Source organism: Primulina tabacum, chromosome 1 (genome assembly GCF_025594145.1).
Source record: "Primulina tabacum isolate GXHZ01 chromosome 1, ASM2559414v2, whole genome shotgun sequence".
Classification (NCBI taxonomy): domain Eukaryota; kingdom Viridiplantae; phylum Streptophyta; class Magnoliopsida; order Lamiales; family Gesneriaceae; genus Primulina; species Primulina tabacum.
The window spans coordinates 48,990,209-49,062,297 of NC_134550.1; the positions used below are offsets into that span (position 1 = coordinate 48,990,209).

General features: G+C 37.6%; 6 protein-coding genes across 6 annotated transcripts; 2 read left to right on the forward strand and 4 right to left on the reverse strand.

The window, feature by feature from the left end:
- The first annotated feature begins 670 nt into the window (after positions 1-670).
- Positions 671-2,473, forward strand: LOC142545718 (uncharacterized). Its single transcript, XM_075653066.1, has one exon. It carries the CDS (start codon positions 1,120-1,122, stop codon positions 2,326-2,328), a length of 1,209 nt encoding a protein of 402 aa, XP_075509181.1. The 5' UTR covers positions 671-1,119; the 3' UTR covers positions 2,329-2,473.
- A 671-nt stretch (positions 2,474-3,144) lies between these two features.
- On the reverse strand, positions 3,145-7,708 carry LOC142545722 (LEC14B protein). Its single transcript, XM_075653076.1, has 10 exons — positions 7,395-7,708; positions 6,352-6,898; positions 6,058-6,177; positions 5,640-5,717; positions 5,077-5,253; positions 4,782-4,859; positions 4,023-4,198; positions 3,764-3,922; positions 3,597-3,657; positions 3,145-3,484 (listed from the first exon to the last, which is right to left on the reverse strand). The coding sequence occupies exons 2-10, from the start codon at positions 6,778-6,780 to the stop codon at positions 3,323-3,325; spliced, it is 1,440 nt and encodes a 479-aa protein (XP_075509191.1). The 5' UTR covers positions 6,781-6,898; positions 7,395-7,708; the 3' UTR covers positions 3,145-3,322.
- A 1,763-nt stretch (positions 7,709-9,471) lies between these two features.
- Positions 9,472-11,544, forward strand: LOC142511107 (uncharacterized). Its single transcript, XM_075619636.1, has 5 exons — positions 9,472-10,190; positions 10,271-10,441; positions 10,522-11,173; positions 11,270-11,368; positions 11,438-11,544. The coding sequence occupies exons 1-5, from the start codon at positions 9,879-9,881 to the stop codon at positions 11,542-11,544; spliced, it is 1,341 nt and encodes a 446-aa protein (XP_075475751.1). The 5' UTR covers positions 9,472-9,878.
- Positions 11,545-14,570: 3,026 nt separating this feature from the next.
- On the reverse strand, positions 14,571-15,857 carry LOC142511124 (uncharacterized). Its single transcript, XM_075619637.1, has 2 exons — positions 15,475-15,857; positions 14,571-15,372 (listed from the first exon to the last, which is right to left on the reverse strand). Exons 1-2 carry the CDS (start codon positions 15,855-15,857, stop codon positions 14,571-14,573), a joined length of 1,185 nt encoding a protein of 394 aa, XP_075475752.1.
- Positions 15,858-30,381: 14,524 nt separating this feature from the next.
- LOC142545738 (gibberellin receptor GID1B-like) lies at positions 30,382-32,874 on the reverse strand. The gene is made up of 2 exons (XM_075653096.1): positions 32,370-32,874; positions 30,382-31,796 (listed from the first exon to the last, which is right to left on the reverse strand). Exons 1-2 carry the CDS (start codon positions 32,406-32,408, stop codon positions 30,807-30,809), a joined length of 1,029 nt encoding a protein of 342 aa, XP_075509211.1. The 5' UTR covers positions 32,409-32,874; the 3' UTR covers positions 30,382-30,806.
- A 20,143-nt stretch (positions 32,875-53,017) lies between these two features.
- LOC142511155 (uncharacterized) lies at positions 53,018-54,766 on the reverse strand. The gene is made up of 4 exons (XM_075619638.1): positions 54,398-54,766; positions 53,933-54,352; positions 53,437-53,812; positions 53,018-53,355 (listed from the first exon to the last, which is right to left on the reverse strand). The coding sequence occupies exons 1-4, from the start codon at positions 54,764-54,766 to the stop codon at positions 53,018-53,020; spliced, it is 1,503 nt and encodes a 500-aa protein (XP_075475753.1).
- Between the last annotated feature and the right edge of the window lie 17,323 nt (positions 54,767-72,089).

Below are 72,089 nucleotides of genomic sequence, written 5' to 3' on the forward strand. Positions count from 1 at the left end.
AGAAGGATAGTTTTTTGTTTGAAGGCAAGGGCGATACTTTATCCATGGAAATCTTGGGTTCGGTGCCGTTCACGTGGCTTACCCTTTTTTGGTTCAACACATAATTGTCAAACTTTACTTGTCTTCTTAAATAAAACAAAACTGCCTACTTAAATGTATTTAACCACATTCGATATTATGTTCCAAAAAAAAAACATTCCTTTCTAAATTCCAAATTCAAGAGGGTCATAGATATAATTGACCTCTAATTTATGATTATATATATATATATATATATATATTGACTAATTGACTAAACACGATGACAACGACTTGGTTTTATTATATACTAGTACATCGATGCACGTAATTATAAAAAATAATTAGGAAATACATTGTAAATTTCATATATGAATTAAAAAAATAAATAGAAAAAGAAAGGAAAAAACCAAGTAGGAAATGAAGATACACATTGATGCAAATTTTAATATTTTATTATTATATATAATTATGAAAAGTGTCTAATATAGTATATATGCCAAACTAAATACAATTAAATAACAATTTATGTATTGAAATTTAAAGTTTCAGCAGATTAGTCATTGGAAGCACAATGGTGATGGCTTGCGTCGTGAAGTGCACCATACCGCGCGGAACGAAGGAACCAACCTACCCCCCAAGACACGAGCCTAGTTATCTTGTTTCCCACGTAGGCTCGGACAACCGTTCGCCACTTTGTCCTTATCTATTCCTAACCCAAATAAACAACGATATGATATCCTCGTTAATTTTAATGCAATAAAATAAAGAAGGCATAGAGTGTCTTAGTACTTGCGGCTGCAGATTCGGTACTCTACACTGCAGTCAATCGCCATTTCCAGTTTTTTCATCTTCTCCAACAAGCTGAAGAAACGTTGAAATCAGTCAAAACCCGTATTCTTCCATTTTTGATTCAACTCTTTTTGCCCTTTTTTTCCTCTCTCTCTGTTACCTTTCATGTGAAGCCACTCGAGCTCCCTCCCACTATATCTGTTCACCTATCTTCAACTATTTCATGCTGTCTCCATTAAAGCTTCACGGAAAAGAAGTTCCGCGATCCCTTTATACAGTCCTCCTCCTGCATTGTGTTCGGCAGTAATTATGTTGATGAAAATGAAGTACTTAATATTGAAGGTAATCAACATTTACGGTTTCTTGTTTCTAGCGAATTCCGTTTTCGCGCATGCGATGCTGGACCCGATTGATTTCTTGGCGTTGCAAGCTATTCGAAAGAGCTTAAACGATCTTCCGGGCTCGCATTATTTTGAATCCTGGGATTTCACTTCGGATCCCTGTAATTTTGCCGGTGTTTACTGTAATGGGGATAAAGTGGTTGCTCTAAACCTCGGGGATCCCCGGGCAGGTTCACCGGGTCTGATGGGCCGACTGCACCCGGACATCGGTAGACTATCTGCGCTAGCAGAGTTCACCATTGTTCCGGGTCGGGTCATCGGGACTTTGCCTCACACTTTGTCTCAGTTGAAGTATCTTAGATTTTTGGCAGCCAGTCGGAATTTTATCTCAGGCGAGATTCCGGCGAATTTGGGCCAGCTGCGAGGGCTGCAAACTCTGGACCTTAGCTTCAATATTCTCCACGGGAGCATTCCATCTTCCGTCGGAACGATACCGGCGTTGGCCAACGTCATCCTCTGTCGCAATCGGCTCACGGGTCCGGTTCCTACGTTCATATCCCATACTCTGACCCGGCTGGATTTAAAGCACAACGATCTCTCCGGTTCTCTTTCGCCGCTCGGACTCCCTCCCTCTCTACAGTACCTCTCATTGTCAATGAACCGGCTCACTGGCCCAGTAGACCGGCTTTTATCCCGATTAAACAGGCTAAACTACGTCGACCTTAGTATGAATGAGTTCTCCGGCAACATTCCTGGGAAGATATTCACTTTTCCGATCAGCCGCCTGCAGCTTCAGAGGAACCGGTTCTCCGGCCCCGTGAGACCGATTCATGATGTGAGAATCCCAACCATTGATCTGAGTTTCAACCGGCTGTCCGGCGGGATATCTCCCATGTTATCGACGGCTCAGAATCTATACCTGAACAACAACCGGTTCACGGGTAAGATACCGAGCATTTTCGTGGACCGATTACTCTCTGCCAGCATACAACTACTGTATCTGCAGCACAATTATCTGACCGGCATGGAGATTATCCCGACGACTGGGATTCCGCTCAGCGCCTCATTGTGCCTGCAGTATAATTGTATGGTCCTTCCCCTGCAGACGCCTTGCCCTTTGAGAGCTGGTAAGCAGAAGACAAGGCCAACTAAGCAGTGCACACAGTGGGGAGGGTAAGATGGGGAATTCACTTTTTAGACAAATCAAGATTCAATTTTTAATTAATAAAGTCAAACTGTTGATACAAAGTGAAAGATTTTTGTGGTTGAATTGTAATTAACATTTAGACTTATAATTTAATTTTGTTTTTCCCCCACCCCATATATATATATATATATATATGTATAATATCATTCATACAGCACAAATGTCTATTAATTAATTATTGCTGTTCTTGATTTTAATTCAGTACTTAGTTCCATTTCTTTGTACTTCTTTGAAACCTATCTTATAGTTCAGTTGGTCTCGCTCGTTATTTTTTATCCCTCGACTACGATTCGAATAACCTCCTCCTTTTAGGGTGTACTGGGTATGCCCCCTTTGTCTGAATCATTTGTTAATCAAAGATCTTGATGGTGAAACAAAGCTTAATCGGAAAACAACAACAGAATTTAACTAACTGAGTATTTGTTTTTTGTTTGGCCAATGGGTAGGGGCCTCGAATGATGAGGAAACGCTGTGTTCTTTTTGGACTTCCAATCAATTTCTGATGGTCCTTTTTCAAACCCATCTTAAAATAAGGTATTTTATATACTCAAATCTCAAATTTTGTCCATCGCAGTTTCCTTTTGTCGGGGCATTCATTCAATCACAGAAATACAAGAAACCCACTTGTTTCTCCACACCAATCACTACTGAACTTTTGGAGGATTTCTTCACAGCTTTAATGCAAAATTAGAAAGTTAGATGGAATGTGTCAGCAAGATATGAGATTTAAAATTCAAGGTTTTCGGATCCTAACTTTGTTCAGATTACTAAACAGTAGAACATGGGTCATGTAAGTTTCACTTTATTATATAGAAATTTACATATGCAATCTAAATGATAAAATTATATAACAAGACGGTGGAGGTCACTTGTTTGATATAGTTATTGCGGAACCTACACAGGATGGAATGCTGACGCACTCGACTCAGTAATAGTCATAGAAATCTCTCCTCCTCGGCATTTTCTAGGTTGCAGGTGCTGGCGCCTTTTCGTTCCCAGGGAATTCCCATTTCACGACGTCTCCATCCCAAGATGAGCTCACAAGCATTGGATAATTTGGATGCCAACTACAATCCCTCACCGTTAATTTATGGTGTTGCAGCTTCGCAACTTGCGCTCCGGACACCTGGAAACACAAAGTCGACACATGTTTTTTGTCAACAAATTAAGTGCAGAAGTAGCTAAATATTAGTTTTTCATTTAAAATAGGCAGTGTTAGTAGTCTATATAGAACCTACCAAGTCATAAACATAAATGCAAGAATCATGGGATCCTGTGTAGATGTACTTCTGGCCGGTGCTGTTAAATGGTAAAAACGAAATGATCAGGAGGCGGATTGATATTCAACACCGATTAGAGAGAAGAAATTGGAGAGTCAACAAGTAGTTCTATGCATGGCACTCACCTATACTCGGGTGAGAAGTAACAACGAATCAAAGTACGCAAGACTGAGTGCCCTTTATACGTAGAAACTGATTGATCATATGGATGCTTCAAGTTTCTAGCTTGGACTGGATAGTCCATCCATCTGTAATCCCATTCATAGTTTCTGTATGCTTGATAGCTGAAAACGAGAGTCAAAGAAAGGTTAATTTAAATGGGTCTTTAAACCCAATTATCAAAATAATCAGGTTGCTGACTGTCAGAGCCTAAAAAAAAAATACCCAGTAGAATTAGATGACATTTTCCGTATATCCCACAGTTTGATGGCTTGATCTTTACCGTTGGATATCATGTAACGGCCATCTCCTCGGCTATCAATGAACGTAATGCCTTCAAGATGGCCCATTAGGATCCCCACAGGCTTGCTTTTGGTTAAAAAGCAGCGTCTGTCCCAAACCTACACGAAATAGCTAGTTGGATATAAATCGATAGTGTATGTCCGAAATTTACTTTGGACCTGGATTCCAGAGTACAAAATGAAGAAAATTTATTTTTCTGTACCCAGTTTCAAAATATGACACAAAGGAAGCGCTTGTGCATACATAATAAGATGAGGCATCTTTCAAATAACACATTCATTGAATTCTAAATACGATTGCATTTTAATGAAATTCTCACTTAGGAAAGCAAGAAAACCACAATCATATATCGATCCCAAGTTCCTATTTCCCCTTTTTTTTATTAAACCGCGGATTAAAACAACGCATAAAGGACATGGGTGTCTTTTAAGATGGAAGACTGATGATGTTCCAGTCATCAGAGCATAATATCACAATGAAGAGAAAGGAAAAAGATGAAGCTCAGCTATTTTTTCACATACAGAGAGAAGATATACTCTTACAGTAGCAGCCAGAGCCAATCAACATATTTGTTTGTCTATACATGTGCAACAATTAAATGGAAATCATAAGGAGGTGTTGGGCATTTAAATTGCTGCTATTTTTTGTACATTAGGCTTAGAGTAACGAATAAATTATCACCTTAACAAAATTGTCATCACTTCCAGAATAAAGTAGACAACCACTTTCATCAGCAAAACATACCGTGTTGACATCAGACTGCATAGAAAAAGAAGTGAGCAATGGCAACAATTTAAAACCAAAATACCACTACCTACATGAATATGTTATCATTACCGAAACCAATCAGAAACCACTCAAAAAATAGAAAATCCATTGAGAATGTGTTCAAAAAAAATTTTTATCGCCTTATGGGCTAGGTTGCTTGAACGAGAATAGAAAATGAAGGGCATATAGTTAGCAATGAAAACAGTACCGCATGGGCTGGAATTCTAAGAGTAACTTTTTTGGCTTCAAGGTCATAAACATAGATATCCTCATCGCTGCTTCCAGCAACAATTTCTCGCCCATCGGTTGAAAATTTAAGAGAGAAGATTCCAAAAGAATATCCCCCATCGTCTGGCGAAGAGAAATCCAAGCCATCATGGAATTCCTGGATAGTAAAGAATCTAGCTAGACTTTAGTGCTTCCAAAACTTAAAATTCCAGAAAATTCAAATTAATAGTGCGATTTAAAGAGGAAGGAACATCAGCAATTAGACATGATCAGGATGAAATATGAAAAGCTCAATTGCAAAATTCTCAAAGAATATGACTGTTTTATTTTCATTTTTTCCTTTCCTCGAAGAAGCCCAAGCTGTCACTCCTTGTGACAAACCTGGTATTATTAATATAGTTCATTTGTCAGCCAAGATGAACCAATTTGATAGGGATTGCTAAAAAAAACATGAACACAAAATGAGCAATGCATACACTAAACATGATGTGTGATGTTAACATCTGGAATACAACAAATTAAAAAGTTACTTGAATTTCATACAGTGATGTTTGCTAGGGATTCTTTTGTTGAAGATCCAACGTTGATAATATGTACAACAGGTGACATGCTAGCATAGATCTGCAATAGCAACAGTTGAGAAAATGAGGTTAATGCCAACAAAATAAGATGAAATTTCAATACAAAATAAGATCACTAAAAATAAAAAAATGTTAGGTGCACCGGACCAGAGATGGAATGAATACAATTAACTATTGTTATACCCTTGTCAACAATGAAACCCCTCGAACGTTTTGTATCTGATTTACAACAAGAATTAACATAGTGCACATGACGAGAGAATACTATTAACTGGTTCTTATGTGAGGAAGAATATGATCACAGATCTGAGTATAACTCGATGCATAAATATTAATCAGGTTCGTAGGAACCTGCAGTCACCTGCAGCCAGAAAACTTACAAGGTGCCGTTGATCAGGTGAAAGGGAAGTATCAGTGATTGTCCATCTTAAGCTTCTAGCAAGAATGTTCTTCCGGACTTTCCATCCTCTTTCAACATCATATATTCTAATTTGACTTCCCTGTAACAAAAAATATCAAAAGCCTCAAAGTTAACATTTTTAGACTAGAATAACTATTACATTCAAGAAGTTACCTTAGAAGACAAAATCAAGGTAATTTATGTTTATTTATATCATAAAACCTATCTCGTAAGCCAAAAGTCAACAGGCCCTTTACCTCAAAAGCTATAATACCTGAAATGCAGCGACGAAAAGGGAACCGTCAGAAGAAAACTGTGATACATATGCCCTAGTTGACATCCGGTCCACAACCCAGGGACCGTTAACGGGCATATATTTACTCAGAACATGACGGCAATCTCTTGATGAGAACCTCCCTCTTCCAGAAAGATTTGCCTCTCGACCCGCCAACATCTTCACTGTAGGAACAGGAAACTCATCCTTCCCTGGAAAAATTCGCCTCAGCTTCTCATGAGGCCCAGATTGCAGCTTTGTTAGCTGAGAAATATCATTATCTAAAGTGTTTGACTCTTTAGTTGGTGGAGAAGTACCACCACCAATGCCAGTGGAACTAGAACCTTCAAGATGTCCTGTTTCTGCCTCCAATTTACTAAAAGCATAACCCATATCCTTGGTGGTAGTGTCTCTAGCTACAAAATACATTTTACACCACAGTAGCTGCAGAAAATTCTGGTGTTGGACGTACCAAATACAGTTGCCTCTTCATATCATCTACAATTGAATTTAGTCCATGTCGAGTAGAACCAGAAGGACCTGTTGGCTGTTAATTGAGTGACCCAACCCCAAAAAAGATACTTCATTTCTATGTATGAGCATATGGAGTAATCATAAGATAAGCATATTCGAGTAAAACATACATGACTGTGCGATCATTTGACTTTGATCAAAAGCTCACAGATTAAACGAAGCATTAAATCATATAAAAAAGAATATAACACACACTGTTACTGGATAAAGTTATCAATTATCCCTGTAAAACGCGAATCTACAATTCTTCGCAGTTAGCGTGACCAGAACCAAAGGATCCTAGAAAAACCAATTAATTACTATTCTAAGAATAGTAAACTCGCAGAGTTAATTCCATAGAAATCAAGAAACTCTATTTCGAGAAATTCAACCCACAACATAATTCAGTAAACAAGAATCCTAACGGAACCAATCACAAAATTCTGAACTATGTACACAGAACCAATTATAAAAAACCCAAAAGAAAAGAATAAAGCTTTCCATTACTCATCGTAAGTTGACTCACGGACCTCGAATTAAACAGCGGCTTCTGAATCTGGCCAAATTCTCGAGAGTGATTTCCACTTAAAATAGGAAACCAATCTTCCTACTTCCTCGTGTTGAATGAACACAATCAAATCAGTGGATTAAAAAAATTAAAAGGAAAAAAAAAAAGAAAAAAAGATCCCTTTCCCACATTGAACAAGAAAAACCGGTAGTTTTGTGAATTTGCGTCGTCTGAGGAATGAGCGTGGCGGACTCCAGCTGGCTCGATGCAGTCAGTAATCCGAAAAGTCCACGTGTCACCATCACAAGAATCCGTACACCGTTGTCAACAAAACCCGGTGGAGGTGATCTTGGATCATGAATGAATCGGGCCAACATAACAATCATTGGGCCTACAAGGAGAAGCCCAACGGGTACTCTCTGTGAACTCAATATTTCAAGAAATGAATCGCTTTGATTCAAGGGTAAACAAAAGTGCAAGTGTACTACACCATATAAGTCCAGCCCAACAAATATATATTTAATTTATTTTAAAATGTACATTTATTTAAACAAACAATCTATATCTTCATTAATAAAGGGAAAAAGAAAGAACAATAATAAGACAATGCCAGAACCTCCAATTCCACGACAGGGAAACAGCAAAACATTTCTTCTCATGACAAGACATAACAAAGGAGAATAATCATCAATATACATATACACAAGATTCAGCTTTTTCTTGCCAAAGGGACACGTAAAAGTCAATTATCAAACAGTAGGAATCGTGGGTTCTTATGCATTTTTTCATATGCGTCACTGTCCAATCTTAGCTGTTTGTATTATTTATTGGACATTAAAACACCCTCAAAATGCAAACCCAACCACTAAAAATAAAATAAAAAAACAATAATGTGGGATTTTTCAACGTGGTCCCGATTTCGAGCAAATAAAGCATTTTTGGTAAATCACAATCAATCAACAGTGTCACACAAGCGACAACCTTTTTTTTTGTGTCTTTGCCCCCCCCCCCAAATTATCACACATCATCTGTATATCGTAGCAGTAAATGCAAAGTAAGGCTAGCTGCATTGATAAGTCGACTAATTTTGTTCCACCGGAAGAATCGATCGATTTGTTTAGGGACATCAGTTTTTTTTTTGTTATACAAAGGTTTTGCATAATCTTTTTTGTATACCAAAACTTTCCCTATGAAAATGGACAGCTGCTGTGATGAAAGATTAGGACGTTCATAGTCGTTCAGAGCTTTTTTTTTTTTTTTATGATTTTTACTCCGATACATCAAAAAGAAAAAAAAAATCTAATTCATCTATTCACGATCAAAAAAATCTCAGACAACTTTTATATGGACAAACAATTTTTAAAAAATGTAAACTAAAATTTTAAAAATAAAAATACAACATTAAGCAACAAATTACTTGTACAAAAGTCATAAGATGATTAAATTCTTCATAATTAATAGTTTATAACAGGTAGGAGCTGACGTCTGATTTTAGTTATTATATAAAATAAAATTTATTTTCTACTCAATCTTTATTCAAGTTGGATTCACCGGGATAATTTAGGGAAAAGGGAATCCTTCGGGACTTATTTAAAAAAAAAGATTGAGATATCAATTTACGTAAATGTCCATGTATTTTAAGTTTAAAATTGATTAATCCTTCTTCACTCCTCTAAACTTATTCACTTTACTTTCAACCCTACGCAGCAGTCGACTTCACTCGTTTTCCCGTCGACTAAATACGTGCTTGTGAATCGACGAAACACTTCTTCAGTTATTTTTTTGCAACGCATCCGAGAAATGGCTGACCAAAATATGGTATGTTTACTTTTTTTCTGATATTTGATTCTTTGTGCGCGTGTTGAGAAAGAAATGGTAGAACCGTCGTGTTGAGAAATCTTGGTCGACCGAGCGAGGGTTGGTCACCAACCCTCGCTTGGTCGACCAACCCTCGCTTGGTCGACCAAGAAGGCCTAGTCGACCAAGAAGTTGTGGTCGACCAAACGTTGGGTTGGTCGACCAACCGGTTGGTCGACCAACGCTTGCTGGTTCAGTGTAACATTACTTTTATTCTAATATATTTGTATTTGTGACATGTATATTTGCCGAGAAAACTAGGCAGGGATGCAATTTTTCGCTGCAAGCTGACACTCGAATCAAGATATAAAGACGTTTCGGAGAAGATTTTTCACTACCTCAACAACGACGAGAGAGCCTTTTTTTTGGAGCAGTCTCCTTTTGGTAATTTGGTTAGGTATCATAGAGATTTAAATATTTCTAGTCAAATTATGTGGTATTTGATGAGTAATCAGATAGTTGACATGGGTTGTGATGAGTTTTGGATGGTGGTGCGCAAGAGGCCGGTTAGATTTTCTTTGTTAGAGTATTGTTTAATAACCGGCCTCGATTGCGGTACAGAGCCTGTAGATGTACCAGAGGGAGGTGTCTTTGGCTCCAGACACTTGGCGGTAAGTCTGAGATTGTTTTGAGTGAATTGGAGGCAAAGATGAGTGTTCAAGTGCAGAATGAGACTGGTGTAGACGTGGAGAAGTTAAAGATGGCTAGTCTTTACTTCTGTTGTTTTGTGCTCGGTGAAGGGACTAGGAAAAAAACGAATAAGATCGACCCTAAATACATGAGGCTTATAGATGATTTGGATAGGTTTAACAGCTATCCGTGGGGTAGAGTAGCCTTTCGTGATGCGGTCCGATGTTTGAAGAAGGACCTTTTAGGGCGATATAATTACCTCACCGAGGCACAGGGTCGGAAAGAAGTTGATGGCAGCTTCCTTGTCGGTGTTTTTGTGCTGCCTCTGCAGGTATATTAATTTTTGAATGTTAAAACTGGATTTGTTATCTTTATTTCTACTAATAACATTGTTCTAAATTTATGTTACAGATCCTCGCTTATGAATATTATCCGAGCGTGGCACAAAAGTTTGCAAGGAAAAGAGATGTGGACGGTTTGATGTTGCCCAGGATGTTTCAGTGGGTGACTAACACGTGGCCGTCAAACCGTGCCCCAACTGCTGTTGATGTCACTGCAGCCTTTGGTGATTCTGCTATAGATGTAAGTAATATGAATTGATTTGATATAATAAATGTGTACTTAATTTTTAATTAATCTAATACGTTATTAATTAAATGTAGGATTGTCTTGGATGTTTGACTCCTAGTCCCGAGGAGCTCGTTTCAGCGTATTATACGACCGAGGATTTTGTTGATTATGCGCCCGTTGCGGTCACCACTCGGGTACTCGAGCTCTGGAGGCAGGGTCAGACAGTCATATGTAGCGAGCACCCTCTGGAGTCTCCCTCAGTCCAGCACATGCATTCCGCACATTCACCTCCCTCTGTCCAGCACACGCCTCCTGCACATGCATCTCCTGACGTTTCCGGCACCCGTCCTGGTGATCTCAATAGATTCAGCTCTAGCACCAGTTCTCCTATGCGTACGGGTCCTAGAGTCCACTTTGGACTCAATCCTTCCCGCCGTCCATCACCCTTGGAGCATCGTTTTGAGCGGCGATTGACTGCGTTGGAGGATTCCGTTACGTCCATGCATGTTAAGATGTCAGCAGAATTTATTGAGACCAGAGCGTCTATCAGGAGTATAAATCAAGCTCTAGTTGACTTGAAATCGAGTTTCAATCTTGGTCTCGATGAGTTGAGATTTAGTTTGACTGAACAGATTAGAGCTGGTTTTGCTGAGATGAGGTCTAACATGCCAGTGCAGCAGGACAGAGATTATAGCATAGCCTATACCAGAGGGCGGAAGAGGAAAGCATCCGAGGCAGATTTTGGTGAGTTAATTTTATTAATTATATTTATGTTTATGTAATATAATGATTTAGTACAATTCTCATAATTATTTTAATTTGTTTAATGTACGCTTTTAGGGTTGGATGATACTCTGGCCAGGGAAATTGGCAGTACTAGCCAAACACTACATATATTTGAGCATAACCTTCCGGTCATTATAGAGGAGTCCTCAGAAGGTGAGTTAATGCACTTTTTTATTTGATATTTTTGTATAGTATATTAAACAACAAACTTTTTATTTTTAGATATTCAAGTTACTCCGGATTCGCGTAAGTCAGGTGGCGAGGCGACCACGTCGAGAGGTTATTACACTAAACCTTGTCTATTCATATTTGCATTAAAGTTCTTGTAATTTTATATGGGTAAGGAAATTGGCAGTAGTAGCCAAACCCAACAGATATTTGAGCCTAATCTTCAAGGCATTCCAGAGGAGTCCGCAGGAGGTGAGGTAATGCACATTTTTTATATTTATATTTATGTATAGTATATTAAACAATATACTTTATGTTTTTAGATATTCAAGTGACTCCAGATGCGCGTATGTCAGGAGGCGAGGCGACCAGGTCGAGAGGTTATTAAATTATACCTTGTTTATTGTTCATATTTGCATTAAAGTTGTTACAATTGATCATTTTATAGATGACGGTGTGAGGCCAGTTGCGGAGACCGTGACACTGAAGGTAAACAACTCGCTTGCGCAAGTTAGGGCATCGATGCTCGACCGTTCGCCTAGTAGGATTCGAGTTTTTTACGCCGAATATGAGAAATTTTCTACGGACCCATGGCGATCGCAAACTAGCGTGTCACTTTCTCTGTAAACTTTTAAATAAATCTTTTATAAAGTTTAAATTTGTAGAGAATTTCTTTTAAAACATTGAAAACCTTTTGTTATGTTGAATTCAGCACTTCAGCGAAGCTCTCCGTGGATTGCTTGAGATGCAGATCCGACATCCTGAAGTGATGTCGGCAGATGATTCGTTGATGGACGGACATTTCTACGGTGCGATCTCAGTTTTGGCCGAATATAAAGATATCGATTTCAAAATAAATCTGGCACGGATTGTGAGCAAAGTCAAAGGTAGTGATCCAGAATGGTCGTGTCTCTCGTGGGAAAAGGCACGAAGAATTATCATCCCTGTCTACACAGATCGGCGCTAATTTTTGCTAAAACTCGTGACAGGGGTGAATAAGTGCATTATATATGACTTGCTGCGAAGGCACGATCCCAAATTCAAAGATTTGAATGAAGAAATAGAGCCTATACTTATAAACGCCGCTCGTCTGCTATCCATTGTTGGGAACAACCCACACCCCGAGAGGCCATGGAATATAAAACTACATGATGAATTCCGTGCCAAGATTATACAGTACGTTGTCAACTTTCTATTTAAAATATAATAACTTCATTTTTTTTTAATGTTACAATAAATATTAACTTCTCATTTTTTCTTTTTCACAGTGAAGATTCGGGAGCATTTGTGTTAGCTGTTGTTGGATACTCTTTGTCTAGGAAGAGTGCGCAAGTAGTACTAACTTTAGATGATAGATTAGTATCTGAGTTTAGATATTTTTTAGCTTGTAATATGTTCCTTAATGATTGGTGATTATCGTGATGTATCAGACAATTTTATGTCATTATTGGAACATTGTTTCTTATGTTATATGAACCGTTTTTTTTGTTGGTCGACTATTAGATTTTTGTTGGTCGATCATTAGGTTTTTTTCTTTTTTTGTTGGTCGACCATTAGATTTTGTCGGTGGTCGACCATTAGCTACAATGGAACAATGGTCGACCACAATCTCACTGGTAGTTTTTTGGTCGACCAATAACTTTTTGGTCGATCACTCTAGCATTTTGGTCGACCACTAGTTTTTTTGGTCGACCACTCTAGCTTTTTGGTCTACCATTAGCTTTTTTGGTCGACCACCACTGTCCTTTTGGTCGACCACTACTGTCCTTTTAGTCGACCAATGTGCTTTAGGTTTTAGGGTTTAGGGTTTACGATTTAGGGTTTAGACCTGTTAATTCACGATTTAAATTATGTGTTTTAAATTACAATCTCAGTATTTTGTTACATTTTAAAAAATATGATTATGTTATATGAACCGTTTAATCACAATCGAACTATTTTGTTATATTTTAAAAAATATGAATCGCAATTTCACGATTATGTTTTATGTAATAATTGAAATGTGTCACGATCTCACAAACATGTTACATTTAAAAAACCCAATGAATCGTAATTTCAGGATTATGTTATGTGTTTTAAATTACATATGAATCACATAATCACAATCTCAGTATTTTGTTAAATATGACTATGTTATATGAACCGTTTAATCACAATCGAACTATTTTGTTATATTTAAAAAAATATGAATCGCAATTTCACGATTATGTTATATGTAATAATTAAAATGTGTCACGATCTCACAAACATGTTACATTTAAAAAACCAAATGAATCGTAATTTCAGGATTATGTTGTGTGTTTTAAATTACATATGAATAACAGAATCACAATCTCATTATTTTGTTAAATATGATTATGTTATATGAACCGTTTAATCACAATCGAACTATTTGTTATATTTAAAAAAATATGAATCGCAATTTCACGATTATGTTATATGTAATAATTGAAATGTGTCACGATCTCACAAACATGTTACATTTAAAAAACCAAATGAATCGTAATTTCAGGATTATGTTATGTGTTTTAAATTACATATGAATCACAGAATCACAATCTCAGTATTTTGTTAAATATGATTATGTTATATCAACCGTGGAATCACAATCGAACTATTTTGTTATATTTTAAAAAATATGAATCTCAATTTCACGATTATGTTATATGTAATAATTGAAATGTGTCACGATCTCACAAACATGTTACATTTAAAAAACCAAATGAACCGTAATTTCAGGATTATGTTATATGTTTTAAATTACATGTTAATAACAAAATCACAACAAAAAATATGAATATGAATCGTAATTACATATGAATCACGGAATCATAATATTACAACTTTCCTAATTTCGACAATTATTAATATATATACAAAAAAAAGTAATGGTTGACCATCAAGCTCATGGTTGACCATTAGTTTTTTTTGGTCGACCACTCTAGCTTCGTGGTCGACCAAAAAAAACTAATGGTCGACGATTAGCTTGATGGTCAACCATGAGCCTAATGGTCGACCATGGGCTTGATGGTCGACCATCATTAGCCTTTTGGTCGACCACTCTAGCTTCGTGGTCGACCAAAACAAAACTAATGGTCAACCATTAGCTTGATGGTCGACCATCAAGCTGACGGTCGACCATCAAACTAATGGTCGACCATTAGTACAATTTTGGTCCACTCTCAGGCTATCTCTTGCTGAATTCACCGATTGAAGGAATTCTGTTTTGTTTTCTTCTGCCAACTCTCTTCTCTAACAAAGGAGGCAACACGAATGGAAAATTAATGTTGCGTGGCCATTCATTTTCTTCTGGAACGGGATACACAGTCTCTGAGTAAGCCATGCACCATGACATTGTAGAATAGTACTCTGAACACGTATCATATAAATCAATCTTGGCTAACCCACTGGCTGCGATGGCATGAGCACATGGGATTCTATCAATATCAAAAACTCGACATGTGCATCTTTTTGATTCCAGGTCCACTATGGCCGAATGTCCACGACTCCTAACATCAAACTCTAAACGTCCTAATTCAAAAACTTGCATTCCCTGGGCATCTGTGAACTTGCTACGAAGAATTCCCTCGATCGTAGGGGTCATATTACTGTTACTTGCAATTGATGCGTGGCGATATCGGGCAAACCAAGATGAGGTCAGTTTCTGCAAAGAATCTAAGAGTGCAATGATTGGCAGCTTCCTTTCTTCAAGTAGTCTAGCATTGATCGACTCAACCCCGTTTGTCGTCATGATATTGTAATGGGTCTTTGGACAATATGCTCGAGTCCATCTATCAATTGAGTCTCTCTCGTCCAAATATTGCGCTGCCTCAGGATATCTATTCCTAAATTCATTGTATGCAATATCAAACTCGATACCCTTATAAATTTTTGCAATGCGCAAAAACATTTCGGTTGCACCCTTTTTTTTGCATCTAGTTTTCATGTTTTGAGATAAATGCCACGTACAATGACCATGATGCGCATTCCTATATACAGTAAAAACCGCATTAATGATTCATTGATGCCTGTCTGAAATTATCACCAATTCATCATCGTCTGGTACTACTTCTAACAACTTCGTTAAAAACCAACTCCACGAAGAAGTACACTCGACATCTACGATTCCCCACGCCAAAGGATATTGGTGATAATTTCCATCTTGTGCCGATGCCAACAGTAAAACACCATTATACTTGCCCTTCAACCACGTACCATCAATTGATACAACTTTTCGCATACTTCGATATCCTCTAACGCATGCACCAAAAGCAAGAAACATATACTTGAATCGATTTTCCTCGTCGACAAATATGTCTGTTATGCTTCCTCGATTCATCTGCTCAACCATGTGCAAATAACAAGTCAATTTAGTAAAACTCTGCGTAGGATTACCTTTCAACATATTGTCTGCTAGTTCTTTCTCTTTCCAAGCCTTGTAGTATGATATATCAGCATTCATACTATTGCGCATTGACCGCTAAATTCGGTTGGGATTAATTCTAGCAAGCGGACTAGGTCAAGTTATAGTAAATGGACGAACAGTCCAAGTATCGATCCCACAGAGACTATTATTTAATTACTAAGATTCGATTATTTTATTTAATCTAGGCAAACAAGAACGAGCGATTGATTATTATTTCAACTAAGTGAATTTTTAAATGAATTTATTCTAATTTAATAACTAAATCAATTACCAGAGAAGCTTGGAACGTGGGGTTTTTTTTCAAATTTAAATAGAATGACCGGGAGCACACAACGGTAACAAACTCTGATCAAATTCAAGCACGAGAATTATTCGACTAGCAATTATTCGTAGTCACGATGTAATCCTCTAATTTAATTATAAATCTATTTCTAGAATTTATAATCCTATTTTCATTTAACAGTCCAATTATTTCTAATTGAATTTAATTAAACAAAAACGCATGCATCAACGATATAATTACAGCTGTCACCTAAAATCGCACACTGAAACCGAATACTACTTCTAGTCGGTTTAACTGTGTGTTGATTAATATTTTTGAAGCTAATTCCAATCTATTCCCTTTCGAGTCAAGATCGAACAACAAACATACAATTAATTGGCCAAATCAAAAGCACGAAAATTACGCAAACATTAATCAATAACATGAAATAACTGATGAATTGAATGATCCAACGAATAAACCAAATCAGTCGTTTGTCCCTATCGTGGTCCCGATCACAAGAAAAACTACTCCATAAATTCAAAACTAAATCAAATTTATTGTTTGAATTCATGTCTAAAAATAAGAAAATAAAAGAGAAGAGAAATCTCAATGATGGTGCGCGGATCTTGCGTGTAAATTGCACTGTCTTTTTCTCTCGTTTCTCACAAGTCTTTGCCGTCTTCAAGAGTCCCAAAGTCGCCCTTTTTTTTTCTCCTCTAAAAGTCGGCTCTCTTCAATTCTGAAAAAAACCCCCGTTTTGTCTCGTTTTTTTTTTCCTTTTATTCCTTTCCATATCACGAGCAAATCTTCGCCAAAATCTCGATCTGATATTGCGCACACGGACCCCGTGCCTGCATCCGGAGAGGGGTCCGTGCAGACACTGTAAGTTGGGTTCTTGGCAATTGAATGGCACGGACCTGTCTCCGGGGTCCGTGTATAGGCCTTTGTTTCCCAAAGCCTTTATTTTCTCCCCTATTTTTCCGGGTATTTCTGATGTGGCGTTGCGAGGTTTGACTTTTTTTTCATTTCTTTGGTTTTCACCCTCTTTTGGTCAAACCTGCAAACAGCCATAATGAGACGAAATAAGCGCAAAACTCGGAATAAAAATGCCAGATATGCACGAATACGACAAAATAAAATCCCTAAAATGCTATATAATTCGTGCTTATCAACTCCCCCACACTTAACCCTTGTTCGTCCTCGAACAAATTAGACAATAAATAAAGATGAAAATATTTCAGATTCAGAACTCAAGTACCACAATCAAAACTTCTCAATTTGTTAAACTCTTTCACCCCCGGTCAAAAGATCACACTTCGCATATCACAAGGTTCGTTTTCCTTGCAATTCAAGATTCAAACATTTACCCAGTCAGGATCAACAGAACAAGATGTGTGTAGTGTGTAGGTCTGACTCGTACTCATCTCCAGCTACTTGGTTTCATGATCACTTATTTTCATTTGTTATCGAAACGCCCTATATGCTTGACTTTCATACTCCTCTCTACTAAATGTTGAACGACAATGACCTGGTTAATAGGTCTTTTCAAGTTTATAACGTAAGGCCAAGGCTCACGGCTACAATAAAAGATAGGGGAATCAAAAGTGAGATACAATAAAAATTATTCATGTAGCACATTCATTCAACTTTCGACTCGTCAACAGTTACTATCTTTTCATCATTTTCAGAGCTCTAGCGTCTCATTTTCTTTCTCATTGTCCACCAACTTTCACCCACAGCTTTTTTTTTTTTTAAGTTCACATGAACAAAAATTCATCGACTCCTTCACTCAATTCTTCAATCCATTGGCGTAATTCAAACATTCCAATGTGCACAGGAGTTTTGTTTCTCTCACATGTAGGTAGGAAAAAGTGTATAGGCTAAGATTCAGGTAGTTGATGTGGGACACTGAATAACTGACGAATGGGGGCTGACTGTGTGTCATTGACACACACCATTCGATTTTTTTTTTCAGGCTCAAAAGGGGTTACTAGGGCAATGAATGATGTATCGGTCAGGCTTGAAAGGCTCAAACGGTCCAAAGATCGTCTAAATCATCCCTAAGTCACCATCGTTCGTATTTTCGCTTCGAGGGCTAATCAGACAAGTTCTAGGGATCGTTGTTCGATTAATCTATTTTTTTTTTAGTTCACATTTCACCAATTCACTATCAATGAGTAAAAGTTTGACCACGTGCATCGAACAAAATGTTGATACAGAACTGGTTCATGTTAGACTCTCTCCTTGAAACTACGACTCCTCTCACTCAATACTAGGCATGAACCAATTTTCCGGGTGATCCAAAATCTAACAAATTAATCCGATTATCAAGTGAAACAAGAGTTCTTAGTCTAAAAATAGTTCCATCATACGTGAAAAGTGTTGTTAAGTGTTGTGCAACGATGTGTAACAAGACTGACCCACCCCCACACTTTGATCACGACACTGCCCTCAGTGTAAAGCAATAGAAAAGGAACGATCAAGACAGTTAAAGCAAAAACACTTCCCTGGACAAATTGGAGTAAGTGGTGAAAATGTGGTAGAAATCAGCAACTCCTGAAAAACACGACATCGAATACACAAGGAAACGTAAAAAGGAATAGGAGAAACACACAAACACACGATCAAAATTCAAATAAGAGTAACGATAAAGATCAAGTCTGAAAACGTTGATAACAACATAAAAAGGGCGAAATCTAGAAAAAACAATAACATCCTCCACACATCCTAACAGAATAAATTACTGCTCGTCCTCGGATCCCAACTCTAAGTCCATGAATGCCTCGAGCATAGCTCTTTCCCAGGGTAGGGCATAGGCTTCGGGAGACTGTTGCTCGATACGAGCTAAGCGGTTTCGGATGTCGTCCATGCAGTCGAGTACGGATGAGTAAAAGTGGCGCCGGGCTTGCGAGTTGCGCGGTCTAGGGGGTGTGTCAGCTCTAGGACCAGCTCGGGCATCCAATGCCGCTTCTTCCTCCCCACGGGCATCCCAGGCGCGGTCATCGATGGCAAGGGGAGGCACCGGTGGGTCACGGGGATGATGGTCGATATGTCGACTCTCAGGGTTCCGATACCACGCACCTTGCCTGAAAATGAAATACATCCCCTGCATAGCCTGAGGGGTGAGCATCTGTGTAGAAGTGGGGGCGAGGGACGTCTCGCCGGTGAGATCGACGCCGTGGGCCGCTAAAATCCTGGAGATGATGATCGGAAAAGGGGCATATGGGCGCTTGTTCTTGGTGGGGTTAATATGTGCGACAGAGCGCATATGTGCGAGTATGATCGAAGCCACCGGAATCCCAGGAATAGCCCCCAACCCATTCAATATTTGATCGATAATGTATAAATCTATAATTCTGACCTTGTTGTTCCCGGGTTTCCTTGGTACGATGTTAGCTCCCGTGAAATAACAGATTAAGCGATCAAGCAACGGGAGGGAAGTGGGCAGGACGCTCGAGCGAGACCCGGTCTGGGAAGTGAAGTACTGCAGACGATGTCGGGCCTCGGGAATCCGAAAGGTGATGTCAGAGAAGAACATGTCTAGCTGATTATGACTCACCGGGGGGCCCTCATTTGGTACATTCAACAGAGTGGCTAGATAGGCAGTATCAAACTCGATAGGCACCCCCTTTACGAAAGTGCGGATGTGCTGCAGCCCAGTAGTACTCTTGTCGTCAAAGTTGGCATAAAATTGCCATACCAACTCGGGGAAGTAGGGATCGGTGATGTCCAACAGTGATCCCCAACCAAACTTATCGAATTCAGCCCGAATTGGTACCTCGTGATCAATCCGGGGGTGGATAGACTTTTCAACAATCAATGCGTTCTCATGCAGGGCCGAGTACCAATCAGAGTTCTCGAGGGATGTGAATCTGAAGGAGTCAAACTCTACTCTGGCGCGGCGAGATGATGAGGAAGCCTCGCCTCGTGCACGCTTACTAGTCAGTCGACGAGGAGGCATTTTGTTTCAACCAATTCACTTCACCCAATCTCAAACACAAAAATTCACGAATGCAACCCGAATAAAACAACCAAATCAATCACCGCAGTCTAACCAAGCAAACCGAAGACAAAGACCCAAGCAATAAACGAACTATCTCGCAATAAATTAATCTCTTCTACCGCACACAAAATTCCCAACACTGATAATCGCCAATGGAGAAGAGGCTTAGCCACGCTTACCGGAAAAAGAAGATGACGATGATGAAAGCACGGCGAAGGGTGGTGTTCCGGCGGTGAAAGATGCGGCGTGAGTGATTGTGGCAGTGGGTGTTGCTTAATGGAGTGTTAGAGTAGGTGATGGAGGTGTGTTTCGGGCGGCGGGAGAGGTGGTGAGGACGGCGTGAGTGATTGTGGCGGTGGTGCGAAAGAAAGAAACGATTTGAGGTTTTAGGGATTTGGAAGAGGGGCTGCGCGATTTTATTTCTGTGATGTCGCGAAAGTGAAGAACCCGGACCCCGGGTAGGGGTCCGGGATGAGATCCGTGCAGACTTGGGAAATTGGCACTTCGAAGAATAAGTAAACGGACCCACACGGGGTCCGGGGGCGGGTCCGTGGAGGCTCGGTATAAGAAAACCAATTTTACACTTTTTTTTTTTTTGAAAAATATACGAACCAACCCAAATGTGATGCCATGCATGTACAATTCTATAGATCTAAACACGAAATTTGAGGCTCAATCAAGCACACAAGATGCAAGAATTGTACAGACACGTCCCTGGTCAATTCGTGGTTTTGAAGCCGATCGCCCTGATAGATTCTCCCACACTTGAGAAATTCCACCGCTAGTAGATAAATTACCTGCACCACCATTCACTGAGATTAACTCACGAGCAATGCTAGAAAAACAAAAAGAAAGTAAACTAGAACGAATAAAATAAACTAAAGCATGAAAGAAAAATAAAAATAAACACTGGGTTGCCTCCCAGTAAGCGCTAAATTTAGAGTCGATAGCCTGACTGTACTCCCTTGATTTAGTTTGGATCTTGTAGATCCACTGTGGTCGGCTCATCGGGTATGGCACCACCATGATAAACCTTCAGCCTATGCCCATTTACTTTGAAAGCTCCGGTTGTTGCACTCGTGATCTCCACTGTTCCGTAGGGAAAAACTTGTGTGATAGTGTATGGTCCTGACCACCGTGAACGCAACTTACCTGGCATCAGTTTCAGACGAGAATTATATAGTAGGACCAGTTGTCCTACCACAAATTCTCGATGGACGATGTTTTGATCATGCCAGCGTTTGGTTTTCTCTTTGTAAAGCTTGGCATTCTCGTAGGCCTCCAACCTGAACTCGTCCAATTCATTTAGCTGCAGACTCTCTCGTCACCTGTGGCTTTAGCATCAAAATTCAGAAATTTAGTAGCCCAATAAGCCTTATGTTCAAGTTCTACAGGTAGGTGACACGATTTTCCATATAACAATTTGAAAGGGGACATGCCAATGGGGGTTTTAAAAGCGGTGCGGTATGCCCATAGTGCATCGTCGAGTTTCCTAGACCATTCTTTCCTCGAAGCACCGACAGTCTTCTCAAGAATGCGTTTTAGTTCTCGGTTCGAAACCTCGACTTGACCACTAGTTTGGGGGTGATAAGGTGTTGCCACCTTATGTCGGACCCCATACTTATCCAACAGACTGCCAAACTGACGATTACAAAAATGAGTACCCCCATCGCTGATAATGGCTCTAGGTGTGCCAAAACGTGAGAAAATGTTTTTCATAAGAAATTGAACGACAACCCTAGAATCATTAGTTTTGCATGCACTTGCTTCCACCCACTTAGACACGTAGTCTACAGCCACCAAAATATACTTGTTCCCAAAAGAAATCGGGAACGGACCCATGAAATCGATACCCCACACATCAAATAATTCACACACAAGAATGTTATTGAGAGGTAATTCATGTCTCCTAGAAATATTACCTGTTCGCTGACAATCTGGACATTTTGTGACATATTCATGCGCATCCTTAAACAAAGTAGGCCAATAAAAACAAGACTGGAGGACTTTGGACGCAGTTCTAGTTGCCCCAAAATGGCCTCCAGCCGGACCAGCATGACAATGAAACAAAATTTCACTTACCTCTTCTTGGGGAATGCATCTACGAATTATACCGTCTGCACATATTTTAAACAAATAAGGGTCCTCCCACAAATAGTATTTTAAATCTGAGAAAAACTTTTTCTTTTGCTGATATGTAAAATGGGGGGGAATGAACTTACTTGATAGATAATTAACAAAGTCAGCATACCACGGTAGATTGGTGATCTCAAAGAGTTGTTCATCCGGGAAATCGTCGCGAATAAAATCATTACCTTGAACGTGATTCTCCAGACGTGAAAGATGGTCAGCAACTTGATTTTATGTGCCCTTCCTATCGATTATCGTCAAGTCAAATTCCTGCAGAAGAAGAATCCAACGAATTAGCCTTGGTTTTGCATCTTTTTTAGACATTAAGTATTTCAAGGCTGAATGGTCTGTGTGCACTACAACTCTGCTCCCTATTAAATACGATCTAAACTTATCCAGAGCAAAAACAACAGCAAGAAGCTCCTTCTCTGTGGTGGCATAGTTTAGTTGGGCGGCTGACAATGTCATACTAGCATAGTAGATGACATGAATGCACTTGTCTCTCTTTTGTCCCAACACTGCCCCTAACGCCGTGTCGCTTGCATCACACATCACCTCAAATGGCGACCCCTAGTCAGGTGCTATCATCACAGGTGCTGTGATTAATTTCTCTTTAAGAACCTGAAATGCCTGCACACACTCAGCAGAGAAATCAAAAGGCACATCTTTTATCAGTAAATTAGTCATGGGCTTGGCAATGCTAGAAAAATCTTTTATAAATCGTCTGTAGAATCCCGCATGCCCAAGGAAACTACGCACTCCTCTAATGTTGGTTGGGGCTGGAAGTTTCTCAATTACTTCAATATTTGCCTTATCGACCTCAATCCCATTTTCAGAAATTTTATGCCCCAACACTATTCCCTCTCTCACCATAAAATGACATTTTTCCCAATTTAAGACCAAATTCGACTCTTCACATCTCTCCAAAACCTTGGACAGGTTAATTAAACAAGTATCAAACGAGGAGCCAAATACAGAAAAGTCATCCATGAATATCTCAATGAAATCCTCAATCATATCATGAAAAATTGCCATCATGCATCGTTGGAAGGTTTCTGGTGCATTACATAGACCGAATGGCATCCGTTTATATGCAAATGTCCCATAAGGACAAGTAAAAGTGGTTTTCTCCTGATCTTCAGGGTCGATGGGAATTTGCATATAACCCGAATAACCATCCAGAAAACAATAAAAAGAATGGCCTGCTAACCTTTCCAACATTTGATCAATAAACGGGAGGGGGAAATGATCTTTACGGGTGGCATCGTTAAGTTTTCTATAATCGATGCAAACACGCCACCCTGTAACAGTTCTCGTGGGAATTAATTCATTATTATCATTTTTCACAACAGTGATCCCACCTTTCTTTGGAACGACTTGGACTGGACTGACCCACCTACTGTCAGAAATCGGATAAATAATACCTGCGTCCAGTAGCTTAATCACCTCTTTCTTTACCACCTCTTGCATGGCTGGGTTTAGACGCCTTTGGGGTTGAGTAGACGTCTTGTGATCGGCCTCCATCAGAATCTTATGCATACACATAGAAGAGCTGATCCCCTTAATGTCTGCAATGCTCCAACCTATGGCTTTGATGTTATCCCTCAAGACTCGCAGCAGCTTCTCTTCCTCCATACCTGTCAAAGTAGATGAAACAATTACTGGCAATTTATCATTATCAAGCAAAAACAGGTATTTTAAGTGCGAAGGAAGAGGTTTCATCTCTAGGATCGGGGATTCTTCGATGGATGACTTTAACGGTCTTGGGACATGCCCAAGCTCCCCAATCCTAGAATTTACCGTCTTTGAAATTGGTCTGCCTGCTTCCAAATAGGAGATACATTCATGAAGCTCTTGATTTCCCAATTCTTGCGGAGATAAATGAGTTAAGCAGACCTCCAAAGGATCGTCACCTATCAATTCCTGTAAAACACACTCAACAAACTCGTCCGTAGCATCAATTCTAAAACAAGCAGATGTATCATTAGGATATTTGATGGACTGAAAAACATTAAACACCACACTCTCATCATTCAGTCTCAGCACCAACTCACCTTTTTGTACATCTATCAGGGCTTTCCCAGTGGCTAAAAACGGTCTTCCTAAAATAAGGGGAATCTCACGATCTTCTTCCATATCCAACACAACAAAATCGACCGGAAAAATGAACTTGTCAACCTTAACTAACACGTCTTCTACAACTCCCCTAGGATATTTAATCGATCTATCAGCTAACTGTAGGGAAATTGTAGTTGGCTTCACTTCACCTATTTTCAGTTTCTCAAAGCATGAATATGGCATCAAGTTAATGCTTGCTCCTAAGTCACACAAAGCTTTACTGAAATTTGAAGTTCCAATAGTGCAAGGGATAGAAAAACTACCTGGATCCTTAAGCTTCGGAGGGAGTTTATTTTGTAAAATCGCAGAACACTCCTCCGAAAGCTTAACTGTCTCAAAGTCAACCAATTTCCTCTTGTTTGATAAAATCTCTTTAAGAAATTTGGCATATGAGGGCATTTGAGCTAAAGCTTCTGCAAATGGGATATTTATATGCAACTTTTTGAAAATCTCAAGAAATTTTGAAAATTGAGTATCCAATTGCAGTTGCTTTGCTCTTTGGGGAAATGGGAGTGATTTAATATCAATATTCGAGTTCGAGTTCAGCGACTTACCTTTCTCTCTTGCGGCATTTGACCCTTGCTTTGCTGGTTCCCTTTCCTTCACATCACTTTCAACATCGACCACCACCTGCTTTATGGGAGACGTCACCGTGACAGCATTGACACCTTTTGGATTCTTTTCCGTGTCACTAGGTAGTGTACCCGGAGCTCGTGTAGCCATTTGTGTCGCTAACTGCCCTAGTTGCGTCTCCACTCTTTGCATCATGGCATCATGGTTTTGCCATCTCATCTCATTTCCAGCGATGTATTTGGCAAGCATGTCCTCAAGATTCGACTTGCTATCCTGTGGCTTGAAACCGGGTGGCATCGAAGGTCCAGCACCTTGCGGCGGTTTAGGTGGTTGTTGAGGAGGTCTTTGCTGTGTAGGATGTTGTGGCGGATTAAACTGTAGTGGCTCAACAGAAGTTTCAGGTTGCCTCCATCCAAAATTCGGATGATTCCTCCAGCCGGGGTTATATGAAAAACTGTATGGATTGTATTGTGGACGACCTTGGTTTCCCACATAATTCACCGAGTCCCCTCCAAAGCACTGTATCCCCTCACAAGACATATCTGGCATGAATGGCATGTCACTAGATGAACCACCAACCATTTCAGCACTTCCTTGAATCTGATTCACTGGTTTGACTGGTATTGATTTATTTTCCTGTAACTGTGCCATCTGATGCGTCAATCCATCAAGTTTCGCTGTAATTGCTGTCAGAGCATCCATCTCTAGAAATCCTACCTTCTTTTCCCTGTGGTTGTCTTGCCAACCCACATTGCTCTCTGCCATATTAGATATGATTTCGAGCGCTGCGGTTGGCGTTTTCCTGTACAAGCTTCCGTTTGCTGCCGCATCGAGCATAGATCTCACCGAAGGGTCTACTCCATAATAGAATGTCTCAACCTGTTGGCCTATTGAAAAGCCATGTCTCGGGCACATCCTTAACATTTTCTTGAACCTCGCCCATGCTGAATTCAGTGATTCCCCATCTCTCTGTCTAAATGATGTAATTTCATTTCTTAACTGTGTAATCTTAGTTGGGGGAAAATACCTGTGCATAAAGAACTCGACCAATCCTTCCCATGTCGTGATAGAACCAGCTGGAAGGTCTCGAAGCCACTCCATAGCCTTTCCTTGTAGGGAGAATGGAAATAATCTGAGTCGAATGGCATCAGTACTCACCCCATTGCATTTGATTGTGTCACAGATTGACAGAAAGTTCTCCAGATGTGCATTAGGGTCTTCAGAAGGTGATCCTCCAAATTTGACTTGAAGTTGGATCATCTGGATGATGCCCGGTTTAAGCTCAAATGTATTAGCTTGTATTGTGGGACGCACAATACTAGACCCATAACCTCCGAATGCGGGTCGATGAAGTTCCATCAGCGTACGATTATCCTCTTCTCCGGCCATTTCCTCAACCTCTGGTTTACGGTCTAATTCAGATTCTGCTTCAGATTCAAACTCCAGGGTCAAGTCGTTGTTCCTTCGAGCTCTGTGGATACTGCGGAGAGTGCTTTCAATCTCAAGATCAAGTGGTACTAGATTCCTGACGTCTTGAGCACGGCTCATATAACACGAGCTAACCCCTGAAATCAAAAATTAAAGTGCAAGATTTAAGCTCCAAAAGAGTATGAAAAGCTAAAGAAAGAATCAAATATTTAAAATTAAGAATAAAAGCCTAGTCTCAAATGAATAAATTATCCTAATATCAAATAAATAGTCTCCGGCAACGGCGCCAAAAACTTGACCGCTAAATTCGGTTGGGATTAATTCTAGCAAGCGGACTAGGTCAAGTTATAGTAAATGGACGAACAGTCCAAGTATCGATCCCACAGAGACTATTATTTAATTACTAAGATTCGATTATTTTATTTAATCTAGGCAAACAAGAACGAGCGATTGATTATTATTTCAACTAAGTGAATTTTTAAATGAATTTATTCTAATTTAATAACTAAATCAATTACCAGAGAAGCTTGGAACGTGGGGTTTTTTTTCAAATTTAAATAGAATGACCGGGAGCACACAACGGTAACAAACTCTGATCAAATTCAAGCACGAGAATTATTCGACTAGCAATTATTCGTAGTCACGATGTAATCCTCTAATTTAATTATAAATATATTTCTAGAATTTATAATCCTATTTTCATTTAACAGTCCAATTATTTCTAATTGAATTTAATTAAACAAAAACGCATGCATCAACGATAGAATTACAGCTGTCACCTAAAATCGCACACTGAAACCGAATACTACTTCTAGTCGTTTAACTGTGTGTTGATTAATATTTTTGAAGCTAATTCCAATCTATTCCCTTTCGAGTCAAGATCGAACAACAAACATGCAATTAATTGGCCAAATCAAAAGCACGAAAATTACGCAAACATTAATCAATAACATGAAATAACTGATGAATTGAATGATCCAACGAATAAACCAAATCAGTCGTTTGTCCCTATCGTGGTCCCGATCACAAGAAAAACTACTCCATAAATTCAAAACTAAATCAAATTTATTGTTTGAATTCATGTCTAAAAATAAGAAAATAAAAGAGAAGAGAAATCTCAATGATGGTGCGCGGATCTTGCGTGTAAATTGCACTGTCTTTTTCTCTCGTTTCTCACAAGTCTTTGCCGTCTTCAAGAGTCCCAAAGTTGCCCTTTTTTTTTTCTCCTCTAAAAGTCGGCTCTCTTCAATTCTGAAAAAAACCCCCGTTTTGTCTCGTTTTTTTTTTCTTTTTATTCCTTTCCATATCACGAGCAAATCTTCGCCAAAATCTCGATCTGATATTGCGCACACGGACCCCGTGCCTGCATCTGGAGAGGGGTCCGTGCAGACACTGTAAGTTGGGTTCTTGGCAATTGAATGGCACGGACCTGTCTCCGGGGTCCGTGTATAGGCCTTTGTTTCCCAAAGCCTTTATTTTCTCCCCTATTTTTCCGGGTATTTCTGATGTGGCGTTGCGAGGTTTGACTTTTCTTTCATTTCTTTGGTTTTCACCCTCTTTTGGTCAAACCTGCAAACAGCCATAATGAGACGAAATAAGCGCAAAACTCGAAATAAAAATGCCAGATATGCACGAATACGACAAAATAAAATCCCTAAAATGCTATATAATTCGTGCTTATCACGCATCATCGACATCACTGCTTTCGGTACAATTGGCACTGGATGACCTTGGAAATTATCCACCAACATATCACGAACAACAGCAGAACTCGCTCCACGGATTCTCTTTCGTCTCCCTGTCAAACCACGTGTGTGTGTTGCAATATGTCCGGACAGAGAATGCATGTGAATCATTCTTAATCTTTGAGGTCCAGATTCTTCACTTACAATCAGACACTACACATTTTACGGCGTACACTTTTTGGCTACTTTTAACCGTCTCAAATTCAAAGCAAGCTTCCAAACTTATTCTAATTAGCTCTTTTTTCACCGCTTCTTGGTTTGAAAACTCTTGATCAACAAACAAGTTTGAACCATGCGTGAATGAAAATGTGTCATTATCAATATCCACATCCGCAAACAAATTTGCGTCATTAATTGCAACCACATTTGCCTCGACCTCATTTGCATCATTATGTGCTTCATCACATAACTCGACTGTGTTACTACGATCCACATGCATGGCATCCACATTATGTGCTTCGTCATAAAAGTCAATGCTACTATTACGATCCACATAAACAATATTCAAGTGAAAATATTCATCAAAATGCCTCTGTTCGTTAATATTGCAATTGTTTTCATCAATACCATATCCGTTCACATTATCAAAAGAATCAAAAGAAGCAACACGTTCAATTTCAACTTGAAGCACTGGCCTACTTCTCGGACAACCAAGATACAAATATGCTTTCAAATCATGGTCATTCTCTATATAAATTGGTTGAATATTGCACGGCAAATCTAGAAGATAACTCAACCTCAAGTTGGCAGTCTTCTACTTTCCCAGCTCTATATAGTTCACTTTTTAAATTTTCAAAATAACAAATATCATCATCCACCGGAATAGCGACAAACTTTGCATTGGGCCCTGGATTTCATTTATATACCAGCCCCTCCGTCACTTCCCATTTCCCGTCGAAATAAACAACAATAACTGTTGGCATATCTACAAAATGCACCAACAAATATGATAATTAGAATGGACAAAATTTTTTAATAACAAAAAAAAAAAGCAGCACATGGTCGACCAAGAAAATTTCTTGGTCGACCGCTATTATGTCGGTCGACCAAGATGAATACATCACGGTCGACCGACTTAATAAGAGTGGTCGATCAAGAAATTCACTAAACATGGTCGACCAATAAGATTTTGGTCGACCACGAAAAATTCATCTTGATCGACCATCTTAATTTTGGTAGAACAAAATTCTTGATTTTTATTTTGGTCGATGAAGAAAACAATAAACGACAAGTATTATTGATCTTAATTTTGGTCGATGAGTTCAAAGAAAATGGAGAAAACTTACTGTAATTTCTCTTCAAATACAAACTACATACGAATTGGTCTTCAAATACAGAAGAATGAGGCAAGATCTGGATCTGAGGAATGAAATTCAAATACAGAAGAATGAGGTAAGATCTGGATCTGAGGAATGAGCACAACAACACCTGAGCACAACAATAGGAAAATGTGGTCAATTTCGATTTAATGTAACGCGGAAGCAGCAGATGCGGTAGATGAGTTATTTAAATTTGGGAAGCTGATAATGGGGGAAAATGTAGAGAAAATGTGCGTGAAACGAGAAGAAAGAGAAGATAACAATTAATTTAGGAAGTTATAATGTTAATTAAGGTTAAATGTACTAATCAAAAGTCAACTCCTTTTTTTTAAAAAAAAAGTCAGACTCCTTGTTTTTTAAATTCTTCATGTATTAATCTTATTTTTTTAATTGTCCCGATTGATCGAGTATATATAGAAACGAAAAAAGAAATGATGCGTGCATGTGGTTCCTTGTCGTGTTGGCTTTAAGGTAGTGATAGTGACAATTTAGCCCATTGTGGGATACACGAGAAAAGTCAGAAAAATCAAATGTTAAGGAAATGCATACAGAAGGGGTGGGGGCGGTGGTATCCTCGAAATAGGCCATCAAGATTCATGTCGACGAGGGAATTATGGATATGGTGGTTATGAGTCTGGAAACAAATAACCTGAAAGATAATAAAATTGCTGCATCACAAGATTTTTACTATGTTTCTTGGCCAAACTGACAAAGGAATCGGTCCCGTGCTTTCGAATGCAAAGTCATTGTATCATGTCGAGCCTTGTATTTATATGTATTGAGGGACTAATATCACGTATCTGAGGATCCAACTGCCCTTGTCTTGTTTCAGAAATTGCCACCAAGGGTCCGATAAAAAAGTACTACAGATCTCAAACGTGCGCTACACGTGAACCTTATAGCCAGAGAGATCATTATGCTTTGTTAAAAGTGGGTTTACAAAATCAGATGCTCAAGACAAAAGACATAAAGCCCCATTGCATTGTACGTATAAACAACAATATTATATAATATATATATATAATATATTTTTCAGATCACAAGTATAAAATACAGATCATAACCACATGGATTTCCTCAACCCATGTACTGAATTAGCTTCTATAGTAGCGTCTAACATAGATCGGACACTGACCTATCAGCCATCTCGTAGAACCCAACAGCCCTAAACCCGATCCTCCGTGTACAGGAGTGGATAGGCTAATCTTGAAATCAAGTTACCGTGTCAACTGAGCAGCTGAAGCGAACACACAGCACCAAAAACGGATACCCGACGAGATGCAAAATAGTGTATCATGCCTACGTTCTATTCTGATCATATAACTAAATACCACTGCTTGAAGGAAAGGGGGGATTGACCCTAGGCATATGGCTTTGGCTACCGGTAATTGGAGTCAATAACTAAAATATTAACAGTTAAGAGTGGATGAACCTTGTTATTTCATCCATTAGGCGATGGAAATGGTCGTTGTTAGGCAAGAAATAGAACCCAATTGTTGCTTTTTCAAGATAAAGAAGATTGACTACTTTCCCGGATTTCTTGAGCCCTTCGACATAGCGCAATTGCCAATCCTGGAGAAGATCCAATCCAGCCACAACCACCAAACTTTTCGGGAAGTGCAGTCCCTCGAGGGTTCTACTCCTCGGTCCGAAAACATTACATGCAGGATGGTCCCTATCCTCTCCTTCTGGTAAATAAGCTCTCCAATACCAATCCCTATCCTGAATGGTCACAAAATATTTACCATCTAATTGATTTTCAGATTCAGTCCTCTCCTGACCACCAAACATCGGGTGAAGAAGAATATTTCCCAATACATCAACACCCTCTTCTGCTGCTCTTACAGCAACATGATGTGCAATATTTCCACCCGAACTATCGCCTGCCAAATACACATGAACCATAGAATCATGCCCACTTTGAAGCCATGATCTCGAGTGAACCCACTTAAGAGCTGTCCAGCCGTCATCATAAGCACAAGGATATCGATTCTCCGGAGATCTACGATAATTCACAGACACAACAGCAGCCTTGCAAGTATTAACTAGGCGGCGGCAGAAAGTATCATAGATAGCAGTATTGGCTGAAGAATGAACAAAGCTTCCACCATGGAAGAACAAAATTACAGGTATTATCTCAGTAGTACTCAAGGGCTTTTCAAGTTCCAAGATCCCCCAATGAGTCTCGTTATCTCGGGCAGCTAAATAAACCCTGTTAAGAAGGCTTGTGGCCCGATCAACTACATCGAAAGAGTAAACCCCATCAACCGGGTTCGTGTTTGCAGGCACTTTCCTGTCAAGAAACTCGTTCAATTCACGGTTAAATGTGCCATCAGGCCGCCGAAGCATAGTATAAGCAAGCTTGAAGTTGGAAATAAGGATCCATGTGTTAAGAGGAACCACCCTCTGCATAAAACAAGAACCATCGATTAATCAATCCATAAATTGCGACACAAAATGTAAGTCAAGATAACCACAAGTGAGAAAAATCAATTGATTAGACATAAAAGAAAAATTCTCAAATCAGATCAACATTAATAGGCCAGTAAACAAAAATCTGAAAACGGAAAAACAAATTCTCATTCTTAAAGAGAAATGAACCAAGAGAAACACTTTACAGGAGGAGTATGATATCAGTTCGTGTAGAGTGCCAAATGAAAAGCACGGAGGAAGGTAATAACAAAGTGCATGTAATACAAAGTGAAAAAGGAAAAAAAAAACACAGAGATAAACAGAGCCCAAACCCGGTAAAATAAAAGTAAAGATTCAATCTTTCAACGTATATATCAGAGACCTTTTTCTTTCAAAACCAACTCTTTCTTGAGAAAGCCCACCCTCCAAGATTAACCCCAAAAATTCACAAAAAAACAAACAAAATAATAAGATAAAAAACCCTCGTCACAAAAAGACCGCAACACCAAATCACAAATCGTAAACAAAGAATTTTATTAACATAAGAAAGAGAGATGAATAATTTACCTTTGATTCGTTAGCATTTACTTCATTACTGCCTGCCATGAGGGAGTTATTTTTAAATTGAACCTTACACAACGATCTCCTGCTCAATAAATGAACTTTTTCACCTCCAAGAACACACCCTGTTATTCAAGTTTCTGCAATTAGACACCCTTTCCTTCCCTTCTATTGATTTTTTCCCTAACAAGCAACTAACCAAAAAAAGGGATATATTCCAAAACCAAGCAAAGACAGAGCAGAGTAGAGCAGCTTCAGATTCCTTCACTCCACAGAACAAGAAAGATCAAAAACAGAGAAAATACAACAACAAAGACATCGATGGGAGGTGAAAAAATAGAATAATTTAACATTAAAGACACAAAATGATTTATGGTAGGAGATAAAAAGAAGGTAGAACAACGAGGATGGCGTGTGAAATTACTCAAAAAGACAGAGGAGAGAGAGAGAGAGAAGAAGGGGGGTGATGGGGATGAAGTCAAAACGACGGTGCGAAGGCAGAGCCGAGAGAGACGACAAAGGAGACGGCCGAATTAAAGCAAATTAGGCAGCCCCACCAATTTTATTATTCAATAATAATACTCACATACCTCCAATTCTTGTCATTATTATTGTATTCAGTATATTATATATACTTGTAATTATGAAACACTTATTATATATGCTTTTAAATAATTTCTACAGGTAATAATTCGACTATTTCTTGTTTCAAAGTTTAAAGCTTGGCTTTTGTACACTTTGATTTGGTTTCTGCTGGCAAGAATTGTGAATGTACACCAAAAAGTCAATATCGTTGTCTGATTATTTTAATCTGTTGCAAGCAGCATGCATTTAACTAATGGGCATAGACCAGACCCTCTTTCGCGTTTGTCCAGGCACTGTTTCGGCAGATACATTTTATAATTTTCTTTCTTGTTTTTCTTTCGGGCTTGCTTTGCTCCAATTCCTTGTGTTTTGTATTTTCATCTTTCTTTACGGTGGTGTTTTGTGTTTCCAAGCCATCCAAAGCAAAAGACAAGGCAATAGGGGTGTTTTTTGGGATTACCATTTTGAAAGCAATCGAGTCCCGGATGGATATCATTTATGTGTTTGGAAAAGATATACCAAAATATATCTTTTTGAGACGATATCTTGTGTTCGAAATTTAAATGTCGATTGAATAATATTAAGAGGCTTGCAAATCTTTTGTTAATTTGAGTTGGCTACCAGTCACTCTTACTCCATTTTATATATATACTAGTACATCGACGCACGCGTTGCGTGCTTGTATAATATTTTTTATAATTCATTTGATTTATATTTAAATGAGGATCAAAATATAATTATAAGAAATAATGAGATACTACACTGTAATTTTGATAACCTAAGCTTTAAGAAACAATGACTATATCCATTGAACTACATCTAAATTATATTAAAATTTTAATATTTTATTAATATATATAATTATTAAAACAGATCATGACATCAAAGTTAGTTAATTTAAGTGTCTCAAACTTAATAAAATAATATAGATATATATTATATATGAATTGGTGTGTTTTAGTTAGCAAGGAGGCAGGTGGTGACAAAAGATTTACATGTGAAGGTGGATTGCCAACACTGCCTTCAGGTCCACAGGAATTGACCAAACAACCCCCAAGCTTTCCTCGAAACCATAAGGCACAGTAGCGAGACACATGTTTTGTCAGGTAGTGTGATGACATGGTTTTTTTGTCAGAATGCGGTAGGACCCACGCTCCGGCTTTGCGCTGGGGGCTTTGAATTTTGTCGTTCTCTGGTTGGGCTGTACTCATTTTCATCTCTCCCGAAGCCCACTGACTGACGCGCGTTCCGGGCACGTGGAGGACCCACGGGGGCTTCTATTTTTAGAGGTGATACTTGGATGGATTAGCCTCGTGATTATGCATATCGAAGCGTGGCCTATTTTTCCATCAATCGTCTTTGCTACATTCTTGCTATCACAAATTTTGATAGTTTAGTTCAAATCTGTCTATCCAATTATAACATGATGTAGCAAAAAATTTTGATTAACTGAATTACTCTGTTGATTCATAAATGGATTTAAGTAGTTGATGGAGAGAAACCTTTGTGAGCTATACCTACGTCACAAACAAACGTCATAGGCGCCGGGGTTTGCCCGACGTAGACATTCCGACGCTTTAGTCAGAAAATAATTCAAAGATGTTAATTGAAAGCTAAAAAGTTTAAGCATAAAATCATCTTCCTTTGAATAATGAGAATCCTCTTCTATTTATAGATTTTTTTGGAGTGTATAGTGGGCTTGAGCTTTTATAATTAATTGTAAGCTTGGGCTTTTATAATTAATAATTTGGGCCTCAATAATAAATTGAATAATTAAATTGAGTCATTATCCATCATAATCTTAATTATTTTTTATTGTACAAAATCGCTTGTGACGTCGTCTAAAAAATCAATTTAATTTGACAAATTACAAAATTGATTCGTGAAAAATTTTCATTTTTATTTTAAAATTATTGATTTTCATAATAATGATAGATCAAATCAATTCATTTCATGAATAAAAATATGTGAAATCATATATAAATAAAACCTACTATTTTCATTGCATGATTTTAAATATTGTTAATGTAGTATTAAACAATAATGATATAACTTAGTTATTGTTAACATTATTTATTTAAAGTTTAAAAATAAAATCCGTTTATTGGACTTAAATAAAATGTATCGGAGTATGACCCGGGACCGGAAGAGAAATACTTCAGAGCAGAATATATATTAACATAAAGAATACTTTTTTCCTTCAAATTTTTAGGGTTTTTTTACTAAAAAATCTCTCAATCCAATGTTTTATATAGATTCAGTCCTCGTGAGATATTTTCGGTATGTACTCATTGACCACACAAATTTTTTTTTAACTCCTTGTAAATGAAAATTTGAGTATGATAGAATGTTTATTAAAATTTTACTGATAAAAAAATTTATGATATCCAAATTATCTCATTCGCAATGTTATACCATGTTATCTGTTATTGGATGCTCAATAGACACTTGGTCGTTGTTAGTCGTCGATAAAATAACATTTATCTAAACTAGATATGATTATAGCATAATGAAGTACGATTTTGCGCGATTCAGTTATGGTTACAATCAAATCGAGTACTCAAATTTCTATATAATCAAGCAACAACTTTGAAATTATAAAATTTATTATGATAAGGTTAATTTTGTCATTACAATCTAATATATAAATTTAATCATTCTTATTAAAATCATACCAAACATTAAATATAATATCTTACATTTTATTTATCATTAACTTATCATTATATTATATATCACATGTTTATCCTATCATGTGTACCAAACTATGCCCAAATGTGGGCACTTTCATCACGATTCACCTCATTCTCAAGTCAATGTACTTTCATAAGCAATGTTAAACCATATTCATGTAGTATTGGACGTTCAATAGATACTTAGTCACGTGATCAGTCGTCAATATGGTGACATTTTCTTAAACTAGGTGGTATGATTATGTATTAATGAAGTACAATTTCAAGCGATTCAAGAATGATTACAAATAAATCGAGTACAAAATTTTCTAATTAAAATACAATGAGAGTGGGATAACATAAGTACAATCTGTTACTAAAATTGTACATACCTAACGTCCATTTGTGAATCATGATAATGGGCACAACATAAGAACAATTACATGAATGATAACATACTATGCGACCCTAACTCAAATAGTAGATCATCAGTTACTAATATATATATATATATATATATATATATATATTATGTGCAATCCACGAATGAATTATGCCGAACACGTACAAAATGAGGGGAAAATTGTACTTTTTCAACCAAGAAGAGTTAAAAAGAGAGAAATTATGAGAATGCAGACCAAAAATATCTCACGAGGACTGAATCAAAATAAAATTTTGTGCAGAGGGATTTTACTCCAATTAACCCAAATTCTAATGTACTGTACCATGCTCCAATTTTTAGATATTTTCACGCAACAAGCATGTCATAAATCATGTCATGCCCAGCCAAGAATAGAAGATATATCTTCTTCGAAGAGAAAATGACTAACTTAATTGAAAAAAAATTTGTGTGAGACGGTGTCGCTGATCGTATTTTGTGAGATAAATATCTTATTTGAGTCATCCATAAAAAATATTATTTTTTATGCTAATAATAATACTTTTTATTGTGAATATCGGTAGGGTTGACCCGTCTCACAAATAAAAATTCGTGAAACCATTTTACAAGATACCTACTCAACTTAATTTTCCTTCTCAAAAGAAAAATAGGACATAAAATAAATCCCCCATCTAAATTCTTGAGATCACACTCAATTCACAAAATTACCACAACTTTTGATAAAGGAAAAATTTTATCTTCCTCAAACAATATACCAAGTAATTATTAAAAATCACAATTTAAATTTGTTTCATAATATATATATATATATTATGTTTTAAGTAGTCAATTTAGATAATAAATTACTAGTGCACATATGTAAGACGGACCGATATGCCAAAAGTTTATAATTATAAGATTCTTTGGTGTGACTAATATCAGCAATTAAATGGTCTCCACGCACCTTTTGTAAACCCGAGATAGTGCTCCCATTTTTCCTTTGCTCTTCTTTCCATACGCATTTTCTTATGTCAAAAAACCAACCAGTCCTATATTGGGTGTGGATTCAGCGGTGAGAACCAAATTTATATGATTAGTGGTGATATTCCATAAGGATCCGGTTTGTTGTTAAACCCGGTTTATTATTTGGATAGTCCATATCAGAGCCATTAGGCCGAGCATTTTCTTCAGGACCGGGGCACTTCGCTTCTTCCCAAGAAATTATCATCATAGCCCGAGTTCTCAAGCAAATACCCGGGTACCCTACTACCCGGGCTACCTCGAGGATTGAACAACACTCGAGTATGATTGATACAGGCAGTCTAATCTGTCTGAACAACTTGGGCTTGGAGTGTCCTAGAAGCCATCAGAAGCTAGAGTATGGCCAACCGACTTGCCCTACTTAGTAGGTGACACTAGAATCGAGGTAACCACCCCCTTTTCTACTATAAATAGCAGGTATTAATGTCATTTAAGGATTCTGAAATCTTTGAACTCTAGAGCATTACACATATTATCTCAAATATTGCTTGTGTTCATCTTAAACCTGCTGACTTTAGCATCGGAGTGGCTACGCCGGACACCCCTCCGGCGCCCATTCACGAGTTTCTTTCATTGTTTGCAGGTGTTAATCCAAGTCATTACCTTCACTCAAATTTCCCAACACGATAAATTATTGAATCGATCCGGTGGAGCACCCGACCCTGCTCATCCATTTCATCAAGATCGCATCATTGGCGCCGTCTGTGGGAAATTGAGCTCAAAACGTAGATATGGTTTCTATTCAAAAATAAGCCCAACTTTGTTTGGCCAATATATAAGTCCGACCAGCTCGGCATTCAGATTTTATCTAGGGATTTTCATATGGGTTCGAAGCTCAGCAGTTATTCCAGATTGGCGTGGAATAATATTTTCTATGTACTTAGCAGCATACAGCTATATTAGTCACCTACTTTAGCTCAATCAGAGAAGTTTCACTCTACCGAAAATGAATTCGGATTCAATATTTTCAGGTTAGTGTTTTGATTTTTAATAAAACTAATATAGCAGCAGGAGCAGAAAGGTTAAAAGTCCGAGAGATTTGAGGCCCCGACATCTTATCAAAAGCTCGGGAGATTTGAGGCCCCGGCATCTTATCAAAGTTCGGGAGATTTGAGGCCCCGACATCTTATCAAAATCCCGGGAGATTGAAGGCCCCGAAATATTACCTTAAACACGGGTGGTGTCAGACCCCGGTATCTCATCCCATCCATGGGATCTTTGAAGCCCCCGATGCTCTTACACACTCTAAATTATGTTTCAACAAAAGTACAAGTATGACTGATCGGGACAGCGAGTCAAGCTCTAGCTCGACTATTTTAGGGATGGGTGGTGATACCCCCATAAGGATCCGGTTTGTTGTTAAACCCGGTTTATTACTTGGATAGTCCATATCAGAGCCATTAGGCCGGGCATTTTCTTCAGGACCCGGTCACTTCGCTTCTTCCCAAGAAATTATCATCATAGCCCGGGCTCTCAAGCAAATACCCGGGTACCCAACTACCCGGGCCACCTCGAGAATTGAACCACACTCGAGTATGATTGATACAGGCAGTCTAATCTGTGAGAACAACTTGGGTTTGGAGTGTCCTAGAAGCCATCAGAAGCTAGAGTATGGCAACCGACTTGCCATACTTAATAGGTGACACTGGAATCGAGGTACCCACCCCTTTTCTACTATAAATAACAGATATTAATGTCCTTTAAGAATTCTGAAATATTTGAACTCTAGAGCATTACACATATTCTCTCAAATATTGCTTGTGTTCATCTTCAACCTGCTGACTTTAGTATCAGAGTGGCTACGCCCGACCTCCGGCGCCCATTCACAAGTTCCTTTCATTGTTTGCAGGTGTTAATCCAAGCCATTACCTTCACTCAAATTCCCCAACACTATAAATTATTGATTCGATCCGGTGGAGCACCTGATCCTGCTCATCCATTTCATCAAGATCGCATCAATTAGGTCTTTTGTGAGACGGTCTCACGAATTTTTATCTGTGAGACGGGTCAACTCTACCGATATTCACAATAAAAAGTAATACGCTTAGCATAAAAATTAATATTTTTTCGTGGATGACCCAAATAAGAGATCTATTTCACAAAATACGACATGTGAGACCGTCTCACACAAATTTTTGTCCATTTATATGGTCGATCTGATACCAAAATTCGACGAGCACTCGAGTACGAAATCCAAATTGTAATATACTCTTCTCCAAATACAAATAAAAAAAAATAGCATCTTTTATATTCGGTAAATTCGTAATAATAGAAATAAATATATTATTATTATTATGTATAGGAAAGAATTGTAAATTTGATACTTTCATGTTGTATATTTGTGAAAATGGTTCTCAATATTATCAAATTCCAATTTTTGTTGGCAATCTTTGTTTTTTTTATTCTTCATTTTTTGTCTTTTTTGTCAATTAATTAACCCTGATGTCGCGTTGATATGATGTTGATTTGTCAATTTTCATATAAAAATGATTAATATTACAAAACAAGAGACCAAAATTGTCAAAAAAAAAAAAACATAATACAATACTTAAATTCAATTCGGAAAACGCAACAGACGAAAAACGCAAAACGTCAAATATAAAAGATTGAAAAATAATTTTCCAATATGCATGTTGCAAGATATTTATTATCACCACATGGTCAAAACTTATTATTTATTTTATAAGAACCAGTGAATCTTGCATCTATTGTGTTAACGTTGACCAATTAATTATATTGGTGAACATTAGTGATTGACCCTTTTTTTTTTTTGCGCAAACTTTTGAACTCCAAATCAGAATTAAATGATATGGCGTGTGCAAGTAATTCACGGAGAACATGATTCTGATGCCAAGTACTACCGCACATGCCTGTTCTCATTCTTAATTATCTTTGATCACCAACAATAAATATAAAATTTCTATAAAACATTATCACGTGGTCCATCTCATTCATGTCTATTTTTTAAAATGATATTTAATCGGAGTTCGTCAAAACTGAGTGGACAACCTCCGATACATAGTTTTTATGGAGTGTAGGCCTCCCAAAAGATAACGGAGGCATCCAAAGATTTCCTTGGGTCGGATGGAGATTGGCCCTCGAGTGCAAAGGCAGCAGAGAGCTTGACTGCAAGACCCAGAGACGAAAGTCAGCCTTAGTGATCCGATGATGCCGAGTGGAAAGGTCGTCGCTCTACGGATAAAAGTTACTTTAGGGATAACATGTTGGTCTTCGAATCTAATTCATCGTCTCAAACTTGAGATGTTGATATTTTATTTGTTCCAATTGTTAGATCTATGTAGGAACATGGTTTGGATCAAACATGTTAATGATATTGTATTAGGGAAACATCCCCCAATTTACATTAAAACATAAGTGTCGTTCATGTTCTCTGTTCTGACGAACGTGAGGGAGGTTGTCCCCAATTAAATTAATATAATATAAACAAATGTACATGCACGTGTTACGTGGAGTTACATACGACCCGTTGTTGATTTTTGACTACAGAAACATAAGACAAATAAGTAAGTAGTTTTTGTCTGAAATCTGTATATATAAAACAGATTTGTCTGCTTAAAATTTCTCTCTTTTTTGGGCACAATTTTTTCAAAAATATTTAAAGTTTTTCTGAATATTTTTCTCAAATGTGTTAGTTGATTATTGCTTTGGTTCAAACCAATGAGGGCCTATTTTCTGAATGTTAATGCATGTTTGGCTGTTGAAGATTTTGTTGGAAGTGCTTTAATTTCATTTGTTTAGAGAAACTTGGTCTCTAAGCCTAATAGTAATTAGTAATATGTTATCAATTTGCTTGGATGGTATACATTTGTAGAGCTGGATAGCTATTTCTTGAATAATGAAAATCTAATTTGTTAATTTTGCTCAATTGTTTGTAGCTGGATCAAATTAAATTATATTATAATTTATAAGTGTTGGAAAAAAAATTCAAGTTATATTAACTGTTGTATTACTTTAAAATCATAATATTCTCTGAAACGACATCGATATATTTTTTTTCTAATCTTATTGATAAGTGTATTTTGTGCACTTAAATTATCCTTACAATTCATATAGATTGTTAGTTTTCTTGGGCAGATTTATGCGTTTTTGTTATTTTTGGTGTGATTGCAAGAATTTAGGAACGACTAAAAATGGGCGTGAAAATGAACTAAAATGGCGCTTAGGAGAAGAAGTGTGAGGCAAGCAAGAGTTGAGGGCAATGCATCGCGCATATGTGCGATGCATTTTCGCGCACATGCGCGACACAGGCAGTGACCATCGCGTACATGCGCCACTCAAGGCGCGCACATGCGCGGTACAGGCAGAAGGCTCCGCGCAACGGCGCGCACAAGAAGAAGGCCGATACACAGAAGCACCCGCGCATATGCGCGAGTCTTGGGCGCGCATATGCGCGCAGCGTGAATCTCATAAATAAATAGGTTTCGACGTGAGCTTGGAGGGAGTTCGGAAAAAAATTCTTGGCAGCCGACATATCAGAGAGAAAAGGAGCGAAAAAGTCAGAAGATACGGACGACGGAACGCGAAGAACGGAGACTGAAGACGCTAAATCCGGACACGGAGACGCACTTTTATCTCTCTTCAACACGTTTCTAATTCGGTTCTTTGCTTTTACGTTTTAATGATTACAAACAGGTTTTGTTGTGATCTAGATTTTAGCATGAACTAATTTTATTTTTTAGAGATTGACGTAGTCGTGGTCGAACCTATGTTATTGACGTTTTGAATTTTCATTGATTTAATTCAACGTGTTTATTTGTGATTTCTTGTCTTTAATACTTTCGGATTACTGGCCATAATTCGACTGATCTAATAATTGAGATCTAACACTCGAGAGAGGTGATCGAAATTAGGACAGGAGAAATCGCATCGTCAGATGTTTATAACGTGCGAAAGACGTATAACTTTGGCGAATCCATAAGAGAACTTTGGTTGCATTTATTACATGTTACATAATTTTGAATAGACATATTAAAATAGGTAATAGGTTATACAGTTCTATTTATCACTTGAAAAAGGGAATAGAAAATATTGTGAGTTCTTGGTTAATAAATATGGTGCAAATTAATGATATGTTAGACGAATTTAATTTAGCATAGGGGAGACTCGGCGAAATCATATCTCTAGATTGCTTTACTCATTGAATTCCTACTGCGTGCTAGAATTACAGGAATTGTTATTTTCTTTGAATTGATTATAAACCAACCATTTGATTTGTCTAAATAAAGTTGAGCTATGTCAATTATTGTAATTAATTTACAATTTTAAATAATTACTCTTCGTGGGATCGATATATGTACTCAAACCAGTACTAAAACTTGACACCGTACACTTGCGGTAGCGAAAACACGCATCACTTATAAATTATAAATTACTAAATAATTTAACATAATCATGAATCATAATAATTTAAAATTTTAAAATCTCAAGTGCATAAAATAAAATCCTAAATCATCGACTAACCAAAAATCCTAAATCGACCTTTAAAAAGATCAACTAACAATAAAAATAAAGCACAAAATATCTCTAATAAAAATCGTTAACATAATCTTTAAATCCTTAATCTAATAAACTAGTGCGGAAACATAAAGGCCCTCGGGTGTGTACTGCTGTACTCGATCCACTCAAGCGTCAGCACCTCCCATAAATCATCAAGCCCCTTAACCACAACATGCACACAAAACCCACGGTTCTATTTTCTGAAATATTTCCTACGGTTCCAGCTTAGTATTTCCTTTTATTTTATCATGTTTCAATCACAATTTAACCATATTTTTATCATGTATTGGCAGCATGTCCGTTGGATTTAAAACGTTTTTCAAATAAACGTAAAATCGTCGTGTTTTTACAAATAAACGTTTTACCGTAAAAATTATCGAACCCACATATTTTTCATGCATAATCAATTAAAACACATATATTATGATTTGTATGATGGTTGAAAGGATTTTGAAAACGTGCCTTTACGTTTATAACGCTCGAATTTTCAATCGTTGGCGAGGAAGGACGAACAGACGACGAAGAACACAAGCTTTTCTTCCTCCTATTTTTCGAAAATATGATGTTGTGTGTGAGGTGTATTTCGTCTGATTCAAGGATGAGTTGTGGTGTTTTAAAAACCTAGGTAGCTTATTTATAAATAATTTAACATGCTAATGAGCTTTGGTTTTGGGCTTGCATGCTTAAGGATAATTGATCCTACTTAAATTAATTAAATTGGACTCAATAACACTTAATTAATTAAATAATAAAAGTTTATAAAATAAGTTTCTATAAAATAATATTTTTGTTCTTTTAAAACTCCTTGTTTGCCCAAAACCGGCTTCCGGGGAAAAATCGAGCCCGACTCGTAAAATAATTCGAACTCCAATATTTTTAGAAAAATTAAATCATTTTTAATCATATTAGGAAGCCTTGTCATTATTTAATAAAAAATAAATATTCTTGTCTTGGTCGTCCCCGTTCTCTTTTTCCCTGCCTATTATCGAATATTCGGGAAAAATCCTTAATTTCATGTAATCATGTCATATTATCATTTAATCATGCAATTATATATTTAATCATATGATAAACATCATGCTAGCATTTAAAAGCAATTAAATAAAACAATTAAGCAATTAAAATAATTTTGCATGCATGCGGTTTACGTGGACTGATTTTTCGGACGTTGCATTCTCAAATTAGTTTTAAATTGTATTGTATAGAAAATCATTTAGATTGCTTGATTGGTTATTATTTGAATACTTATTGATGAGCTATTGATTGGTTATTGTTTGAATATTTTTCGCTTGAACATTTTTTGATGAGGCATTGAATGTTGAATCTTTGATTATTTGTTGTTGCATCATTGATTGACTATTACTTGAATATTTTTTATCGTTATTTTATTACTTGTTTAGTGATATAATTTGAACTATTTCAAAATGTAATATCAATATATACATTGCAAATAAAAGAAAGATATTGACATTCTCTTTCTTTAAGAAGAGACATCGACAAGCTATTGAAATCATTTCAATTTCTACATTCCCTACAATACAACGTCAATCAAATGAAATTCTGTCAATTCCCAATATCCAAAATCCTTCTATTTCCTCTTTAGGAAACGCTCATCAGTCATCCTCTATTTTTATAAAATGAAATCCTAGAAAAAATAAAACAAATATGTGAATATCATGTTAACGTACGAGACGAGATAAAGTTCCATATAGAACTTTATCAACCAAATATGTTGGAGTATCCGGGTATAAATTTTGGAAGTCATAATTATCGATTTCAGACAAATGATTTCAGAAATTTCATTATTGTCGATATTGTCACCTATTATACTAAGTGCATTCATGAGTTACATATCGCATAAAGAAATGGAATTGAGCATATGCGGGCAATTGGATAATGTTATTATGGAAGTAAGGCCAATCGGGTTGATAATTTGCACTGAGTGAGATCTACTCTTTGGAGTTCTCACTATGATTTAGTAAAAAGCTTGATAGGCATGTACACTGCAACTTGCAAAGTTTTTGAAGTTCTTAGTGACTATTCTCCAAATTGAAGAACTAAGGCTGAATTTCGAGAGATTTACAGAAACATGACGAACTTTGAATTTGTGTTCGTTTTGCATTTAATGCATAAAATTATGAGAACAATGTATGCACTTGGTCAAATTTTTCCAATAAAATTTCAGATATTTTGATTGCTATTATATTTATCTCTACTACCAAAACTATCATTCAATAGCTTTGAGAACGTGAGTGGGAAGAATTTCTTCTTGAAGTGAATTTTTTTTCAAGAAATGAAACTGATGTGTTTGACATTGATTGTCTATATAAGATCAGTCTTTCATGTCAGCAAAATACAATTGAGCATCATTACCACTTTGAGGTTTTAAATGCTTCAATAGATTTCATCTTGATGGAGTTAAATAATATGTTCAATGCTTTATCAATAGAATTTCTTTCTCTTAAATCAACTTTAAATCTTAAAAATTCATTTGACTCATTTAACAGTGATGATATTTGCAAGCTTGCAACAAATTTTTATCTTGAAGATTTCACATATCAAGACACAATGTTTTGGAATATGAATTGATATATTATAAACTTGATGTGATGCAAAATTTGAAGGTTTCTACACTTGTTGTGTTTTAACGTTACTTGTGTCTACGTCACTATTGAGTGAGCTTTTTCAGCAATAAAGCATGTGAAGACGACAATTCACAAGAAAATGGAGGTATCTTTCTTGACGGTTGTTTGACACACTATATTGAACGAGATTTAGCTAAATATATAGATGTAGATTATATTATAGATGACTTTTAAAGTTTTGGTAGACAAAATAATATATGATTTTTTTAAATATCTTTTTGTATTTTTTTTACTTAATAACAGTTTTACAGACAATACATCGAATGAAGTGGTAAAGAAGACAATTTGATTACACGAGATGGCAATCCTCATCTGAAGTAATATTTGAGAGAAAATATGTATAATGCTTAGAGTTCAAAGATTTCAGAATCCTTTAATCTCATTAATACCTGCTATTTATAGTAGAGGAATGGGTAGTTACCTCGGTTTCCGTGCCATCTACTAAGTCGGTTTACCATACTAGCTTCTGATGACTTCTCGGACACTCCAAACCCAAGTTGTTCTGACAGATTGGATTGCCTGTATCAATCACACTTGAGTGTGGTTCATTTCTCGAGGTAATGCAGTTCTCGAGGTTGCCCAAGTGGTGATGTAACCGGGAACTCTGCGGGGGAAGATGAGAAGCCCCCGGATGGTTCCGTGTTGGTAGAGAGCTCGGGTAAAGCCATAAGCCCGGGAAGAGAAGACTTGCCCGAGTCTTTAAGAAACTTATCATGTACATGGGTCATGATCTCGGCCACCCAGTAACAAACCGGGTTAACAATGACACGGCTCCTAATGGGGGTATCACCACCCATCCCTCAAATAGTCGGGCTAGAGTTTGACTCGTTGTCCAGATCAGTCATACTTGTTTATTTTAAGACGCAACCCAGAGTAAATAAGAGTATTGGGTCTTCAAATATTCCACAGAAGTGACGGGGTGTCGGGGTCCCATATCTCCCGGGTTTTGAATAGTTGTCGTTTAGTACTCTCGGGAAGTCCAAGAAGTGTCATTATGACGTATGCGTCAGTATTGATACCGCCGAAAATTGTTCGTATTCCGAGGTAATAATGATCTCGTGTCATCGATACTTGTGTGCGCCCCTTCGACTGCTCGGTACAATTTACGAGGCGCATCCTGATCGTCCACGTGTGTTTAAATCAACGGTTGTGATTAACTCTCCTCCTGAATAAATGGGAAAACGTTTTGATTGGTTTGAAACCTTCCGATTTCTTCCATATTGAATGCCACTTGCCTATAAATAAGATGGAAGAGATGAAAGGTGATCATCAATTCAATATGTCAATTTCAAGTGATTCCAGTGATTGCAGGAGCACGGTCTCTTCCATTGGTGCACATAGTCAAATACCAGTTGAGCTACGTCCTTATGTGGAGAATCTAAAAAGGACGGTCGAAGAGTACATCGAGGGAAATGTTATGTCTACTTGGTACAAGATCCAAGATATTAACAACGCGCACCAAAATGACTTGGCTCTCAACCGTGCACAAAGGGCAGCAGTAAGGAAATACATGCGAGAGCTTGGAGTAGCTCGAGTTGCAGACCTGGCCACTGACCTAGTTCTGTTGCTGGTGATGCTGTGGAAGGAATGGCATCATCTGGACAAGATATCAACCTCCGAGTCATTCTCCAATCTTCACATTCGGGAATTAACTGATTGGATAACTGAGTGGAAAGACTATGTAGTCTCAAGAATGGCACAGATGTAATATGCCATTTGATAATTTCCTTAAAAAATTTATTTGGTTTATCTCTGTCTTTTACTCTGTTGTAAGAATTTAATTTCATCAGTTGATATACATATCATGAACTGAATAACTGACATGAGACTAACTGCTATTAGTTGAAGCCGAATAACTGATAGATGACAAACCAAAATGCCACGACTTAATATTCCCCCGAACTTTTAGAATAAGAAACCGGGATCATAAATCTGCCGGGCTATAAAATAAGATGCCGGGGCCTCAAACCTCCCGGGCTTAAGATGAGGTGCCGGGGCCTCAAACCTCCCGGACTATAAAATAAGATGCCGGGATCTCAATCCTCCCGGGCTTATGATGAGGTACGGGGCCTCAAACCTCCCGGACTATAATGAGATCTTGGGTAACCTAAGGGGTGTCATGATAACGCGTGCCCTCTTACTCAACGGTCAGGAACGTTTCGCACTTCGAGGAGTCGATAAGTCTGACATTTTAATTATTGCGTGTGTCCCTTCGTATATCCGCACAATTTCCCAGGTTCAGCTCAACCGTCCGATTTGATTCAAATCAACGGTGCAGATCAACTTTCCCCTTCTATAAATTTTGGGCGCCTCATTTTTCAAAAATCACTTTCAAATTCGAAACTCCGGCGAAGCCTTGCAAAAATTTTTCTCGAAGCTCTTCCGCGCAAACTTCTCCATTTCCGGTGAATCTTCGTCGCTGCAACCACCCGTTTTTCTTCAGGAACCGTAAGTCTTTCCTTCTCCTGATTTCAAGAATATGTCTAATTCTACAACTTCTACATCAGGAGCAAATGCGCGGGGCTCGCCCAGTGACGAGTCTACCGCGCTGCGCTCTGACTCCCCTCCGTCTCCCCCTCGCCGCTCTATCACCCAGCCTTCTAGACAACCCTCATCTATCCAAATTAAACCAACTTTCTCAAAACCTTCTACTTCTGGCCACTCCCGAGCTCTTGCCAAGAGCAAGGGTAAGGGTAAAGCCCGGACTTCGAGCCCTCCTCCTACTGAGATCCCGAGAGCCCCTTGGTTCTCTTCCCTGAGTAGCACATTACGCTTGGGGGCCGATGAGGAACTTCAGGCCCTGGGCAATATTCCTTCCTCTTTTTCCATTTTGATACTCGGGCCTTCTGATAGAGCCAACAACTCTCCTCCTGGGTATGCTACTTTCTTTCAGGACCAGGTCAGAAATGGTCTCCGATTTCCCGTCCACCCTTTTTATATTGCGGTTGCCAAGTTTTTCGGCGTACCGGTTAACCAACTTCATCCCAACTCCTTTAGGATTATGGCCTCGGCCTATGTCCTTTTCAAAATGAACAATATTCTCATCACACCCCTTATCCTTCACTATTACTTCTCTTGCCGGGTTGGGGATAATGCCTTTTCCTTGACCGCCCGGCTTAATGCCCGATTTCTTGATGATATCCCTTCCTCTCAGAAGGGGTGGAAAGGAAAATTTTTCTACATCCGACTCCCGGGTCCTTTACCTTGTATAACCGGCTTTCTCTCTTCCCTTCCCCAACAACCTTCCCTGCCACAATCCTACAAATTCGAGGAGCCTTTCCTCATGAGTCAAACCTTGGTGGAGGGGCGGAAATACTCTTCTTCTGTTCTCATCGTTTTCTGTTCTCATCGTAGATAAGAACCTCATTACCTATGGGTTGAGTGCCCGTGCTGAGGACCCTTTAGAATGGGTGATTGACGAAGTTGCTGTCTCGGGCGCTCAACCCGGTAATTCTTGACATCCTTAGTCTTTGTTTTTTCAAATTTCATACTTATTACTCGTTCTGAAACTTCTTCTTATTCATGTGCAGATAACTCAAAAATGCAGGAGGCCTTCGCCAAGAAGTGGGCGGCTGAAAAGCCGGCCAAAGAGAAGAAAATGGCAGCCCGGAAAGCTGCCCTTGAAAAGCAAATAGCCGAGGAAGCAGCAGCCCGGCGTTCTGAGTCAAACCGGGTTGAGACTCAACAGGAGGAAGTGGCCCGGGAAGCACCCCAAGAGGATCCTGAGGACCACATCCCCTTTTTTCAGCGGAAGCGAAAGGCTACCACGAGCCCAGAGCTGATCCTGACTGAGACTAATCAGGAAGGAGGGCAGGGCACCTCCCAGGCAACTCAGCCACTCACCCCTCCCCCACAACAAACTACAGGGGAACCTCCTCAAGAAACTTCTCTGATCGATCAACCCACCTGGCCCATCATTTTCCTGGAGGGGGCTTCTTCAACAGGCATTCGGCGCTTTAAGCACATTCTTACTCCTGGAGAGGAGGCCTTTTTGAAGAACTCTGGGCCCGGTGCTCGGTTTCTTGAGGGATCCAACCGCTTCCTATCTGTAAGTTTTCCTCTTCATCCCCCCTCCTCTTTCTTCTCTCTCTTTCTTTTAATTTGCTTTGTACAGGCTGCCCAAATGATGATCTCGGCCTTCGAGGAAGTAGCAGCGGCAGCCACCAAAAAAGGCCAACAAGCCCGGGCTGCCAAGGAAGTTCAAGATCAGTTGCACGGAGAGCTCGCCCGGGCCAAAAGCCTTCACGAAGAGGAAATCGCCGTCCTGAATGCTTCCTTGGAGTCGGCTCACATGGCTCTGGAAAAGTCTCGGGAAGATCTCAACGAAGCGGCCCTTCGGGAAGAAAATCTTAGAGGTGCCCTGTCTGCCTCGGATATGAGAAACAATTCTCTATCCGAGCAGATGGAGGAGCAGATGTCCCGGGCAGAAAAAGCCGAGAATGCTTTGGCCCGGGTGGAGTATGATAAAAATAAGTGGCACGCTTCCTTCCTCCAATCTCCTGAATTTAAGAAGGTCGTGACGGACAAAGCCTATCCTCTTTTTCAAACCGGTTTTGAGAAATGCCGGGAACAATTTGAGGAAGCCGGACTCCTACCTCAAGATAAGGAAAATTTTCCGGATTTTGGTCTGGCCATTGCATCCCTTCCCAAGGATGGTGAGGAGGAGAAGGAGACGACTCAAGAAGAGCAACCCGGGCCTGAACATGTAGATATAGACTAGGACTTGTACTTTTATTTTTCTCTTTTTATTTGCTTCTGTCTGTAACTTTCAGGCCTTCAGGCTTTTATTAATGCAATCTTCCTTTTCTTCTAACACCCTTGTATTTCTCTGAAAAGTGCTCAGCGTCCTGTCTTGACAATAACCTAGATATTTGATAGGTCACCAGAAATTTATAAGCGTTAAGGAATTGATTGGTAATTTCTCGTGAGTATCCGGGCTTCAAGTCCATATAAGATAACAGGATGCTTATATCTTAACAGACAAACGAGATGTCATGATTTCAAGGAGAATAATCCCGGGATTCAGAATGATCGAGATGTGGTTCCGGGAGCCAGGGTGTAGTGCCCTGGGCTTTTTAAGAACCAAGGTGTGGAGCCTTGGGTCGGGGAGCATGTCCCGAGACTTGTGAATGGTCGAGGTGTGGTTCCCCGAGCCAGGGTGTAGTGCCCTGGGCTTTTTAAGAACCAAGGTGCGGAGCCTTGGGCCGGGGAGCATGTCCTGGGATTTGTGAATAGTCGAGGTGTGGTTCCCCGAGCCAGGGTGTAGTGCCCTGGGCTTTTTAAGAACCAAGGTGCGGAGCCTTGGGTCGGGGAGCATGTCCCGGGACTTGTGAATGGTCGAGGTGTGGTTCCCCGAGCCAGGGTGTAGTGCCCTGGGCTTTTTAAGAACCAAGGTGCGGAGCCTTGGGCCGGGGAGCATGTCCCGGGACTTGTGAATGGTCGAGGTGTGGTTCCCCGAGCCAGGGTGTAGTGCACTGGGCTTTTTAAGAACCAAGGTGCGGAGCCTTGGGCCGGGGAGCATGTCCCGGGACTTAATAATAGGAGTATTCAGAACACGCTCTGAGAAAATATATCTTTCATTTATTTCTTCCATCAAATAATTACATCCGTCATGCATAGTACTGCTTTAAATTAAATACATTTCAGGGTCTTTTAAGAGAGTGTCCTTGCGCATCTTCCAGATAAAAAGATCCCGAGCTGACTCTCCGAGTGATTTTGTAAGGCCCTTCCCACCGAGCTTCCAACTTCCCAACATCCCCAGCAGGGTTGACTTTCTTCATGACTAGATCCCCCACCTGGAAGTCTCGGATGCGGACCTTTTTGTTATATGATTTCATAATTCGGCTCTTGTATGCCTCCATTCGAATGAATGCCCGATTTTTTTTTTCTTCTATTAAATCCAATTCCATGGCCCTGCTTTGGTCATTATCATCCGGGTAATATTCTACCCGGGAAGAAGTCTGCCCGATTTCCTCTGGAAGGACTGCTTCAGAACCATATACCAAGTTGATAGGAGTTTCTTGAGTAGGTGCCCGAGGAGTAGTTCTGTAAGCCCAGAGAACACTGGGTAATTCCTCCACCCAGTCCCTTCCATTGCCCTGAAGCCGGGTTTTCAATGCTTGTACAATGATTCTGTTGACTACCTCCGTTTGGCCATTTGCTTGAGGATAGGCAACAGAGGTGAAAGACTGAGTGATCTTCATCTCCCGGCACCATGATGTGATTTCTTTGCCCTGAAATTGCCTCCCATTATCTGAGATTAGTTTCCTGGGCACTCCAAATCGGCATACGATGCTTTTCCATAAAACCTTCAATACTTCCTGCTCGGTTATTTTTGCCAAGAGCTCAGCTTCTACCCATTTGGAGAAGTAGTCAACGGCAACTAACAAGAATTTTTTCTGAGCCCGGGCAATGGGGAAAGGGCCCACAATATCCATGCCCCATTGATCAAAGGGGCAAGATGCCCAAATAGGCTTCATGAGGGTAGCAAGGCTGTGTTTGAAATTCGAATGATGTTGACAGCCTTCACAAGCTTGGACCACCCTAGCAGCATCTTGACTTAAAGTTGGCCACCAGAAACCTGCAAGCATTGTTTTTCGGGCCAAAGATATTCCTCCGAGGTGCTCGGCACAACAACCTTCATGAATTTCTCGGAGGACATAATCCACTTCTCTCTCAGATAAGCATTTCAAAAGAGGTCCCTGGAATGATCTCATGTACAAAATGTTATTTAAGAGAACAAACCTGGGAGCTTGTCTCTTAGTTTTCTGAGCTCGGACTCTATCTTCGGGCAACTCACTATTTACCATAAACTTGATCAGAGGTGTCATCCAGGAGTCCTCTGGTTCTGGTAACATTTCTTCTTCAGTAGAAAGGATCAACCGAGAAACACGCAAGACCTCCCGGGTATTAACTTCTGACAAAGAAACAGCCATTTTTGCCAGAGTATCTGCCTCACTATTTTCTTCCCGGGATATTTGTTCAATACCCCAATCCGCAAAAACTTTTGCTCGGGCTTTGATGAGCTGTAAATATTTTAGCATTCTGTCATCTTTAGCCTCATACACGCCCTTTATTTGTTGAGTAATGAGTTGTGAATCGGAATATAGAATAATCCGGGAAGCCCCGACTTCCCGGGCGGCTTGGATACCAGCCAGGAAAGCTTCATACTCAGCTTCATTGTTGGTTACCCGGGAGTCAATTCTAAGTGCCAGTTTAATCTTTTCTCCCGGGGGAGATATTATCACAACCCCTACTCCGCATCCGGCAGGGCTAGACGCCCCATCCATGAATACTCTCCATACTTCCTCTTCATTGGGTTGGACCATCTCGGATAAAAAATCTGACAGAGCTTGTGCTTTGATGGCCACCCGAGGTTTGTATTCAATGTCATACTCCCCCAATTCTACTGTCCACTGTCATGATCCTGCCAAGAGGACTATTGGTAAGAACAATTATTTGATGTGACAGGAAGTAAGGTCTTAGCTTCCGGGCAGTCATGACCAAGGCGAGAGCAATCTTCTCTACTTCACTGTACCAGAGCTCGGGTCATCTTAGAGCATGACTGACATAATAAACAAGCTTTTGATCGGATCCTTCTTCTTTTATTAAAACCGAGCTGACAGCATACTCCGTAGTAGACAAATAGACATATAATTTCTCCCCGGGCTCCGGCTTCACCAATACAGGGAGTTCTGCAAGGTGAATCTTCAAGTTTTGGAAGGCATGTTCACATTTATCATCCCATCCAAATTGTTGGGCCTTCCTCAAGACTTGAAAGAAACGATAACTCCGATGCGCTGACCGGAAAATAAATCAAGACAGGGAAGCAATCCTCCCGGTCAACTTCTGCACTTCCTTGACAGATCGGGGAGATGTCATGCATAGCACAGACTTGACTTTTTCCTGATTCACCTCGATCCCCCGATCTGTCACTATGAATCCCAAGAATTTGCCACTCTTTACGCCAAAAATAAACTTGGCAGGGTTGAGCTTGATCCCGTACTGCATGAGAGTGACAAAAGTTTCTTCCATATCACCAATAAGGCTTGCCACCTCCCGGGTTTTGCCCAGAATATCATCCACATAGACTTCCACATTCCGCCCCAACTGCTTCTCGAAGACTTTGTTCATCAGACGCTGGTAAGTTGCCCCTGCATTCTTCAACCCGAAAGGCATTACAATATAACAAAATGTACCTCCCGAGGTGATGAAGCTGGCTTTATCTTGATCACTCTTGGCCAGGGGGATTTGATGATATCCCTGGTACGCGTCCATGAAGCTTAGCAATTCGAAACCCGATGTGGAATCCACCAGTTGATCAATACGGGGCAGAGGATAATGATCCTTGGGGCAGGCTTTATTAAGATCGCGGAAGTCTACACACATGCACCACTTCCCGGTAGACTTGGGCACCAAGACCACATTCGAGAGCCATGAAGGGAATTGAATCTCTCGAATGTGGCCAACCTTCAGGAGTTCTTTTACTTGTTCATCAATAACTTTGTCCTTCTCAGAACCAAAGTGTCTCTTTTTTTGCTTCACTGGGTGAGATCCCGGGAGAATGTTCAATTGGTGCTCCGCTATCAGGGGAGAAATCCCTGTCAACTCCTGTTGGGACCAAGCAAACATATGGATATTAGCTTTTAAACAGTTAATTAAACTAACCCGGGTGGATGCACTGAGATCCCGAGCCACCCGGATTTGTTGGCCTGGTCCGACTTCTACTACTTCCTGCTCCTCCTCTGCTACAAAGTGCACCTCTCCTCTCTCCATTACTCCTTCTTCTACTCCATCCACCCTTGCCTTCTTCCCTTCCCTCCTCGTTTTGCTCTGATCAGCCCGGATTGCCTCCACATAGCATTTCCGAAAAGATGGCTGATCTCCCCGGACTTCTCCTACCCGGGCTCCCACCGGAAACTTTATTTTTTGGTGGTAGGTGGATGCTATAGCTCTGAGCTCGTTCATAGCCGGCCTCCCCAGAATGATGTTATAAGATGATGGGGAATCCACCACAGTGAAAGAAGTCATCACTGTCTTCTTGAGATCATGAGAACCCAGGGTTAATGGCAAAACAATCTCCCCCTCCGGATAAACCACATGGCCAGCAAAACCAAAGAGGGCAGTTTCCACAGCTTCCAAGTGATAGCCCTGCAAATCCATCTGGATAAAGGCATCTTTAAAAATTACATTTACAGAGCTTCCTGAGTCCACGAAGACTCGTAAAATATCATAATTTGCCACTCGGGCTTGGATCACTAGGGCATCGTTGTGGGGCAGATTCAACCCTCTCAAATCTTCCGGGCCAAAACTGATGACCGCCTCACTTCTTCTCGCTCCCTCCACCTCCAAACACTCCCTCCTACTTCTCGACTTCCTTGCCCAGTTGGAGTCTCCATCAGTAGAGCCTCCTAATATCATTTTAATCAATCCCGTGGCAGGGGGCAAGCTCTTTTTACCCTCGGGTTCAGGCTCCCTTCTTCTCCTGGGCTCAATCCTCGGGATACTCCTCATACTTCCTCCTCGGGCTCTGGATCCTGGTTGCCGAGATGTCCAAGGTGGCATTCTCGGCCTCTGACTATTGTTGCTGGGTCCCGGGATGGAAGGTGAGATATAATTCTCCTTCATTGCTTTGCAGTCTTCCGTGTTATGGTGGCACACTTTGTGAAAAGAGCAAAATCCGCTCTTCTCTGGCCGGGAGAACTGATGATCCCGGGCCAAATCTCTGCTGCACTACTGCACTTCCCTTTCCCGGGCAATTTTCAGAGGCACGTGATGAGAAAAGTGCCTTGTATTGCCTCTCTTCTGTCCCCTCTCCTCGGGCTTAGACACCCGGTCTCCTCTTTCCTTCCTCACAACTTCCCTCTTCTGTTTCTGGGCCTTCTCCATATTGATGTACTTTTCTGCTCGTGACAACAGATCCTCGAAATCCCCAGGCACCTTCTTGGTTAGTGAATTAAAGAATTCACCCTCTCTCAAACCCTGGGTGAATGCAGTAGTCTTTGTTTCAGCGGCACAAGTAGGGACATCTAAGGCCACTCTGTTGAACCTTCTGATATAGGCCCTTAAACTCTCTTCTGGGCTCTGCCTAACTTCAAAAAGACTAAAAGCAGTCTTTTTGTACTTTTTACTGCTGCTGAAATGGTGTAAAAACACCTTCTGGAAGCCTTCAAAAGAGCTGATACTTTGGGAAGTCAAGCCCTCGAACCACCTCTGAGCTGAATCCACCAGTGTTGTAAGGAACACCTTACACTTGATTCGATCAGTGTAACAATTCAACATGGCCATATTTTCAAACCTGGCCAGGTGCTCCTCCGGGTCGGCATTGCCATCATAGTCTTTCACCTTCGCAGATTTGAAATTTCTGGGAAGAGGTTCCCGGACAATGATATCAGTAAATGGGCATCCTCTCGGGACTATCCGGGCAACGCTCCGACTTTCCAACTGTCCTTCCAGGACCTTCATCTTCTTCCTCAACTCCCGCAACTCTTCTGCCGTAGTCGGAGATTTCGACCCAGCACTGTACTCCTCATTCTCTCCTCCCGCCTCCTCCTGCCTCCCCAACTCCCGCTCTTGCTCCTGCTCCTGCTCTTGTTCTCGCTCGGATGGGATAACAGGCTGAGAGACTTCCTTTCTGGCCGTAGCTTGCACGATGGCATCGGCCATCATTTTCTTTAGCTCTTCAGGGGTCATGGTTATGAGATTTGGCCCGGTGTTATTAACACCTCTTTGTCTCGACGTTTGTCCCCCGTCCTCCTGGGCCCGAGAATTATCTTGGTCCGTTCTTCTCGTACGAGCCATATCAACGCCTTGAGCTCAATTTTCCCACAGACGGCGCCAATGATGTGATCTCGTTGAAATGGATGAGCTGGGTAAGGAGCTCCAACGGATCAAACCAACAATTTATAGTGTTTGGGAATTTTGAGTGAAGATAATGGCTGAGATTAACACCTGCAAACAAGAAAGTAACTAATGAATGGGCGCCGGAGGGGTGTCTGACGTAGCCACTCCGATGCTAAAGTCAGCAGGTTGAAGATGAACACAAGCAATATTTGAGAGAAAATATGTATAATTCTTAGAATTCAAAGATTTCAGAATCCTTTAATCTCATTAATACCTGCTATTTATAGTAGAGGAATGGGTAGTTACCTCGGTTTCCGTGCCATCTACGAAGTCGGTTTACCATACTAGCTTCTGATAACTTCTCGGACACTCCAAACCCAAGTTGTTCTGACAGATTGGATTGCATGTATCAATCACACTTGAGTGTGGTTCATTTCTCGAGGTAATGCAGTTCTCGAGGTTACCCAAGTGGTGATGTAACCAGGAACTCTGCCCGGGAAGATGAGAAGCGCCCGGATGGTTCCGTGTTGGTAGAGAGCTCGGGTAAAGCCATAAGCCCGGGAAGAGAAGACTTGCCCGGGTCTTTAAGAAACTTATCCTGTACATGGGTCATGATCTCGGCCACCCCATTAACAAACCGGGTTAACGATGACCCGGCTCCTAATGAGGGTATCATATATATATATAAAATCATGAAAACTCTGGGGTAGGCTGACATTGTCCCTAGAAATTGGTTGGATACATGTGTTTCGTTTTTGTTTTTGTTTTTTAGTTCAATAGATTTTTTTAATTAGTTTGATTTATATATTATAAAATAAGACAATATTGTAATTAAATCTACAATCAACACAAATATTGTAAATTTACAGTAAACTCATAATTCAATAACGTGTATATTTTAATCGTATGTACTTCATATTACATAGAGAAATTTGAAAGTACTCCCTTTTTCCAAACTCAACTTTCTCCTTACTCTCTAACCCTCTAAATCTTTGTTTTAACTCCCCATTTTTCCAAAATTTTCAAAAACATCCTTAATTCTTATTATTTCGGTACGTGGTATTATTATACCTATCGAGTCTGTTCTTGAAAGCGTATAGCCCCAAGACATGCAACTACGCAAGGTTCCAGCCGATATACCATTCTAAAATGATCGATTTTTTATTTATTTTTTTATAAAAGGCTCATCATGCTTCCGTATAATAAATTGAACTATTTACCTCTTTGACCTGAATGCCATCGAGTTATATCCACCGAGTTTTACGGACTGCTCCTCACAGCATAACCACGCAGTCGCAACAGATGGTTCCTGATGCAGATTCCTTCAACAGCACTTAGCACAACCCTGTTTCGTTTCCTACCTCAGGGTGTATAGTAAAATAGTTCAATCTGAAACTAATACATGAGAACGGCAAAAGTCTTGGTTCTTTTATTCAAACATACAAAATATTATACATAATAACCTCCTGTAGAGGAGGAGAAACTTGTTTAGCTACTAATAGTAGCTGAACTTACAGCACACATAAACTTGAAATATAAATATTACAAATGTTTTGAAGAAAAACGAAGAGGTTGAGTGATGTCTTCATCTTCCTTCTGCCTGATTATTTATAGAAGTCCCTGACGAATTTGTATTTCGGGCTTCAAACTCTTGCTATAATATGATACCTTCCAGCTGTGGTTGGCCCTATCTGGTTGAGTGGCTTAATGGTCCCTTCATTCAAATTGTAGAGATTTTTAGTATTTATCAGCTGCTTTTTTATTCTCTTGATGCGTCTTTTAGAAACATTTAAATATGTATAATACATTTTTCTTCAGGTTTCGACTTTGTTCTTGTGTATTTTTACTGGTTCCCATTTACTCTATTTATATTTGTAATTGGGTCCAATTTTCCTTGTTCATTGGGTGAGTCACATGTCCACTAGATTTTGTCGGGGAATCTTTTGCTTTTGTTATCCCCAAGGAAAAGTGATTAGGTTCACATGTCCACTTATTTCTGTCGAGGAATCTTAAACTTTTGATGTCCCTGAGGAAAACGTGATTGTGGTCCTTCACCACTTGGTCCTGTTTCTGCAAGATGCTTCCTGTCTGACCGAGGTCTGAAGCCCTTGCCAAATTCTGTCTCTTTTTGATTCGGACACTCTGGGTCTGTTCTGACCATCTTCCCACATGAGCCATATTGCAAAATTTTCGACGAGTTTCTTTACTACCCGACAGCTTGCTATTCCACAGAAGATTTCTTTTCTTCTCGAATAGATCTTCTGCAAAACTTGTGGTTTTTCTTGTAATAGTATTTAACATGAATGATCCATTTACCGAATTATGATAAAATTTAAACGAAAACTTGATTTTGTCCATCTCAGTTAGACAGACCCATAAACCTCATGCTCTTCTTATAGAAATATGGTCTTCCGTAATTGAAGCAACAAGGGCTGTTTCTTCTGACGGAGGATTCTTGATAAATTTATGAACATTTGTATCTGGCCTCCTTAACTTGATAAAATGAAAAGCTTCGTGAGAGCTTTTTCCTGCTGGTTCTGGTGCTGTACTAAAAAAGTATAGTTCCAGAATGTTTTTTCTGGAAAAATAATCATTATTTGCCCAAGCTTCATGAACAGCTTCCTGGATCCATTTTGGTAGACCTGAAATTTCTGGGAAGCTTGGTGATGTGGTATAAATTGAAGCACGAGCCTCGAATTCATACCAAGCTTTGACCTCCTTTGGATATGAATTTGGTTTCATCCATACCCTAGGATATTTCCTGCAACATCAACCCTGATAGTAATTGGGTTAATGCCTACTCTTGTTTTCAATTTCTCCCAATTTTGTTGGTACACCTGTAATGAACAAATTGTAGCTTCATTAGTACTAACCTTAGATTTACCCTTGTTAGTATTTGGTCTAAGGTTTATCTTTCCCTCTTTAATCCCCGAGGTGAAAGGTTGACTCGAGGACTCGAGATAAGGATCTCGAGTCTCAATTTTTGTTTCAGCCGGATCATCTGGAGATTATCCAAATTTAACACTTGTGCTAGGGGTATTTGAATCCCCTGCTCCAGGTATAGAGTCGTGTACTCGAAAACTCTCTATTTGGGAAACTAGTGGCTTCTCAATGCCTTGGAGGATAGGCCTTTGCATTACAGACCATAACTGAGTATAAGCCTGTAAAATCCTGTGATTCGATCAGAGACAATTCTCTTATCGACTTGTTGTAGTCTTCCCGCAACTTCTGCTCTTAAGATCAGCTTGTTGAACTCGTTTTGAAGCATTTCAAGGTGTTCCCTCAAATGCCTCTGCATTTTTATTATGACATCGATATCACCGCTGTCCATCTCTTGTTAAAAAATCTGTAAGAATATTTTCATGAGATTTAATTATCACAATATCAAAAATATAATTCTGACATAATGCTTGTCATCTTAATAATCTTGCTTTTTCAGATTTAGATTCTATTATATTCCTTAAGAAAGTTTTTACCTGTGTATTATCAACTTTCAAAGCGAATTTCTTTGCAAGTAAAAATAGTGGTCATTTTCAAAAGCACTTTTTACTGCATAAAAATCTTTTTCGTTGATATACCATCTTATGGCTTCTGCATCCGAGAAAAGTCCACTGCAATATCTGCATGGTTGTTCTCCTTCTGATGTGAGCTTGGTTAAAACTGCCGCCCACCAATGATCACTGGAATCTGTATATAATACCGGATCATCTTCATCCTGAGGAATAGCTATTTTCGGAAGATTTTACAAATCTCTTTTAGTTGACTAAGTCCCTGTGTGTGTTCTTTCGTCCATAGAGATTTCACATCTTTTTTCAGTAATGAACTGAACACTTTCCTTTGTTTTGCTAGGTTTTTGATAAACATCCCAGCGAAATTAACAACCCCTAGAAAACTTTGAAGTTGTTTATTTTCTTTTAACTCGTTTGAAAAATTTTGCACTTTCTCTACTATATGATCCTGCAAAATTATTCCTGACTCATCGATTTCTATTCCGAGGAATTCAATCTTTCTTGTGGCAATAACTGCTTTCTTTTCTGATAGAACCAGTCCTTCATTTTTACAAACATCAGAGAAAATCTCTAGATGCTTAATATGTTCTTCCATATTTTTAGATGCGATCAACACATCGTCAATATAGACAAACATAAATTTGAAATAATCTTTAAATATATTATCCATTTTCCTTTGAAATATCTGAGGCGAATTAGCCAATCTCATTGATAATACTTCCCAGATATATTGTCCTTGTGGAGTAGAGAAAGCTGTGAACTTCTTGCTTTCTTCCTGCATTCGAATCTGATAAAAACCAGACTTATAATCGAATTTAGAGAATATCTTGGCATTGCGTATGCAACAGATTAGATGCTCTCTGCTAGGTATAAAATACCCATCAAACTCCAGAATCTTATTAATTTCTTGATAATTAATAACTAATTTGGGTTTGTTCCTTTTTATTTCACCATGATTTCTTACCAGGAATCCTGGGATGATGTATGGTGAAATTACTGCTTTGATCAAATCAAGGTACAAATGTTCCTTGATTATAATCTGCATATCTCTTTGATAAATTATATTCATTGGAATAGGCTTGCAATAGACATATTCATACTCTTTGCCTTCTTTAATTTTAAGGCAAGATTTGAGTTGATTTTTGTCCCACCATGCCAAGAGATCTTCATTGTATTTTTCTTTGATCCTTTTCTTGACATCTTCCAATGATACCTTATATTCAAACTCTACCTCATTCTTATGTAGAGCTGTCTTAAGACATTCTATTTCTTCAGGTTGGAGCTCTTTATCTGCTCTTAGGTGGAGCATTGTTTCTCCAAACTGTCTAGAATCCTTCATTTTTGGGTTCAGAAGTTTTCCTTCATCACCACGCTTGCTGCGAAATTATATTGACAATTTTCTGTAAAATGCCTCTCTTAATCTTTGAACTATGATTTTGTGATTACAATGTGTTGTAAACACTAATTGTCTAGTCTCATTTTCTTGAGTATATGACTTAAACATTTGTAAGAAATTATTTCCTAACAAAATATCAGTTCATGTATCATGAAAATAAATCAGTGATGTTTTTACCTTATACCAAGGTGTTTGTCCAGCACCTCCGATTACGATCTCGATCATCTTAATCCCCTTACATAAGATTAAGATTCTTCTAGAGAAATTTCTTCCAGCAATCTTTGGTAGTTCTTCTTCCAAATTATTTGGAAAAACTCCTCTTTTGGCAGTACAGATTCCAGCCACTGAGTCAATATAAGCAACAAAGTATTCTGCTTTATATTGTTCCTATAACATCCCTACTGGAATGTATATCGATAATGAACTTGTGGTCATTGGATTTTTCACATTCTATCTTCTGCCATAAACTCCATTCCATACTCTAGAAGTTTCCAAAGTTTGTGTTCCTCGAGAAACTCTGGTCCAAGAACCAATCAGTCTGGTTCTTTTCATGGAATCCCTTTGATATGAACTTCCAATTCTATGATCTTAATCATTCATTGGTAAGTTCCTATCATAAGTTGTTCTAAATAATATATGGTATTACAAGGAAATTGATTCCTTTGTTTTGTAATATCAAATACTATTTCTACTTCCTTCCATCCTTCTGGGCATCTAAGATTTCCTATGGTGGAAAAGCTTTTTGGCTCATGTTGGGTTTCTTGGACAGACGCTTTTCCCCACTTGTAACTTGTAATCATATCTCCCTGAAAAGATAGTCTCCTTGATTCCAAACTAAGACTTTGATTTCTTTGTAGAATCGGTATGTCTTGTATTTGGATATATGTTTCCTGTATTAAAGGAAACTCAACTCTTTCTGGATAAATTTCCTGGGAAACTTTTCCAAATACCTCGGGTATTTCAATGAACTCATTTCTAATAAATAATTCTGAATGATGTATATTAGATAGAGCATATGAAATTTGATAGGTAATAGAATATGATCTATTACATTCTTTCATCAGTATTTTTTCCTTGAAATTCTGATGTAATGTCAAAGCTCGACTAAAATCTCGATCTGCTAAATTGTAGGCAATTCTCGGATAAATTACTCCTACAATCTTTCCATCGCAGAGATTTCATGAGATAGTTCCAAGTACTGAATCTTGAAGGTTCCCCATTCTTTTATCGCATATAGCAATATCAATGAGTGAATCTATTCCTTCTTTGAAAGTAGCTTTTATCATAATCTGGATTGCTCCGATATGAATCCAGGACATAGTCATTGCTGCTTCTATCTTGAGTTTTTGTAATTCCTCCTTAATTTATTCAGAAGGAATTAATTGCATCTCCATTCTATTTCATGTAAGTTCCATCGGATTGACATTTCCCTTCTAGAAACTTTATAGATTAGATGATGCTTTCTGTTTCTTAGGCCAAGACTTCATAAGAACTTTTCTACCTGTCCTGCAGAGAATCCTTGATATCTCTGTACAGTAGGATTTCTCTCATAATATTTTGGACCATATTACGAGTATTATTGTCTGGCTAAAGAATCCAGACAAATCTTCATATGTTTCGTGGCGAAACATCTCGTCTTCAGTCAGATTCCGATTCAGTTCCATCAGATTCTTCCTGACTCAAAACTTCTTCTTCATATATACTTTCATCTGAGGTAATATCTTTCAAATTGGAATACCTGAATAAGATCTTGGTAATAAACTGTTTCTTCAATATCTGGGGTTGGCTCGAAGCATTTAATACCTTTTTTTTCATTTTCTGGATAGTTGGTTGAGATATGAACTCTGGCTCCACATGTCCAGCAATTACAATCTTTAAAACTTTCATTAGCTCGAATATGAGCTTTTCTAAAAAAAATTTTCGTAAGTGTTCTTCCCGTGCTTCGAGATGTTCTCGATGCTTGGGGTGATATCCTACTTCTTGATGGTCCACTTCTTTGTCCAGATTTATAAGATCTGGCTTTTTGTATAGACCAAACTGTTCTTGGTTTCCAAAAACTCCTTCCACTTCTCGTGTAAGGATGAGTTCTAAAACTTTTCCTCTTACACTTCTGTGATTTACTTCCAATAATTGTTGGGAAATCATTTTTCTTACAACAAAAAGGAGTTCTTTTATTGATATCCCTTAAGCGTTTGTAATTCTTTTGTAATGCTGACATATGACATCATTCTGTCAATTTTCCTTTGAGAAAAGAGGCTTTTCGTGACAACGTATCTGGATTGCCAGTGACATATTCCCTTATAAGCATTTCTCTCCAGGGACTCGGCATTTTGGCGAAGAAAAGATGCATAGCTATATTTTCTTCGACTCCTGAATTTCATCTATATTTAGTAAATAACATTATATATTCATCCAATAAACATATATCATGTAATTCAAGGCTACACAGAGCTTGAGTGTATTTCTTCCTCTTCTTTGTATCTTGACTGTTAAAATAGTCTACCCCTATAAATTGTGCTTTAAATAGGGTAGCCATTTTTCCAGCTATCTCACTAAGAGATTCTCCAGCTAGGACTGACTTTTGGTTTCCAATGAAGTCATGTCCCAAGCAATTTTAACCGATCCCATAAGACTCATTTCTAAAAGTTTAGTAAATCCTTCTCGGTTGAGATCTAGTGTTCCCGCGGCGATTCCCATAGCAGATGTCCAGTCGTCTATGATATCTTCTCCGTTTTTGAAATATAGCACATCAAGGTTAAGCATAATGCTACTACTTAAATAATAATTCACCCAAGTATAGGTTGTCTGCAAGTAATATATTTCGTAAGTACGAGATCGATCCTCAGAGAGGTTATTTTGAGTTTAAATTTATTAATTTATAGATTACCAAATGCAAGAATGAAGTTTACAAATTATAAATTTTGTCAAGGCTTGAGGATTTATTCTTGGTTTATGTAATATTGTTTAACTAAAAGTAAAACAAAAGAAACCACCATAAATAATGGTTCTAAGAAAATTAAACACACACATAATATAATATAGTTCCAACTATAGAAAATACCGAATTAACCGATATTTTATATATGATAGCTATGATTATAATTATAACTATATAAATAAATAATTGCATAAAGTAAATGTTAAATTAAATCATTATATTTCATTTAGAACAACCGGCAGAGCCACGCTATTGCCTAAATGAAATATATTGATTTAATAAGTTAGTTGCGGTAAAGTAAAAGTTAGTTGCGATAAAGTAAATGTTAGTTGCGGAAAAGTAAAAGTTAGTTGCGAGAAAGTAAAAGTTAGATGCGAAAAAAAAAAGTTAGTTGCGATAAAGTAAATGTTAGATTGTTAGATGTTAGTATTAAATCATAATATTTCATTTAGAACAACCGGCAGAGCCACGCTATCGTCTAAATGAAATATTATGATATTATTATTATATATATATATATATATATATATATATATATATATATATCTATATATATATATAATAATAAGTGATGAAATATTTATTGTATCAAAATTAAACAACAAATCAAGATAACCACTTTAATGGTATCAAGCATTTGATGTAAATTGATAACAACAAATAATTCATTTTTATACCTACAATAAAAATAAGTTAGCTAAATGAAAAGAAATAAAGAAAGAATATACAAAATATAAACAATCTTACTTCACCAAGAATGCATCCTCTTCACCTTGACATAATAGATTTAGCTTGCCATAAGCTTACTTTTGATCAACACTAAAATATCACTCATAGTTGAGAACATGAAAGAAAATATATTGGAACTTAGAACTTTGATACACACTCACACTATATTTTACAATGAGATAAAATTATTCTCAAGCTAGCACAAGGCCTCTATTTATAGGCCAAATGAGAGAAAGGGTCAAAATTTTTATTAATGCCATGTAGTTGCAATAGTATTCTTTGTCTCCTCCAAGTTCAATTCCATGTCCCTTCTTTCAATGCTTTGTTCCACAACTTTAATCACCGAATTTGACTCTGTTCAAAACGGCAAACATGTGGGGAATTGTCTGTAGATGAATTTGGCTACTTGGTTCACCTCATTTGGTTAAACATTGAAATAGTTATGATTTTTTTACTATATGCTGGTCATAGTAAAAGTAAATTTGTCCTCCTTTTGATATTTGCACAATTTGATCATCTTAATGAACTTTTTAGGCAATCATGTCTTCTGCAAAGTTGTAGATAATTTCTCAAGGATTCCAAATATGTTTGAGTCACCTCCATTTGAATTTTCTAGCTTGAGTTATCATTATTTTACCAACACGTAGAAAACCTGAAAATAAAACATATTTAGTAATACAATTAAATATAAACAAACAATACTAAAATAACATAATTTTATAATTTTAATGAAACTTAAATTTTAAAATACATGTTTTAACATATAATAAATTATTAATTTTAAGTTCATCACACCCCCACACTATTTTATTACTAGTCCCTTAGTAATAAACTTTATCGGAAAATCACAACCTAGATTCTTTATTCTTTTTATATATTCAAATACAAACATATTTATTAAAAACAAAATCATTTACCGATTTATATATATATATATATTTATTTTCGTTTACTATAATAATATATAATTAAATGTGTTTTTATTATTATTTTTATTTTCACATAATATATAAAGTAACAATATATATATATAAATTTTTTTTAAATTTCTAAATTTTTTATAATAATATAGTCAAAAAGATAATTCACACCACCCACCATAACATGTATAATATCAAGAATATTATTGTAAAAGTCTCAACTCCATATATTCTTTCAGGTCAAAATGTTTAAGGAATAGCTAGTTTTCACTCATGGAGTTGGAATGAATATTAACTCTCATTGAAAAAGGCTAAGTATTAAAGCAGACAATTAATTAAACTAATATTGAAAAAAAAATAGGAAAATTTACAAAGAATAAAATCCCTATTTTTTTCTTTTTTTTATTGTTTTTTTTAAATAACGTGACTGCAAAATTTTACAATAACATAAAATTTTTTATCCAAACATTCTACCATAAATATATATATATATATATATATATATATATATATATATATATAACGGATACATCCGACTACCTTTGAAATTTATCTAGCACAAACAAATCTTTTTGTTTTTGTTTTTGTTGTTGTTGTTGTTGTTTTTTTTTTTTTTTTGAACACAATATTGATGTTTTTAGAACACATTGATAGTACATCAATCAAATCTAAAAAAATTATAATGAATAAAGTATTTTGCAGTCCGTTATATATTCACTTCTTTTTTTTTCTTTTTTCAATAAATATTTTTTTTAGGGGAGTTATATTCTTGTAATTAACCATTTTTTAATAATCAATACAAGTTTATTAATTGTTTTCTCATTTCTCACCACTCACTCACAAAAGATGTGTGAGTATATATTATACTTTTACAAAAGAATTCTTTCAATTATACATGTTAACAACCATACAAACCATATCTTTTAACTATATTCTCATAAAAATTTTAGAAATTATTTTATTTGAAAACACATACAATTATATATATATATATATATATATATATATATATATATATGAACACATCTATTATATATTTTATATTGATTGATCAAAATATATATATAAATTGGTACATATGAAAAACTAATTGTTCTTTTAGTCTGTATTTTGAATATAATGAATATTAAAATCTAATGTATTGTGACTTTCCAATAATTATTAACTAATGCGTCTCAGGTGCATTTTACTGACACCTTACTCGACATTGAACTAAAAATTATTATTATTATTACTATATATAAGTATATATTTTAATTTTTATATAAAAAAACTAAGAGGAGAAGAAGAAGAAATTATTCATACATTAAAGAAAAACATTAAAACATACCGTTGAATCACAAGTTTAGCATCACATGAATTTTCTTTTCTTACTTTTGGATGTTGGCCAATTAAGTTGAGATAAGGATGGATCTGGTTCATGACTAAATCCTTGCAGTAAATCAATAAGTTCACCTTCACTTGTAGCAGAAACTAACATCCTTTGCGAAGCTAATGAAATAAATCCCTGTTCCACAACATCATCAAGAAACGATAACAGTTTATCATAATAATTGTTAACATTTAACAAACCAATTGGCTTATTGTGGATATTTAATTGTGCGCAACAAACAGTATGAAATATTTCTTCTAAAGTACCGAAACCTCCTGGCAAAGCAATGAAAGCATCTGAATGTTCAATCATTTGAGTAATTCGTTCATACATGTTGTCCACTTTCATTTCTTCTCCTATTGTTGGTCCTGTAAGATTGGCTAAGGTAATCGGAATAATGCCTAAAACTTCACTTCCACCTGCATGCGCAGCTTTTGCAACTTTTCCCATGAGGCCAACTTCACCACCACCATATACCAAATGAATCTTTTTTTTAGCAAGTGTTATTCCAAGATTTTCTGCTACTTCTTCATAAATTGAATCTTTTCCTGCACTAGATCCACAAAATACACAAATATTTTTTATTTTACTTACCGTGGACGTTGACATGTTGAGAAATATGTTTTTTGTAATTGTTAGATCACAGCATATGAATTTATAAGCGTAACATGCCAAAAGTCAATATTTGAATAGGAAATTATTATTATTAAAAGAAAATAAAAATGACAAAATTAAAACAAATATATACTGCGTAGTTGTGATTTTGGCTCACATCTTCCTCTGATTTTACGTTCAGTAACGGCTTCAACGCCTTCTATGAGTCGAGGATATGCTTCCTATCCAATTTTCTTATAAATTGGCAAACATGGTCTTTTAACGTCAGATTCCCAAGACGAAATTGTGTATATATATTTACTTATCTAAATAGATATGTGTTACTACAGTAGGATCTTTGTAAGGCTGATTCCACCGTCCATATTGATATTTCTCCTGTTGAAATTGCCACCATAGTTTAAGAAGTTCATTTTGCACGTACCCACTAGAATGCGTATCAAGAACCTCTAGAAAATTATCCAAAGGCTCTTTACTCAGACCATTCTTAATGAATAAAATTTTATCTTCTCTATTCATTGATGTCATTCCAACATTTTTGCATTTTCCCTTACAAGTCCATCTTGCACATTTATGACATCCAACTATACGTTTAGCTATTCGCTTTTTGGCATATGTGCTTTTACCAAATCCTGGCATATGTCTTATTATTAATTCACTTGCTTCCCCAACCAATCGGACTTTTGCTTCAATTATCAAACGGACACCATTCGGTATGCCATATGACATCATCAACCTTAGCCGCTCACATCTAGCTTTATAAATTTTTTTCAATGCATTATCAGGTAAACAAGCAAAATATTTACGAAGATTCATAATACACGCATCCATATTATTATTATTATATATATTTCAATTATTTTGGGAAAACTGAAGAAACCGACTTAAACAGTCACGGAGTACCGTTATCCGCCACTTAACCGGGAAATGAACTAGAATCTGCAAAACAAAATGAAAATATCAAACAACTATTGTGGATCATATAAAGGTATAAACTCATTATTAAGAATTTCATTTTTTATAAAAGGCTTAAGTCTTTGCCCATTAACTTTAAACACGTCATTATTTTTAGGATTTTCAATATCAACAGCACCATGAGGATAAACAAATTTGACTATAAATGGTCCTGACCACCTCGATCTTAGTTTACCTGAAAATAAATGCAAACGAGAATTATAAAGCAAAACTTTTTGTCCAATTTCAAATGAATTTCTCATAATATTTTTATCATGAAAGGCTCTAGTTTTATCTTTATAAATCTTTGAATTTTCATATGCATCATTTCTTAATTCTTCAAGTTCATTTATTTGCAATTTTCTTAATTTAGATGCATCATCTAAATTAATATTAAATGCTTTAATTGCCCAATAAGCTTTATGTTCAAGTTCAACCGGTAAATGACAATGCTTACCAAAAACTAACCTATATGGTGACATCCCTAATGATGTTTTAAATGCAGTTCTATATGCCCATAATGCATCAGTTAATCTTAAAGACCAATCTTTTCGATTTGGATTAACTGTTTTTTCTAAAATTTGTTTTATTTCTCTATTTGCAAGTTCAACTTGACCATTACTTTGAGGATGATATGGGGTAGAAACTTTATGTGTAATGCCATTTTTTCTTAACAAAGAAGAAAATGATTTATTTATAAAATGACTTCCCCCATCACTAATTATTGCTCTAGGTATTCCAAATCGGCTAAAAATATTTTCTTTTAAAAATTTTATTACAACTTTATGATCATTAGTTCTACATGCAATTGCTTCAATCCATTTTGAAACATAATCAACATCGACTAAAATGTACGTATATCCAAAAGATAATGGAAATGGACCCATAAAATCTATCCCCCATCTATCAAATATTTCAATAATTATGATTGGATTTAAATGCATCATGTTTCGTTTTGAAATTGATCCCATCTTCTGACAGTTTTCACAAGATTTGCAAAATAAATGCGTATCTTTGAATAAAGACGGCCAATAAAATCCACATTGTAAGATTTTTGTAGCTGTTTTATTGGATGAAAAATGACCTCCACATGCTTCAGAATGACAAAATTTAATAACATTACTTACTTCATTGTCGGGTATGCATCGTCGAAAAATTTGGTCAGGACAATACTTAAATAAGTAAGGATCATCCCAATAAAATTTTTTAACTTCTATCAAGAATTTATTCTTATCCTGTGAATTCCAATGAGAAGGCATTTTATTTGTCACAACAAAATTTACAATGTTAGCAAACCAGGGCATAGTAGTAGCATAAAACAACTGATCATCTGGAAAATTTTCATTTATTGGTATTTCATTATGAGATGATTCAGTCATTATTCTAGATAAATGATCGGCTACAACATTTTCTTTTCCTTTCTCTTGTAACAATAAAATCCACCGTATTAATCTTGGCTTAGCATCTTGTTTATTTGATAAATATTTTATGGCAGAATGATCGGTGTAAACAATAGTAGTAGAACCAATTAAATAAGATCGAAACTTATCTAATGCAAATACTACTGAAAGTAATTCTTTTTCAGTAGTTGAATAATTTATTTGGGCACTATTTAAGGTTCTACTAGCATAATAGATTGCATAAGTTTTCCTTCTTTTCTTTGTCCTAACACAGCTCCTATAGCATAATCACTTGCATCACACATTAATTCAAATGGTAAAGACCAATCTGGAGGTTGTAAAATAAGTGATGTAACTAAAAGATTAATAATTTTTTTAAAAGCATTTTCACATTTCTGAGTCTATTCAAATTGTGTATCTTTTGTTAAAAGATTTGAAATTGGTTTAGATATTATGCTGAAATTTTTTATAAACCTTCTATAAAATCCTGCATGACCCAAGAATGATCGAACTTCTTTGACCGTTTTTGGTGATGTTAAATTAGCAATAACATCAACTTTGGCTTTATCAACTTCAATTCCTTTTTCAGATATCACATGTCCTAAAACAATCCCAGATTTAACCATATAATGACATTTTTCCCAATTTAAAACAAGATTTTTTTCTTCACATCTTTTTAATACTTCTTCTAGATTTTTAAGACAATTTTCAAATGAGTTTCCAAAAACAGTTATATCATCCATAAAAACTTCTACATATTCTTCAATCTTATCACTGAAAATACTTAACATGCATATTTGAAAAGTAGCCGGAGCATTACATAAACCAAATGGCATTCTTTTAAATGCAAAAGTTCCGAAAGGACAAGTAAAAGTAGTTTTTTCTTGATCTTCTAATGATATAGGTATTTGATAATACCCCGAATACCCATCAAGAAAACAGTAATAAGAATTTCCTGCTACTTTTTCTAGAATTTGATCTAAAAATGGTAGTGGTAAATAATTGCATAAAGTAAATGTTAAATTAAATCATTATATTTCATTTAGAACAACCGACAGAGCCACGCTATTGCCTAAATGAAATATATTGATTTAATAAGTTAGTTGCGGTAAAGTAAAAGTTAGTTTGCGGAAAAGTAAAAGTTAGTTGCGAGAAAGTAAAAGTTAGATGCGAAAAATAAAAGTTAGTTACGATAAAGTAAATGTTAGATTGTTAGATGTTAGTATTAAATCATAATATTTCATTTAAAACAACCGGCAGAGCCATGCTATCGTCTAAATGAAATATTATGATATTATTATATAAATATCTATATATATATATATAATAATAATAAGTGATGAAATATTTATTGTATCAAAATTAAACAACAAATCAAGATAACCACTTTAATGGTATCAATCATTTGATGTAAATTGATAACAACAAATAATTCATTTTTATACCTACAATAAAAATAAGTTAGCTAAATGAAAAGAAATAAAGAAAGAATATACAAAATATAAACAATCTTACTTCACCAAGAATGCATCCTCTTCACCTTGACATAATAGATTTAGCTTGCCATAAGCTTACTTTTGATCAACACTAAAATATCACTCATAGTTGAGAACATGAAAGAAAATATATTGGAACTTAGAACTTTGATACACACTCACACTATATTTTACAATGAGATAGAATGATTCTCAAGCTAGCACAAGGCCTCTATTTATAGGCCAAATGAGAGAAATGGCCAAAATTTTTATTAATGCCATGTAGTTGCAATAGTATTCTTTGTCTCCTCCAAGTTCAATTCCATGTCCCTTCTTTCAATGCTTTGTTCCACAACTTTAATCACCGAATTTGACTCTGCTCAAAACGGCAAACATGTGGGGAATTGTCTGTAGATGAATTTCGCCACTTGGTTCACCTCATTTGGTTAAATATTGAAATAGTTATGATTTTTTTACTATAAGCTGGTCATAGTAAAAGTAAATTTGTCCTCCTTTTGATATTTGCACAATTTGATCATCTTAATGAACTTTTTAGGCAATCATGTTTTCTGCAAAGTTGTAGATAATTTCTCAAGGATTCCAAACATGTTTGAGTCACCTCCATTTGAATTTTCTAGCTTGAGTTATCATTATTTTACCAACACGTAGAAAACCTGAAAATAAAACATATTTAGTAAGACAATTAAATATAAACAAACAATACTAAAATAACATAATTT

What these genes read in the sequence shown, in the direction of transcription:
- LOC142511155 (XM_075619638.1), bottom strand. Translation starts at nt 54,766, where the DNA reads ATGCCACCTTGGACATCTCGGCAACCAGGATCCAGAGCCCGAGGAGGA. An exon ending in TCGTGGACTCAGGAAGCTCT is followed by an intron (nt 54,353 to 54,397) that starts GTAAATGTAATT and finishes ATGGATTTGCAG; the next exon opens with GGCTATCACTTGGAAGCTGT. An exon ending in TCAAATCCCCCTGGCCAAGA is followed by an intron (nt 53,356 to 53,436) that starts GTGATCAAGATA and finishes TGAAGAATGCAG; the next exon opens with GGGCAACTTACCAGCGTCTG.
- LOC142545718 (XM_075653066.1), top strand. Translation starts at nt 1,120, where the DNA reads ATGTTGATGAAAATGAAGTACTTAATATTGAAGGTAATCAACATTTAC.
- LOC142511107 (XM_075619636.1), top strand. Translation starts at nt 9,879, where the DNA reads ATGAGTGTTCAAGTGCAGAATGAGACTGGTGTAGACGTGGAGAAGTTA. An exon ending in TTGGTGATTCTGCTATAGAT is followed by an intron (nt 10,442 to 10,521) that starts GTAAGTAATATG and finishes AATTAAATGTAG; the next exon opens with GATTGTCTTGGATGTTTGAC. An exon ending in TATAGAGGAGTCCTCAGAAG is followed by an intron (nt 11,369 to 11,437) that starts GTGAGTTAATGC and finishes TTTTATTTTTAG; the next exon opens with ATATTCAAGTTACTCCGGAT.
- LOC142511124 (XM_075619637.1), bottom strand. Translation starts at nt 15,857, where the DNA reads ATGCGCAATAGTATGAATGCTGATATATCATACTACAAGGCTTGGAAA. An exon ending in TGTACTTCTTCGTGGAGTTG is followed by an intron (nt 15,373 to 15,474) that starts GTTTTTAACGAA and finishes TACTGTATATAG; the next exon opens with GAATGCGCATCATGGTCATT.
- LOC142545722 (XM_075653076.1), bottom strand. Translation starts at nt 6,780, where the DNA reads ATGTATTTTGTAGCTAGAGACACTACCACCAAGGATATGGGTTATGCT. An exon ending in AATCCCTAGCAAACATCACT is followed by an intron (nt 5,254 to 5,639) that starts GTATGAAATTCA and finishes TTTACTATCCAG; the next exon opens with GAATTCCATGATGGCTTGGA. An exon ending in GTGATGACAATTTTGTTAAG is followed by an intron (nt 4,199 to 4,781) that starts GTGATAATTTAT and finishes TATTTCGTGTAG; the next exon opens with GTTTGGGACAGACGCTGCTT.
- LOC142545738 (XM_075653096.1), bottom strand. Translation starts at nt 32,408, where the DNA reads ATGGCAGGCAGTAATGAAGTAAATGCTAACGAATCAAAG. An exon ending in TAAATGCTAACGAATCAAAG is followed by an intron (nt 31,797 to 32,369) that starts GTAAATTATTCA and finishes TGTTTTATGCAG; the next exon opens with AGGGTGGTTCCTCTTAACAC.